This window comes from Alligator mississippiensis, chromosome 1 (genome assembly GCF_030867095.1).
Source record: "Alligator mississippiensis isolate rAllMis1 chromosome 1, rAllMis1, whole genome shotgun sequence".
In the NCBI taxonomy this organism is placed as follows: Eukaryota; Metazoa; Chordata; order Crocodylia; family Alligatoridae; genus Alligator; species Alligator mississippiensis.
In genome coordinates this window covers 116954640-117005238 of record NC_081824.1, presented here as the reverse complement: position 1 = coordinate 117005238, position 50599 = coordinate 116954640, and the positions used below count along the sequence as shown (strand labels likewise).

The following is a 50599-nucleotide window of genomic DNA, read 5'->3' as shown; positions in this document are numbered from 1 at the left end:
AAATACCCAACAGATAATTCCTTTTTATTTCCATGAGCAATTTAAGCCTACAGATGTTTCTTTTTTTACTAGTGCCTTTCCATGAAGTTGAAAAATATGCCCCCAGCAGTGATTCATTTCAGAGGGTGTTTGTTGCTACAGAAAAAGGAATTGCCAAATTCTTTTCTGCCCACACAGGTCCACAGGGGCATGTCTATACTGCTCAGTTACTGTGCCAGGCCCTATCGTGCTGAAACACACCATACTGCTTGCCTGCCTTAGTGTGCTGTTGGGGGAATGCAAATTGGCTTTCCCTCGCATTCATTTAAGTCCAGCTTCCTGCTCAAAGCAAGATCATCCCTAACTTAACCACCTCAGCCAAATGTCTGTCTAACCTGCTTTTGGAAATTTCCAAGGATGGTGATTCCACAATTTCTCTAGGTAGTTCGTTCCAATGCCCTGACCACCCTTATAGTCAGAAAGTTCCTCCTAATCTCCAGCCTAAATCTCCCCTGCTGTAGTTTAAGGTCATATTCCTGTTCCCTACAATCACAGAGAAAGAACCCATCTTCATTCTTCAGGTGTTTGAAGCCTATTATCAAATCCCTCTCAGTTTTCTCTTTCCAGGCTAAACAAACCCTAGCTTTTTCAGCCTTTCCTCATAGGTCTCCCAGGTGGATCATTTTTGGTTCCCTGTGCTGGACTCATTCCAAACTGCATGCTCTTCTTGAAATATGTGGCTGAAAACTGGACACAGTAGTCCAGGTGAGGCCTTGGCTGTGTTGAATAGAGCAGAAGAATCACTTCCCTTGTTTTGCAAGTGACACTCTTGTTAATACAACCCAGGATGCAGCTGATTTGTTTTCCACAAGATCAGAATGGTGGCTTATATTTAATTTACAGCCCACTGTATCCCAAGGTCCTTCTCTGCAGTATTGCAGGCTACCCAGTCATTTCCCAGTCTGTTTTTTTGCATGCAGTTATTCCATCCCAACTGCAGACTTTGCACTTTTCCTTGTTGAACCGCATCTAATTGATTGTGGACCATTTCTCCAGTCCATCCAAGTCATTCTGGATCCTAACTCTGCCCTCTGGAGTGTCTTGTAGTTCCACCCAACTTGCTGTCATCTATAAATCTGCTAATCGTGCATTTGATCCCATCATCCAAATCATTAGTGAAGATGTTAAACAATACCAGCCCCAGGACAGAGCCCTGGAGAACCCCATTTGATACCTCCTTCCAGCTGGACATTAAGCCATTGAAGACTACTTGCTGAGCACACGAATTTGTGGGTCTAATTGTTATATAACTCTGATGCCTAATCTTTTGGAGCAATTAGATTAGTTTGCCAAACTAAAACCTTCATTCTCTCTCTCAAGAGAGAACATCCAAGCGTAACAAGTGTCGCTAAACTTTGTGGATTCAGGCAGGCAGTGCCCTCAGGACAACATGGCATGTTTCGGCATTATGTTACCTGGCATGGTTCTCCCAAACTTATATGCCTTGGTCATTTGACAAATGCTTCCATTTATCTAGGAACATACTTTCTAAATCTTCTGATATTAGCATTATGCCTACCTGTTTGTTCAGCATTTTTTTCATGTAGCTGTCCATTCTCCCTTTGTCTGAAGCAGTCCCTAAATTTGTACTGGTCTACTTCCATGTGCTATGTCAGTTGTAGCAGCAGGAGGCTTCAAAGCATGGACAAGTAGGGCTGGAAAGGACCTCCAGAGGTCATGTAGACCAACCCCTTGCCTGAAGCAGGATCATCTCTATCCAAACCATCCCATATAATCCATAATCCAAACTCTACATAAGACTACTGTCAACCCTGACAGGACACAAACCTAGCATCTTAGCCTGCCACAGGTAAAGCAGATGAACCATAGCAGCCAAAGTCCTGCTTCTATGCAATATTGTCAATATATGCTCAAGAGATCCCAGGTAGAGGGTCATGCCCCCTCCACTACAAAGGAAGGCAAAAAATGCCCACAGTCCATACCAATTTGACTATGGGGTAAAATCCCTTCCTGACCCCAAATATGGTGATCGGTCTGACTCTGAGTGGAGGGGCAAGACCTCTGGCCATGAGCCTCTGGCTGTGGTCCCAGCAGGAGCATTGACACACCCAAGTCAAAGTACCCAGCCTTGGCCACAGACAACACCCAGTTCCTCTGAGGCAACTGCATGTGGTGTAAAAGCATCCTAGCACATATAGCAGAAAGCACAGGTGGGGGATGGGCAGGGGCAACCAGCACAGCCCAGAAGCAAGGGAAATACCCATCATAGAACTTAGCCATAGCTACACCGAGATCATCCTTGACCAGTGACTGTCCAACCTCTTCTTGAATACAACTTCCCTAGGCAGTCTATTCCACTGATTCACTGTTCTAACAGGGAAGAAATTTTTCTGGATATCCAATCTAAACTTACTTTGCTGCAACTTCAAGCCATTGGTCTGTGTCCTCCTCTCTGCAGAAATTTCAAGAGAAAAGGTGTTTTCCCTCTTCTTTATGGCAGCCCTTTAAGTATTTGAAAACTACTATCATGTTCCTTCTTAAGCACCTTTTCTGAAAGCTGAACGTGCCTAGCTCCTTCAGCCTCTACTCATATGACTTTCTTTCCATTCCCTTTGTTATCTTTGGCCAGGTAAAGACATTACACTTTTACCGGTATAAGAGATCAGAAACAGGTCTATATCCTTAACAGAACAGACGATGGGCACACATAGACTAGTTTAAGAATGAAGATTTCCCACCCCTCCCACCAAAGGGAGAATATGCGTTCTGTTTGCTACCAATCTAAATTATGGGTCTGTATCATCTTGGAGGGAGTCTAATGGTGTCCTGCAGGGTTCAATTCTTGGCCTCATAGATTCATAGATTCATAGATGTTAGGGTCGGAAGGGACCTCAATAGATCATCGAGTCCGACCCCCTGCATAAGCAGGAAAGAGTGCTGGGTCTAGATGACCCCAGCTAGATACTCATCTAACCTCCTCTTGAAGACCCCCAGGGTAGGGGAGAGCATCACCTCCCTTGGGAGCCCGTTCCAGACCTTGGCCACTCGAACTGTGAAGAAGTTCTTCCTAATGTCCAATCTAAATCTGCTCTCTGCTAGCTTGTGGCCATTGTTTCTTGTAACCCCCAGGGGAGCCTTGGTGAATAAATACTCACCAATTCCCTTCTGTGCCCCCGTGATGAACTTAAAGGCAGCCACAAGGTCGCCTCTCAACCTTCTCTTGCAGAGGCTGAAAAGGTCCAGTTTCTCTAGTCTCTCCTCGTAGGGCTTGGTCTGCAGGCCCTTGACCATACGAGTTGCCCTTCTCTGGACCCTCTCCAGGTTATCCACATCCTTCTTGAAGTGCGGCGCCCAGAATTGCACGCAGTACTCCAACTGCGGTCTGACCAGCGCCCTATAGAGGGGAAGTATCACCTCCCTGGACCTATTCGTCATGCATCTGCTGATGCACGATAAAGTGCCATTGGCTTTTCTGATGGCTTCATCACACTGCAGGCTCATGTTCATCTTGGAGTCCACTAGGACTCCAAGATCCCTTTCCACCTCTGTGCCACCCAGCAGGTCATTCCCTAGGCTGTAGGTGTGCTGGACATTTTTCCTCCCTAGGTGCAGCACTTTGCATTTCTCCTTGTTGAACTGCATCCTGTTGTTTTCTGCCCGCTTGTCCAACCTATCCAGGTCTGCCTGCAGCTGTTCCCTGCCCTCCGGCGTGTCCACTTCTCCCCATAGCTTTGTGTCATCTGCAAACTTGGACAGAGTACATTTGACTCCCTCGTCCAAGTCGCTGATGAAGACATTAAACAGCCTCGTGCTGTTCAACATCTTTATCAAGAATTTAGATGAGGATATGGAAAGCACTTTGGCCATATTTACAGATGATACTAAGTTATGGGGGAAAGCTGTCATGATAGGAGATAGGATGCAGATCCAAGCAGACCTGGACAAGCTGGAAAGGTGGGCAGAGCAGAACTGGAAGCAGTTCAATAAGGATAAATGCAGAGTGCTTTATTTGGGGGGAAGTAACCAGCGACAAGAGTATAGGTTAGGAGGTGATGTCCTGGCCAGCACAATGGCTGAAAAGACCTCGGGGTTATGGTAGGTCACAGGATGAATATGAGCCGCCTGTGCAACGCTGTAGTCAACAGAGCTAATAGCATACTGGGATGTATTAGCCAATGTGTTGTAAGCAGGGCTAAGGAAGTGATATTTCCTTTCTAGTCAGGGCTGGTGAGACCTCAGCTGGAGTACTGTGTCCAGTTCTGGGCACCACATTTAAAAAAAAAAATGTTGAGAATCTTGAAAGGGTCCCAGGAAGGGCCACAAGAATGATTAAGGGCCTGGAGGACAAACCTTATGAGGAAAGACTAAGGGGTCAGGGACTGTTCAGCGTGGGAAAGAGAGGACTGAGGGGGGACTTGGTGGCCATCTGTAAGTATGTAACGGATGAATATCAACAGCTCGGAGAAAAACTGTTCACTAGGGTACCCCAGGGGAGGACAAGGAGCAATGGCCATAAACTGTTAGAGGATGGTTTCTGATTGGATGTAAAGACCCCTTGCATCCTTTCTTTATGGTAAGGGTGACCAGAATCTGGAATAGATTTCCCAAGGAGGTGGTGCCAACCTTGGAAGTCTTCAAGAGAAGAAGTCTTCATCTGACCCCAGCACTCTTTCCTGCCTAGGCAGGGAGTTGGACTCGATGATCTGTTCAGGTCCCTTCTGATCCTAGCATCTATGAATCTAAGAAGACTGGACAGACATCTTGCTGGGATCATTTAAACTCAGCACTATTCCTGCCCAGAGCAGGGGAGTTGGACTCGATGATCTTTCAAGGTCCATTCCAGCCTTTAATTTCTATGCCACTTGCAGAAAACAGTAACCTAGATTGATTCTGCCTCGGGCTTTTTGAATGTCTATACCTAGCCTTTGATGCCTACCTCTGAACCGTCTCTACCTTTTTAAAATGTGGAGCCCAGAACTGCACACGGTACTCCAGGCCTAACCAGTACTAAGGCCTAACCAGTGCTGTGTAGAGACACTGTTACCTCCTGTGTTTTGCACCTAATGCTTCTATCGATGCAGCCCAAAACCACATTCTCTTTTTGTGCGACTGCATCATACTGCAGGCTCATATTGAGTCTGTGGTCTAACAAGACTCCCAAGTCCTTTTCCATAGTGCTGCTATCCAGCCAGGTAGGAGTCCCCTATTTTATATTTACATTTTTTTATTATTCCTCCTTAGGTGAAGCACCTTGCATTTGTCTACATTTAACTTTATCCTGTGAACGTTAGCCTAACTTTCCAATCTGTTGAGATCCTTCTGAATTGCACTCATGTCCTCCAATGTGTTCACAATCCTTCCCAGTTTCATGTCACCTGCAAGTAAAAATGTGCTTCAGACCTGGCAAGACTGAGGCTTGGAGTATGGCAGCTTCTATCTGAGTGCACCCTGAATGGCCACCTGGGGCTTGGTACAGATTTAGAAAGGGATGTATGACACAGGTTACCAAGAACCCTCTCCCCCCCCCCCATAAAACAGGAGATGATGTATACAATAGATGTATTGTACAGGAGATGATGTATACAACAGAGGTGAGAGGGCGGTTGATTGCAGATATAATTTTAGTCTCACAAACTAATCTGATTGCTCCAAACCACTGGGTATCAATTGCCTAAATATTAGGCCCATAAAGGATATGGCATAATTTGAAATAGGAAAGAACCCTGAGTTTATCCAATCTATTAGAGCAGGGTAATTGTCATGTTGAGTACTCACTAGATATTATGCTTGATCTTAGTCAAAAGGTGGAGGAGAGGCACTCCCCCTACTGAATTACCATGGTTACCCACAGATTCAAAACACATCATTTGCTTCAGGATCACATCCTCTGTATATAGTGGTTGTCAATGGACAGATAATAATTAGGCAAGCAGGATACTGATCTAATACTGAATTAATACCTGAAAGTGATGTTTACTAAAACACATTGTTTAATTATATTAAAATGGAATTACTAAAACTAATCATAGCATTAGGATGCTTTGGAGCTTCTAAATGCATCCTGATTTGTTGCTGCCTGAGAACTCTCAATCTGGCAATAACCAATGTGAGCACCTGCCGTGTTTTTGTTACATTCACTCAGTTGTTTATTTTGAATCCAACTATGTCTCACAAATATTTAATCACTAGCGATATCATTCATTCTGAAATAAATATACCTCAGACTAATGCATAGCCCAGTTATACATTATTCAGTAAGCTGGGAACACCATCAAGATGTCACTTTTTGATCCTCAGTCAGCATTAAAAGAGTAAAGGAGCTGGCTTCCAGTGTCCTACAATTAAGCTGTCAAACTTGGTCATTATAAGTAGTGATCTCAGACACTATTTATTGTCAGATGTACATCAAATACATTTTGAAGTTCATTCATGGTGTTAAGTCATTCTCATTCCATATAACTGTTTGGAGACACACAAGGGTATAAGTTAGAGATGATTACTGTTAAATGTTTTTTTTGAGTACTTAGCATATAAAGATACAATAATATATTTATTATTGACTAAAATAATAATAAACAATAGTTACTGCCTTCATGTAGAGTAGCTGAAGGGGAAGAACACAGAAATTGTTCATATATCAGGCCCGTGGCCTGTCTAGTTCTTCTCTCTAACATTGATATCAAATGCTTCAGGAGAGAATATAAGAAACTCCAGTTATGTAAGAACCTGTTCACAGAGGATATTTCTTTCAAGTTTTGTTAACCAGTAGTTTATGTTCAAAAGCATTTTTAAAAGAAAATAATGTAGGGCTAAATATATTTACAATATCAGTGGGTGCATCTACACTTTCATTAATGCACCGTAGTTGCTGCTCATTATGTTTAGCACTTGGATAACCAAGTACTAAATCAATGTGCAGTAACTTGTGCAGCTGGTGCACAGGTTTTTTTGGACATCAACTGTGTAGTAGCCTAATACTACTGTGCAGTAATGTATTAGCACGGGTTTTGCCCAGCATGCTACTGTGCAGTGTTATTAGGCTAGCGCGCAGTTAGCATCTCATGTAGACACACCCAGTGAGTAGCATTATTATCATCATTATTTCATTACATTTTGGTATAGAGAAATTAAGCAATTTGTCTAGTACTGTAGTTTCAGTAGGTGAGAGAACTGAGACATGAAGCTTTCTAGTCCTGACTCTACCATTTTCCGCTTCCAATCCCCCCATCCACCAGGTCAGTATTCTCTTTTTTGTATGCACAAAGAGAATAAATTGCTCTACTCCTTTCTGATGAACCCAAATCTTAGTCCTGTCTTCATGAATATCAGTTCTCTTCCTGATCCATGAAATGATTTCCAACTTCTTCCTTTCTTTCCTTTTGTGTGTGCTTTTGATATATAAAACCCACACATATGCTGCTGCTGTTTCAATAGCAAAAGTTCAGAATTGTGGTCCCATTAATAGCAGAAATAATAGGTAGGCAGAACTCTCCTCCCCAATCTTTGCTGGAGCTTTCTCATGCAATGATTTTACCCTGTAACTTTAATGTTGATTCAATGCAATGGTGGCAGCCAAACACTAGGTGGCGGGAGGAGTGCTCCAATGCTCACCATTGAGCCTGTGCAAAACAGCAGGAACAGAAGAGATCTAACCAGTTCCAAAAGGTACTAAGACCTGCATTTCTGAAATACATAATAATGAAAAGTGAGAATCATTCTCTAAGGTCATGGTGGTTTCAATATGACCTCGGTATTAAAAAGCAATCTAAGATAAGTTGTTTGGAGATGATTTAGCACAGTAAGGTGCCCTTGGACAAAACCATGCAGCATTACTAATGGGCCTCACTGAGACTGTGGCATTAAAGTGACCATGGGGATAGTAAATTATCAGAGCAGGAGAAGCAAAATTAGGTGGTCTATCCCATTCAGCCATAAGTATCCCCTTCAGATTCCTACTTACCTCATTTTTTCCCTCTCTAATTATCTTACTTTTGTGAAGTTTTATCATGATGGCACAACAGTCCTAAACACTGAATAAAACAAGGTCTCTGCAGATAACAAAGTTTTATTCAGTGTCCCCTTGTCCACCCTTAAAATCAAAACAAGAGTGATGAGAAATGCGGTTTCAGGCGATTAGTAGGGCCAGTAGGAAAGACAATGTGTTACCTATCATTCTTGTAATGATACACTCAAATTCATATACTACAGTCCCTATTCAGGTAAAGACATATCACATGGTATTAGGCAGATTCCTTTTAGCATTTTAAAAGTATTATTACAAGATCAACCAATCTCAGGAGATGACATTTTGTTCTGAAATCTAACATAAATACTTCATGATATTTTGATGCTCTTGAATCCCCTTTGTTCCTGCATCAACTTCATACCCCAAATCTGAACCTTTGCCTCAACCTAACCCACCTTCAAATGCTACCTACTGGCTAATTTGTAGGAAGGGTGAAAAAGTGGTTTACGCTGCCATTATGCTTCTGTAACCCTGGAGTCCTATTCAGTGCCAGGCTAATCTCTTGTACATTTAGAATAGCACTATTGCAACCACCCTTCATTACAGGAGCATGGGATGCAAAAGTGATGGCCTCTTTACCTTGGCCATGCCTCCGTCAGGAAATCCTTCCCAGGTCTGCTATGCCAGTTTTAGAACAGCTTTGCCTCAAGATAGCTGAGCAGAGTTGTACCATTGCAGGGAAGGATTGGGGTCACTGACTCGGTTTCTCTTTATAGTCTCACCCTACTTCACACAGGGGCCTGGAAGTGGGAAGGGCTAGCCTGCAGCACATTTATAATACTTGTAGTAACCTATTTGGGATTTAGCCATTCAGCAGGCGAGGGTAGCAGGAAAACTCTGGAAATATGATGGTTTTGCAGTTGGAAAGGTGCCATGGTCTCAATTTAGCAGTTGTAACAGAAACGTGGATGTTGCCCTAAGTACTTCTAAGGAAAATAGAAACCAGTAGCTGGCTGGAGATTTCATAGAAATATGATATTTCTTTGATATTTTTAACATGATGATATTGTTTTCAGCCTTTCTCTACATTAGTCCCTACTGATATTAAAGCTGCAAACCCTAGAATCTTATTGTAGTATAATATGACACCATCTGTTTATGGACTTCAGTTTGCTTCTGCTGAGTACACTGCTTTGCCTCACTCATGACCTACCCCTGTTCTCCTGAACAGCTTTTTTTTTTAGCTGTTTTACTGACTTTGGAAATGTTATTCTTAATACTTTATGGTATGCATTTTAAGCTTAGTTGTTGTAATGCAAATACCTGAGTGACCATGTGAGGGTCCATTCCGTGTGAGGTGCACTGATTGGAAATCAATCTCCAGTTACGGTAGTGCTCGTGACTAGTAGCCCATGTTGAGCAATGGGACAGGAACACCCTGGGAGTAAAATCTATTTATCTTAGGCTGTTGACCCCAGAAATATCCCAGAGTCTTCCTCCAGTCCTTGACTTTACATATTCTCTTTATTGAAGGGAGGTCTTGGCTAGTAACTCCTACCCAGGTCAGGGTATAATAGCTCATTTCTTAGTTTCTTATTGTATTTCTTGCACTTTTTTCACTAAGTATGGTTGGATCCATGCCCACAAATAAATAATCACCAAATGTCAGGAGTTGGATGACCCCAGTGCAATCCTGAAATGACATGCCCTGGGTTTGACTCTGCATTTGTTTATTTTGCATTTGACTTGGAGCCAAGGGTTTTAACAAACTGACTCATCAGAACATTTTTCCTTTGCTGCTTTCCAATGGGACTCTGTGGGGAGAGAAGACAAAGGGTCAGATTCACTCCTGTGGATAAAAGAAGGTGTAATTTCTATCCTTCCAAACCACTGGATAGCTCACCCACGCAGTGGTAACCCTGCCAGCCTCCTGGCAGGAAGTTTGGCTTCAAATTCCAGCCACATTTATAGTAGCTTGACTAATAGAGTCCTCCTGGGAGAGGCATTGATTCAAAGTCCACAAGCCAGTCATTTTGTGGGCCAGCCCTCTGCACTCAGAAGGCATCCCTACACCATCAGTGGGCACATCTACATGAGATGTTTTACTCACGATTAGAGCTAATTACTGTACAGAAAGTGTCACCATTTACACATGCTTACTGCACAATAATTTGCTCGCAATGCAAGTAAATTTACTACCTGTAAATACAAGTAGAAAATTTACTCCTGATTATTTACAACACAGTCTTCGGCTATCTCTCAGTACAACGATAATGTCTGCTGGGAGGGATTATTGGTGAGTTTTAAGATGCCTGAAGAGTCCAAGCCATGCTCTGCAAGTTTTTCCACAGATGACAGGGGGCCTCGGTTTCTGGCCAGGATGTTGTGCTCTTTGCTTCCTCCTCTGCTGGTCTCAGCTTCCTGAGCAAGATGGTTCTTTTCAAAGTGGACCGTAGCTTGAGGTACAGTGTAGTGCCATTGAGACCTGTTACCAGCCAGCACTTCCCAGTTTGTAAAGTTATGCTTTCAGGGTGTCACTGTAACACTTCTTCTGTCATCCATGGGTCCTCTTACCATGACTGAGCTGAGAGAAGAGGACTTGCTTTGGGAGAGAGGGTCAGCCATCTGCACACAGTGGCCAGTCCAGGGGAGTTGATGTTTCATGATCTTTGCCTCAGTGCTGGTTATGTTAGCTGCAGAGAGGACGCTGGCATTGGTGATCTTCCCACCTAATGCAAAAGATTAAAGCAGTGGTTTTCCCATCTAATGCAAAGCATCTTCCGGAGTCAATGTTGATACAACCATTCCAGGTGCTTAAGATGCCTTTGATATATCTCCCAAGTCTCACACCTGTAGAGAAGCGTGGGGATAGCTACTGCTTTGAAGATCAGGATCTTAGTTTCCATCTGTAGATCTTGGTTGAGACAGACATGGAGAAGAAGCTTTCCAAAGGATACACTGGCAAAGCAAATCTTATGTTTGATTTCTACATCAAGACTGACTGACTGACTGACTGGAGGAAGTGACTGCCAAGGTATGGAAAATGCTTGACGTTCTCCACCAAAGGTAATTTGTGGGGGGAGAGGGGAAGCTTATGCTGGACAGGCTGATAGAGCACTTTGTCTCCCCAATGTTGAGGGAGAGTCCCAGGCTATGATAGGCCCCTGAAAAAAGGTCAAGGACAGACTGCAGTTCAGTCTCAGTGTGCATGAGAATAACACAGTCTTCAGTGTACTGAAGGTTGGTGATGCCAGTCTTGGTAACTTTCTTTTTTTGTGGAGGTGCAACAGATTGGAAAGCTGACAGTCCATTTGATAACCCCAATTCTGGGAGGAAGGCGGTCATGGATGAGAATCAAAATCACAATAAGATAGATGGAGAAAAGGGTTGGGGTGCTGATGCAGTCCTGCTTGACACCAGTGCAGATGATAAATGGGTCTGTCTCTGATCCATTGCAAAGGACTGTGGTGGTCACCCCAACATGGAGTAGCCTGAGGATGCTGATGAACTTCAGTGGACAATCAAACCTAGCCAGCACCTTCCATAAGGCTTCACAATTGCTGGAGTTGAAGGTCTTGGTTTGGTCAATGAATGACATATACAGCTCCTGATGTTGATTTCATCACTTCTCCTAGGTTTGTCATGCAACAAAAATCATGCTGGTAGCACCCTGTGATGGTTTAAAATCACACTGGGATTCTGGAAGGACATCTTTGGCAAGGGGGAGGATGCAATTCAGAAGGATGCAAGTAAGAATCTTCCCAGCAATGGAGAGGACAGCAATGCTTCAGTAGTTCCCACACACTAACTTTCCCCCTTTCTTGAAGATAGTCACGATGTTGGAATTCTTTAAGTCAGATAGAGCTTCCTTGTTAACTCCTGTTTTGATGAGAAGTTGATGAAGTTTTTTGCACTAGTGCTTTTCCACCAGCTTTGAAGACCTCTGAGGGAATGCCATCTGGTCCTGGCATCTTATTGTTCTTGGTCTGAGTGATGGCACACCAGACTTCACTAAAGATTGAGAGATCAGCAAGAGATTTTATTACTAGGTGTTGATGGATAGACTCAATGATGGCAGCTGAGACCTCAGATTCATAGTTGAATAGAATCATGAAGTGTTCCTTCCAGTGTTGTTTGATAGATACGTTATCCATGAGAAGGGTGGACCTGTCCTGGGATCACAAGGGGGTTGGGCCATTGGAATGTGGCCTGTATATGGCTTTTATTGTTTGAAAAAAGCTTCTCATCATATTGATCAGTAGCACTCTGGATCTCCATGGCCTTCGCTTGCCACCACTGGTTCTTGATATCCTGTAGCCTCCTCTGAACTATAGCTTTAATCTGGTGGTAAGCCTCTCATTTGCCTGGCTGGAGAGTTCATTTTTTCAACTGCAGAATATGGTTCTCTTCTGATGGATAAGTGCTAGGATTTCCTCATGATTCTCATCAAACCAATCTTAGTGATGGTAAGTGGAGTATCCAATTGATTCAGCACATGCCTTGTGAATAACTTCTTAAGTTCCTGCCAATGTGCCTGGATATAGTTGATGTTATCAGGTAGGTCAGAGAGCCTCTCAGTAAGGTGTTGCTGAAGAGTCTTATATCTAGCTTGGTTTTTAAGTGCCTTTATATTAAATCTCTTCTACATTCCTTTTGGATTTTTACAGTGTTGTGGTGAAAGCTTCATGTCCACAACTGATCTGACTAAATGGAGGTCCATCCAACAGCCATCTGCACCTCTCAAGGCTTGGATGATGTCAACATCAGTATGATAATGGAATCTTGACTATATTATTGATAATAATCATTGGCAGTGATCAGAGCGTGGGTGTTTCCAAGTGTTCTTATGTTTGTCACTCTTTCTGAAGATAGTATTTGTGATGAGCAAGTCATGCTCTGCACATTTACTAAGGAGAAGGATACCATTGGAATTGACTTTCCCACTCGTTCTTTCCCAATGGTGCCATTCCAGAGTTCAGTGTATTGCTTAACTCTTTTGTTGAAGTCACCCATGAGGATGAGCTTGTGGCAGAAAGCCACCTCTGTTTCTCCACAAAAACTCTGTTCTGTGACAATTTGGTTAGTATAGGCCATACAGAGGGTACACACCTTACCCTATATCTTTAGGTAACCTGAGCTGGATACATTCCTGAGGGAGGGGGCTCCCTGGTGGGCTAGAGGCTGCCAGTCTGCCCAACAACCAGTGATGCATTTCAAATTGGTTGGCTGACAGCCAACAGGTGCTGGCATCCATTGGACCAGGTAAATGAGGTCATAAGGGCTATATAAGTTAAGGACTGCCCAGGAGGAGGAGGCAGCAGCTATGAGGAAAACTCAGAGAGAGAGAAGAGATGGACCATCTGAAACTTGCTCTTTCTCTCAAAACTCATGATCAATGAACTGCCTGCCTCCAGAGGAAATCTCCACCTGCCTCTGGATGATACTAGTGAGTAATCTACCTGAGATCTAACTAGATATATAGCTTGCAGTAACTCAGATGCATGATCAAACGCTACTCCAGCCACCCTGTTTGCTCTATGGGATTTCTCTGATACTACTCAACTCTGTACCCTATTCCAACCCTACTCCTTGTAACCAATAAAGTTCTCCTTGTACCTAGCATGGGAGACTGATTGGGAGTGGGTATAGATTATGCCTTGGGGTCCCCTTGGTTCAGCTGACTTAGGAAGACCACTACTTGTGCATCCGACTGAGGGAAGCACCCAAGTTCTTGAAGTGAGTCAAGGACCCTTGAGGCCTATTAGGCCTGTATATCCCAGGGGACACCATGCCAGAATCAAGTCTGTCCCTGGATGGTGGCAGCTCTACCCCCAGGCTAGTGGGTGTGCTTCAGGAAGGGGGTCAGCCAGATGTGAGGTGCCCCCAAGCAGGCACTTGAAACCTGGAAGGTGGTTGGGCACAGTGAGGTGGGTGGCTCAGTGCAGGAGCACCCCCTACTGGCCCGCCACAGAGCTTATCTTCCTTGGCAGTGGCAGTCAGGACTGTGTTTACAGTAAAGTAGAACTCTTCCTTGTTGACTTCTTAATCATTAGGTGTGAGGGTGTACACGCTTATGATCGTAGCATACTGGTTGTTACTGAGCTTGAGGTGGACAGTCATAAGGCATTCATAGATTCATAGATCCATAGATGTTAGGGTCGGAAGGGACTTCAATAGATCATCGAGTCCGACCCCCTGCATAGGCAGGAAAGTGTGCTGGGTCTAGATGACCCCAGCTAGATGGTTATCTAACCTCCTCTTGAAGACCCCCAGGGTAGGGGAGAGCACCACCTCCCTTGGGAGCCCGTTCCAGACCCTGGCCACTCGAACTGTGAAGAAGTTCTTCCTAATGTCCAATCTAAATCTGCTCTCTGCTAGCTTGTGGCCATTATTTCTTGTAACCCCCGGGGGTGCCTTGGTGAATAAATACTCACCGATTCCCTTCTGTGCCCCCGTGATGAACTTATAGGCAGCCACAAGGTCGCCTCTCAACCTTCTCTTGCGGAGGCTGAAAAGGTCCAGTTTCTCTAGTCTCTCCTCGTAGGGCTTGGTCTGCAGGCCCTTAACCATACGAGTTGCCCTTCTCTGGACCCTCTCCAGGTTATCCGCATCCCTCTTGAATTGTGCCACCCAGAATTGCACGCAGTACTCCAACTGCGGTCTGACCAGCACCCGATAGAGGGGAAGTATCACCTCCTTGGACCTATTCGTCATGCATCTGCTGATGCATGATAAAGTGCCAATGGCTTTTCTGATGGCTTCATCACACTGCCGACTCATGTTCATCTTGGAGTCCACTAGGACTCCAAGATCCCTTTTCACTTCCGTGCCACCCAGCAGGTCATTCCCTAGGCTGTAGGTGTGCTGGACATTTTTCCTCCCTAGGTGCAGCACTTTGCATTTCTCCTTGTTGAATTGCATTCTGTTGTTTTCTGCCCGCTTGTCCAACCTGTCCAGGTCTGCTTGCAGCTGTTCCCTGCCCTCCGGCGTGTCCACTTCTCCCTATAGCTTTGTGTCATCTGCAAACTTGGACAGAGTACATTTCACTCCCTCATCCAAGTCGCTGATGAAGACATTAAAGAGTATCGGTCCAAGGACTGAGCCCTGCGGGACCGCACTGCCCACACCCTTCCAGGTCGAGACCGACCCATCCACCACGACTCTTTGGGTGCGACCCTCTAGCCAATTCGCCACCCGCCGGACTGTGCAGTCATCCACATCACAGCCTCTTAATTTGTTCACCAGTATGGGGTGGGATACCGTATCGAAGGTCTTCCTGAAGTCTAAGTATACGACATCCACCCCTCCTCCTGTGTCCAAGCGTTTCGTAACCTGGTCATAGAAAGAGCCTAGATTGGTCAGGCACGATCTGCCCGCCACAAACCCGTGCTGGTTTCCCCTCAGCATAATTTGCCCTGCCGGGCTTTCACAAATGTGAGCCTTGATAATTTTTTCAAAGACTTTACCAAGGATGGAGGTGAGACTGACTGGCCTATAGTTGCCCGGGTCCTCCTTCCTCCCCTTTTTGAAAATGGGGACCACATTAGCCCTTTTCCAGTCCTCTAGGACTTGGCCCGTGCGCCACGAGCGTTCGAATATTCCCGCCAGTGGCTCTGCAATGATGTCGGCCAGTGCCTTCAGCACCGCTGGATGGAGCCCATCCGGGCCTGCCGATTTAAAGGCATCCAGTTCTTCCAAATGACTCTGCACCACCTCAGGATCTACATATGGAAGTCTGGCGCCTTGCTGCTGCCTCTCTACAACCCCAGTGAGAGACTTGTCGTGCCCCTCTTTTACCCTGCACTGGGATCGTCTTGCTTTGTGCCCGAAGGATCGTTTCCTTAAGGCACAGCCACCCTTCTTGGGCTCCCATCACTTCAAAACTCCTACTCTGCAGTGTGTCCTTGACTAATCGCCTGAGTTCATTTAAATCAGCTTTCCTAAAGTCTAGCACTTTCACCCTACTAGTTACCTTACCCACTCGACGCCTTATGGTAAATTCTATTATTAGGTGATCACTGTCCCCCAGATGGCTACCGATCTGTAGGTCCCCTACCATGTCATCCCCCGTTGCCAATACCAGATCCAGTATGGCATTCCCCCTAGTGGGACTGTGTACCTCCTGTGTCAGGTGGAGGTCCTGTACACAGGTTAGAAACCTGCGTGAGCAGTGGGACTTTGCCGTCTGTGTCTCCCAGCAGATGTCTGGGTAGTTTAGGTCCCCCATGACTACCATCTCCTTAGCTTTTATGGTCTCCGTGAGCTGCCTCAGGAGCCCCGCATCTATTTCTTCCCCTTGATGTGGGGGTCTGTAGCAGACCCCTACCACCAAATCCCTTTCTCCTTGCCCCCCATGTAGCCTAACCCACAATCCTTCTACTTCCTCATCCTTGGATTCCGTCTTGATGAGTGTTGACGTATATTGCTCATTGACATAGAGCGCAACCCCTCCCCCTTTTTCCCCACCCTGTCCTTTCTGTCCAATATGTACCACCCAGTCGTGGGACGAATCCCACCAGGTTTCCGTTAGCCCTACTAAGTCTTAAGTATTTTGTGCAAGCAGGAGCGCTAGTTCATCCTGCTTGTTTCCCATGCTCCTAGCATTAGTATATAGGCACTTGAGCCCTGCGACAGGTGCCTTTGCTGCCCCCCCCGCTCCGAGTCCCAAGGGGCCCCTTATTTCTTACCTTCTTGTTTCTTACCTGTTCTGTAGTGCTGGTCTCCCCACGTCTTGCAGGTTCCCAATGTTCTCTTTCTTCAGGCTGGGCTGTCCTTGTGGGTGCCACATGGTTTGGTGGTCCACAGCTTCCCCCACCCTCATCTTCCCCTCCCCCTGGCGAGCCTAGTTTAAAGCCCGCCAGAGGAGATCCACCAACCTAGAAGAAAACATACGCTTACCTTTGGGGGACAGGTGAAGCCCATCCCAACTGAGCATGTCCCTCATCATGACGTGCGGGTCATTGTCCAGAAAGCCGAAGCCTGCCTCGAGACACCACTGCCGAAGCCGCCAGTTGGTCTCTCGGATGTAGTTCTCATGCCGTCTTCCGTGTCCGTTCACTGGTAGGATGGAAGGGAATACCACCTGTGCACTGAACTCCCTCAACATGCCGCCCAGAGCACTGTAGTCCGCCATCAGGTGATCGGGGGTTTTCCTGGCCGCATCATTAGTACCCACATGGACTAGGACCATGGGGTAGTAATCGGTGGGCTTGATCCTGGCCTGGATTGCCTCCTTCACATCCCAAATCTTTGCTCTGGGCAGGCAGTATACCTCTCGTGTTGAGGGGTCCCGGTGACAGATGGGCCCTTCCGTACCTCTCAGGATGGAGTCGCCTATGACGAGCACTCGTCGCCTCCTCCTCTGGGTCCGCTTTGATCTCTAGACCTGTTCGGAGTGTGAAGAATGTGGTGTTTCTTCCTGCCCAAGGGTTTCCTCCTCCCCTTCCATCTCCTGCAGGGTCACCAGGGCCTCGTACCTGTTCTCCAGTTAGACTGGAGGAACTGGTACCTGTTTGCTGCGAACAGCTCTGGTCCTGGATGTGACCGTCTGCCACTCTGCTGTGGAGGGCATTCCCCAGGCTGCTTCTTCCATTGGTGCCTGGTCCTGCAGGGAAAGGAAATAACTGTCAATTTCATCCTCCGCCTCCCTGATACCCCTCAGCCTGCTAATCTCCTCCTGGAGCTCCCTCACCTGCGCCTCCAGAGCCCTAAGATGGGCACCTACCGGACAGGTGTGGGGGCCCCCAATCTCTGCCCCCCCCGGCCCTGCTGGGGATCCCCCGCAGGCCAGGAGGTAGGGGGACATCAGCTTCCCCATGGGCTCGGTCTGGGTGGAGGCCTCAGACCAGCCCCGGTTAGCCTTGTCCCCCTGGGCAGAGGCCCTAGCAGCACTCCTCGTCGACACCATTCTAAGATGCTGTTTGTAGATCTGTGTGGTGTCTATGCCCTACCCGTACAGGAGTCTCTCTCCTGACCCTTCCTGCCCGCCCGCCGGCGTGAACGCCTGCGCAAACGCCGGCGTGCTCGTAGAGAGCGCGCCTGTTTGCGCGCTCTGTTCGCGCTGCACGGCTCGGGAGCACGGCTCCCTACCGGCTCAGCTATTTGGGACCCGGGGGGCTTCCCCTCCGGATCCGGCTCAGCTGTGCTGGGTCCCTCCGCCCCTCTTACCTTCGGGGGATCAGCTGTTGCTGCCCCCACTGCTGTTTCCTCTGCTGCTGCTGCTGCTGCTGCTGCTGCTTCCTCCTCCGCCTCAGGTCAGTAAGTTAGTTAAGGGGGCACACGTGCGTGTGGGACACATGTGTGCCTGGATCCTCTCCTTCCCGCTGCTGGTTCCCAAGTGCCCATAGAGAATTCTGAAACCTTACTGATAATCTTGTTCTTGATGGCAAAGCCAACCCCAGGAATGAACCTCTCTTCAGGTGACTTTTCTTTCCAAAAAAAGGTGTAGCCACCTCCTTCTTCTTTCAGCTGGTCTTCACCTGTCCAGTAGGTCTTGCTTAGGGCAGCAATACTGATGTCATACCTTGCAAGTTCTCTAGCTACTATGTTGGTTCTTATTTCAGGAAACTGTTTGGGGAGTCCATGAGAATGCAGACATTTCATGTGGTGAATTTCAGTACTTAATTTTGTTGCTTTCAACTGCAGGTAGAGTGATCTCACTGGATGTGGCAATCCAGCCAGAGGAGTTTGAGACAGGCTATACTTAAGGCACCTTTTCTAGCTTCTTCCCTGTTCAGGGTGAGCAGAGGAGATCTAAAGAGGACTGCTTAGTAGGCCTGTGTGAATAGGAAAGTATTGGATTCAGATTTGGATTTGGCAGATTCAGATCATTGTCCTGATTCGATTTGGCTTCAAAAGATTCGGCGCTGATTCAGAGATTCGGCCATAGGCTATAATGGGGAATCACTGAAATACCTATAACTTTGTCATTTTTTGGCTTATTGAGATAACAATTGCAAGGATGGTAACCCCTTCTGAGGGCATGAAACCTGCCAAGTTTCAAGGAGATAGATGCAGGAGTTTCTGGGAAACTGCACCTCAAACTGCTGAAAGCTAAACTTGTGGCGTGTGTGTGTTAAGGCAGTTTTAGATGAAAACAGCAGGGATGGTAGCCCCTTCTGAGGACATAAGGCCTGCCAAATTTCAAGGAGATAGGTGAAGCAGTTTCAATGCCAGGGAAAACACAGCTTTCTTTTTAAAAAGTGTGTGTGGGGGGGAAACACAAGAACAAATATAAATTGAAAGAAATGGATTGGATAGGAATAAGTAGAGGGATTCTAGTTAGTAAGCTATATCCAATCCTTTCCAAGAACAGAAAGTAGCAGGAGACTTACTAGGTAGGAAGCCAAGCCAGTCCAGCACCTTTTAGACACTGTTGCTCAGGCAGAAACAGCTCATGAAAGGCATAGAAAGGCTGCAGACAGAGGCTTATATTCTATTTCTATGTCCCTCCCCCAGAACGATTCCACTGTGATTGGAAGGGGACTCAGGAAAAGATCACAGTCACTGGCCAGCTACAGATATCAGTCTTTTCCCCTCTGCTCCCCCTCCCTCTTCTCAGTTTCTGTTCCCCTGAAAGACTGTCTTCTGAATCTCCAAATCTTTCCCAAATCTTTTCCAAATTGATTTGGAGGCTCCAAATTGATTCTCAATTTGTTTTCTTCTCCCAATTTGATTTGGATTTTGTGATTTGGCCTCTGAATCATGCTGAATCTTCTTCAAATCAAATCATGGACAGAAGCTTCACACATCCTCACTGCTCAGTCATGGCTGCAGCTGCCAAATTGTACTTCTATTTTGGTAAGTGCAAAACGACCATCACATAACCACCACCTACATGCAGATTTGTGATTAGGGATTCCCAGAGATCACTGTTCCTGTCCGCACTGATACTTATCTGTTGCTGCAGGACTTGGTTTGTGGGAGATGTTAACATCCCTGGCAGAGGCCTGCACATGACATCTTTTAATGCGTGGAAGCTGGTGTGCAAGGAACAGTCACACAAACTTGAAAGGAAGGGGCCCAGGCTGAGAGATTCTTATCTCCCAATGGGAGCTCCATGGTCGCATGGCCCAGACTGGGAGATTCTTATCTCCCAGCACCAGCTTCCATGACAGCAGAGCTGGTTCAGGGAGATAAGAATCTCTCAGCCTGGGCCCTGTGATCATGGAGCTAGGGATGGGAGACAAAAAATCTCCCGTCCCTGGCCCCATGACCGTGATTGCAGAGTGGGGGCTGTGAGCTCCCTGCTGCTGGGGCAGAGGGATATTGTCCCCACCCAGGCTGTGATGGCAGTGCCTGCCCCAGCAGCAGGCAGCTCCCAAGGGTGAGGAACAGTGTCCCAACCCCCACCAGGAAACAGCTGTCTCCTGGTCCCATGCTCCCTGCCAGCCCCTGGGCTGGCACCCAGGGGGAGCCTAGAGCTCTCTCTGGCTGCTACAGGTGCCAGTGCAAGGCCAGCAGGGATGGGAGCAGACTGTTGCCTTGAGTAGCAAATCTGCTTCCACTTCCCTGCACATGTAGATGCCTACTTGGGGTGTGTTTACTTGAGAGCACTGGTTCCCAATCTGTGGTATGAAAACCACTAGTGGTATGCAGACAACCTGTCAGTGCTACGCATTAACAGATTTATTACAATTACCTTATATGACAAAAATCGGATGGTGGTACTTAAGGTTGTATCATTTTAAATTGGTGGTATGCAATCTCTCAGAGTTTGGGAACCACTGCTCCAGGGTAAACCCAGCCCAGAGCAAAAGCATGTGTAGACAGCAGCACCAGACTCTGGCTCTTGATTGTCTCTCTTGTCCCAGCCATAGCCCAATTTCCAGTCTACACTGCTCTCAGTCAATTTATGGCCATTATTCCTAGTTACTCCTGGTAGTGCTCATGGGAACAGGGTCTCTCCCATTCCCTGCTGGTCCCCCTTGGTAAGGTTATAGATGGTCACCAGATCCCCTCTCAGCCTTCTCTTGTGGAAGCTGAACAGGTTCAGGTCCCGTAGCGTCTCTGCATAGGGTCTGCCCTGCTGCCCCCTGATCATGCGAGTGGCCCTCCTTTGACCCTCTCGATGCCGTCCACATCCCTGCAGAAGTGCGGCACCCAGAACTGGAAACAGTACTCCAACTGCAGCCTAACCAATGTCACATAGAGGGGGAGGATCACCTCCTTGGATCTGCTTGTGCTGCATCTGTGGATGCATGACAAGGTGTGGTTAGCCTTACTGACTGCATCCTCACATTGGCGACCCATGTTTATCTTGGAATCAATAATGACTCCAAGATCCTTTTCTTCCTCTGTGCTGACGAGAAGGGAGTTCCCCAACCTATAGGTATGCTGCTAGTTCTTCCCCCCCCAGGTGCCGTATCTTGCACTTATCAATATTGAATCCCATCCTGTTCTCATCCGCCCACCCCTGTAACCTGTCCAGATCTAGTTGTAGCCTGTCCCTCCCTTCTAATGTGCCCACTTCTTAGTGTCATTCGCAAACTTGAACAAGGTGCTTTTCACTTCGTCGTCTAAGTCACTGATGAAGATGTTGAACAGCGGGGGCCTGATGACCGAGCCCTGGGGGACCCCACTACCCACATCCTTCCAGGTCAAATGACCCATCCACCACCACTGTTGGGTGCGGCCCTCCAGCCAATTTGCAACCCATTTGATTGTGTAGGTATCAACGCCACAGTTGCCTAATTTTTTAATGAGAATGGGGTGAGAGACAGTGTTGAAGGCCTTACTGAAGTCCAGAAAGACTACATCCACTGTGACACCTGCGTCCAAGGATTTTATGACCTGGTTGTAGAAGGCAGCCAGGTTGGTCTGACAGGACCTGCCTCTAATGAACCCATGTTGGTTGCCCCTAAGCATAATCTCCCCTGCTGGTCCCTCACAGATGTGTTCTTGGATAATTTTCTCAAAGAGCTTTCCCAGGACCGAGGTAAGACTAACAGCCCTATAGTTTCCTGGGTCCCCCTTCCTCCCTTTTTTGAAAATGGGGACCATGGTGGTCCTTTTCCAATCCTCCTTGGTGATGGCCCCTCCCTTTCTTTGGGTGTACACCTCCTTTTTTTAGCTTTCAGATGTTCCTGAATGCCTTTAGTGAGCCATGGGGGCTTTTGAGCACTCTTGCCCCCTTTGATTCATGTTGGGGACTGTCACCTTTTGGGCTCGGAGGATCATCTCCTTAAGGAATGACCACTCATCTTGGACTCCCAACTCCCCTCCCCTCCCCTCCGGGACCTCAGTGCCTCTCTGACTAATCTCCTTAACGCATTGAAATCAGCCTTCCTAAAGTCAAGAGCTTCTGCTGGATGGTGAATTCCAGTAGGAGATGATCACTATCACCCAGGTGGTCGAGAACCTGCAGTCCCCTCACCAGGTTGTCACATGTAGTCAGGACCAAGTCCAGCAATGCATTCCCCCTGGTGGTACTGTGAACCTCCTGGGTTATGTAGAGGTCCTGTATCTCAGCTAGGAACCTACATGAGTGGTCAGACCTGGCTGACTGCTCCTCCCAGAAGATGTCCGGGTAGTTTAGGTCACCCATGATGACCGCGTCCCTTGACTTAACTGCCTCCGTGAGCTGACCTAAAAATTCCTGGTCCATCTCTTCCCCCTGGTTGGGTGGTCTGTAATAGACACCCACTGTTAAGTCCCTTTCCCCCCGACCCCCTTGTATTCTAACCCAGAGCACTTCAGTCTGCCCCTCCTTTGACTCCGTGCTATTTGTTGAGGATGTGTATTGCTTTTTGACATAGAGCACCACACCCCATTCTATCCCGCCTGTAGCCCTTGATACTTACCACCCAGTCATGGGCTGATTCCCACCACGTTTCAGTGAGCACCACTATATCTGGGTTTGTGTTAGCTAGCAGGAGGGCAAATTCCTCCTGCTTGTTCCCCAAAAGGAGGATTCCCCGACTGGGAATCAAACCCACCATGGCAGTGAGAGCACCAAATCCTAACCACTAGGGACCTGCTATGATTTAGGAACAGTTACAGTTATGTATCATACGCCTGTCTTTTGTCTGTGGAGTACTACTAGCTACCAAGCCAGCTGAGTAAGCCGGGTCCCACAAGGTAGCAGCTCTTGGTACCAGCTGCTGGGCAGATCAGGGTTTTAGCTCTACCAGTTACACTGTGGAAACTCACAGGATTCAGCTTCTGAAATGTAGCTAGTCTGAAGTTAGTAGGACTGGCTTTGGAGTACAGTTCTGTAAACTTCACAATTACTTGCTACCTGTGCTCTGTGACTTGCAGCAAATGCTAAGCAACATGGAAGGAAACTATCTAGGGGCTGATGTCTGCTAGAGCTTGTTTGTTCTGAGACCAGGGTTGCTCTGGAGTTCAGAGCTCACAAGCTGCAAAACAATGAACAAGCCTGTTATTACTGGAAAAGCTAAGGGAATGGGACACATCTATTTTCTGAGCTTAAAAATGTTAGCAATCTCTTATAATTTACCTTGCAACTTCTGCTGGCATTCCTAGTTTTCAGAAGAGTCTGTATGATTGCCAGAATTTGAAAAGTTCAGTAATTGTTTTCCAGAAGGCTTTCCTTTTTCAAATGAGCAGGTTAAAGGTTAGATGGATTGCAGTTCTGGCAGTTTAGTCAATGGTCCAAGATATTAGCAGGCATTGTGATACTACAGTAACACTTCATACAGAGGTTTCATTTAGAATTATTCAGCATTTTCTAGCATTAGTTAGAACAAAGTGAAATAATGTATTTGAGGCGGATATATTATTTTCATTATCTCCATGAGACAGTTGGCTTTGCATAAGCTTGTTATAGATTCATCTGTTTAGAACCTTGTACAATTCTCATTTGGGCTAAGTTATTTAAAAATATAACTGCATCTATAGTAATTGTTGTTTACATTTTCTAAAAGTGAAATAAGATGCTCAGAAAATGTTGTGGACTGCCCTTGATTCACAGGCAAAAACAGGTGTACCATAGCCAGCATCCTGTGCACTTTCCCATAGGTCCATTTCTTTAGTTCAACCTTGACTTCCACCTTTACTTGTGACTGATCAAATCAGTCTCTATGTCTGGTGCCCTCACTGAGCTCTTTGCTCCGAATGCCTACATGGGAGAGTAATACTGTTTTGCTTCAGACAATTGTTTCATAAGATTCAGGCTGAGCATATGTGATTCCTATCAGGGGATATGAATTTTTAGTGATTGCTGCCAGTCTGAGCATACTTAAACTCAGGGTTAGTTTTTCAAGTTCCCTCAGCCAAATACTCTGGTTTTACTCTACTAAAGTCAGTGGAGTAGCTTCTTATACTACAAAAGACTCTGATCCTCAGCTGTGATCTTCATAGCCATGCAGTCTCTCCCTTGAAATACATTTTCAAGGGGAGGCTAAATTTAAAATTCTGCCATTGATAATGTCACAGTTATGGCATCATATAAAACATAAATCAAAATAATCTGAGCTGTATAACAGTTAAAAAATTCCAAAGTGCACCTGAAAAACAGGAACAACATAACTCCAACAGTATATAACGAGGTTGTAATTCCTGTGATGGATTCTGATGCCAACTGAAATCATAAGAGCAATGATCCTACCTCCAGTATCCTAAAATAGAATTATAGACTTAATAGATGGACTTCCAAATATATATTAATCATTATAACATAAGATTGTTGTTACATTGCTTTCCCTGCTGCATGCCTCGTAAAGTCTTGTGCTCTCCATCTGTCCCTTGGCTTTTGTTTTCTCTGATTTCTGTCTCGCTGTCCCCACATATGTTTCCCACATTCTGACAGTTCACAAAAGGTATTTCATACATTTTTTATTGTTTACTTTTCTGACATAACTTTCTTGTTATGTCTGTTTTAATTCACTGTACATTTTTGATTGCACAGCAGTACAGAATGTACTCTGAGTGTGTGTATACACACAAAAAAGTGTATACACACTTGCAAAAAAGTATTCTACAAGGTGAAAATTCTTGCAATACTTGCTAGTGCGCCACGCTACTTATGTAATTATTTCACCCTTTTTTTAATTAGTTGCTTGTCACTTTCATTCTAATTTAAAAAGATACTTGTGAATAATGCTACACGATTATGATAATTATGCTACCATTTCCTGGCTGAATTTCAATTTGCATAATTACTTTTTTCCTATCTAATGTACCCCTAAAGTTTCAATTGACTTTGTGCTCTTCCTGAGCTTACAGCATTTGATAATGTTGCCTGGTTCAGTTTAATAGCTAGTATGCTTCACTCTAGGGATAGCTGCATTTTAGAAGTGGGCAAAAAGATCTGTATGCATATTTGGATGTTTTTTAAGTGCATTTTTGGATCCTTCAGGATAAAAGAGATATAATAGTATGATGATAAGAATAATATATTACATACATCTCATAAGTGAGCATACCTGTTGATTTCTTTCATATTCATAAATCTATTCTGCAGCACTGGTCACTGTAGTTACAGATAAATTCAAACGCATACACATACTGCAAAAAAACATACACATAAATATTTGTTTTACATTAAACAAATTAATAATTTTTAAAATTTTTTAAATTTTAACCAAAATGTCTCGTGTGCATTTCGTAAGACCAATAACAACTCTGCAACCATTTAAAAATGTGTAATTTAAACCTCAGGCATTTTTAAAAAGAAACAAGCTTGTGCATTACAAATGTCCCACTCCAGCATAATGGCAATACAACTCAGTACAATACAGCTCAACTAATGCTTAACAGGATATGGCTTTCTTGGAACAGGGGAACATAACAGGCATGGTAAAATAAACTCTTTTAACTTAGTTATAATCTCTACTTTAAATCAAAAAGGTAAAAAATGAATTTTAAGATTGAACTCTTTTTAAAAAAGCTAGCAGACTACAAGTGCTTAAGAGTACTTTGTGAATATTATTGGATTAGTCATTGCAAAGGTCAGATCATTTGCCTCTCCAATGTCATAAAAATAATGCAATAGATGGGTGAAATGAAGCCACTACTGCCACTGCATAAATCCATCTGCCACTAAGACAAACTCAAGCTTCTCTTTTCTCTGTCTCCTCATTTTTACATGCAAGGGCAACAAGTAAATAGGAAATAACTTCACTAAAGTCAGTTAACTGACATGATGATGTGAGTAAGTTACTTTTATTCGTGGTTGCATTCTTCCCAGTGGTCAGAGCAATAGTACAGTATTAAGAGGCTGAGTCTGCAGTTTTCTGCCTGGCAGAGGAAGGTAGGGTTTTGAGCGGAGAAAGGGATTGTTATTCTTAAGAAATCAGCGGGATGCAGAAGCTGTGTCTCCTGACAGGTCTATTCATTTATATGCATCGACTCTGGCATGTTGTCAGCTGGTTATTTTTTAACAAATGTAGTTAGTTCATTGCAGCCTCCAGAACCCCCATCTCTTCCATATATCTTGGCTAGATGATAGAATTTAGACAATATTTGACTTGGATGTACTACAAGGCAAAAGCAAAAGCCATCAAAGGCATTTTTATAACCATAGGTTAACATGAATCTTTTCTTTGGCATTAAATTAAGAAAAAATAAAGCTATATAACTCTAGCATGTAGAATGTCCTGGGTTTCTATTACATTTTCCCATGCAGAGGAGGGAAGGTTTATTAGTGAATACTAACTAGGTCCTGTGGGACTGCAATGTGCTACTGCAGGGATGCACAAGGCAAGTAGTCAAGTAAAAGGAAACAGGCCTAGTGCCTAGAGTTCCATACTTCAAAGGGCACCTTGAAGGCAAAGATTTTTTTTTCTCTTTAAAGCAAATGAACTGACTAGCAGTTTTCTAAGCTGCTAGTGATGCTGCTAGTGATGCTGCTGATCTAAGTATGTGTAAAGCTGAAGTGATTATCTGAGCTTCTCTTTATGCACAAAGACATTGTGTTCCAAGACAACCAGCTAACATCACTTCACAAATTTAGACTGATTGCATGATGTAACCAGTTACCAAACCTATTAGGTAGCAGACGAGTATGAAGTTATTGGGACAATGTTTCCTTGGGGGAGATCATTGTCTGTCTGTGTCTCATTACTCTGAGCTATTTATAATCACTTAATTACTCAGGCACCTAAGAAGGGTAAAGCCCTCATGGAGGAATCTATTTTTCATGGGGTTAATTCTATATTCAACAGGAATTAGTAGATTGGAAAGCAAACACATGCAATACCACAATTGCTTCTTAGGTGTGTCTTAAAGCATAGTTTTTTAACCCGTGGTACGAGACACAGGCAGGGGGTACATGGGTGTGGAAAACCCCCGCAGCAAGGGGGCACTGCCGTTCCCCCTACCACTGCCGGGTGCGCGCCTGGCCACTTGCCCCCACCCCCCAGCCAGCCAAAGGCTGCTGCAGGAGGGGGAGGGCAGGCACACAAATACCTGCGCACTCCCTGCTTACAGGCAGGTATGTTTTCTTTCTTTTTTATCCTGCCTGGGCTTTGCCCCGGCGGGGGGGGGGAGGGAGGAGGACAGATGGAGACTCCCAGAGTGTGGGAGGGGCCAGGCAGTGTCCCATGCCCTCCTGCACTGTGGGAACTGGCCCCATGACACAGCCTGCCCGGGGCTCAGTTCACTGTGGGTGGGAGAGCTGGCGGTGGCACCATGCTCCACTTGGGGCAGGCTGCAGTGATGGGAGGGGGGCTGCTGCCTGGATCCACAGTGCCGCTGCCGCCAAATGCAGGGGAAAGCCCTTTGCCACTGCCAGCCCCCGCCTATAGCCAGTCTGAGCTCTGGAGCATCTGCAGCAGACAGCAATCAGGTTGCAAACAGCTGTACCGGGCTCTGCAGCCCTGGCATCAGCTCCATGCTAGCGACTGCACAAGCGTCTCAGAGCAGACTGCTCTCTGCTCTGAGGCATGCATGCAGTCGCTGCCAGCATGGAGCTGATGCCAGGTCTGCGGAGCCCTGTGCAGCTGTTTGCAGTCTCCCTGGTACAGCTGCCCAGAGCCCAGGCTGGATACAGGTGGTGCTGGCAGCAGCACAGGGCTTCTCTGGGCTGCGCTGCCTCAGGGCCCTCCCACAACTGTCTGTTCAGAGCTGTGGGATGCTGGAGCCTGGAGCAGCTCCTTTGCAGCCTCCTGGCTGCAGCCAGCCCAGGCTCTGGGTAGCTGCTGCCAGCCACAGAGCCCAGGCTGCTTGCAGGAGGCCTTGCAACCTCCCAGCCATCTGCTAGGAACAGCCCGAGCTCCATGGCTGGCAGCACCTGCCTACAGCCTGGGCTGGCAGTGGAGTGCCAAGCAAAATGGTCTTGCATGCCATGCTCAGCACGCATGCCCCAGGGGTTGCTGACCCCTGCCGACTTACCTCACTGTGCCGTGGGCCTCTGCTTCTCCCCATCACCCCAACCCCTGCTGCAGTGGCCCTGGAAGCAGCCGACATCACCTGCCTATACCACAATTACGGTTGCTACCTGTCCTCTCTCTGTCCCCCCCTTCCTCTCTCTCTTCACCCTACCCCTTCCCTGTCTTGCTCACTCTCTCTCACCCTATATCCTTTTCCTCTCTCTCTCTTGCTCATTTTCATCCTCTTTCCCTATCTCTCTCACCCCTTCCTCCTTTCAAAACTACAGCAAAAAAATTGGCACGCCGCACATTGCGCACTGCTTTAAATTCCCCAGCAATATTTTGGCGTGCCACACTTCGCATGACACTGGGTTTACCCCTCCCAGCTTTGGCCAACATCACCTCTAGCCCAGGTACATTCTTGAGCACCGCTAGTGTAAACGGTAGTAACCCTACCCACACCAGGTCAGACATCTGTCATATCACAGCTTTATATACACAGCCCTTCTTCCAACATACAGCACACATTAGTCTGTAAATATAAAATCCCCTGGAAAATTGAGTTTTGGGTACTTATTAACATTTTCAGAAGCTAGGGGATACTTGCTACTTAAAAGGTTGAAAAACACTGTCTTAGAGAATGACATAGCAACTGTCTGCCAATCAGGTTTACAAAGCTTACTGTCTAGTAAGTTGTTGACCTGTGAACATTGAATCAGATTGGATGACCCCTCTGGGTTACCTTTGGGTCCAGCAGTGTGACAAAGCAGCTGGGCACCTGAGACAGCTGCCACACATGAGCAGTGGTGACATCCGGCTGCCGGTGCTGCTGGTGTTATTGCCAGTTTTTGTCCTCCTCCAAAAGTCCATGGCCAGGGAAGTTACTCCAGTTGTTCCACCCTAGTTACACCACTGTCTGCATCTCACTGTGCCTGAGTAGATAGACATATGTTAAGCAGTATTTCCTGTTGCTGGTATTCCCAGTTTGTGTAATCTGAGGGCTGCTGAACAACTAAGGATCAAGATTGCAACCCTTGGCATATGTGCAAATCTGGAGTACAAACAGCAAGACACAGCAAACAGTAAATCCTATTACAGCAGCCTGTGCAGAAATAGTGCAGCACCTGGCTTAGATATCGTTGGTCAGGTGACTGAATCATTAAGTAGCACTTGTTGAATGGGGTGGCCCAAATATGTAATCTCAGCACCTGTTGTTGCAAGAACTGACAGAAAGCGTGCACCTGCAGGCACATGTGCTTAAATGTGGTTCTCATCTGCTATTGTAGGGCTTAATTATAGGAGATATTTTTCTTATAGTCTTTTCCTTGTTGCTTGTCAAGTGTAACTTGTTGGCCAGGAATAACATTCTTTGTCCTGTTTATTACCTTTAACCTTGTATTTATGGCTGCAACGCTGTACTTAACTTAGAGGCGTTGGCGTGCTCTCTCCATTTACGCAATGATATGGCTTCCAGTCTTCTGAGCTGTTGCCCCATTTTCTTTGAATCCTGTTTTCTTCGAGAACAATCATTTCAGCTGGAAGAATTAATTCATGCAAACACCTCGCCACACCATAATCTAATGTTTGAAAAGGGGTGGGCCTGATAAACAAATCCCAGTACAAATACTTTCAGTGACCTGGTGATTGTCCTTCTTTCTAGTTTGAAGCCTGAGGCATGGAGTAAATGGGCTTTCTAAGCTCACATGTTACTAAAAGGTAGTCCCTGAAAATGAAAGAAAACTGAATGCAAGTGCCAGGAAGTTATATAATCTGGCAGTGACATCAGTTGAACTACCAAGGTTAATATTTTAACATTTTAATGTATGCCTTTTCCTTAATACAGGCATACAACTGCTCTCTTTGCCTATTCAAATGAAGCAAAACACTTAGATTCCTCTTCATCTTCTTCACACAGACCAGTTCAGAATGATAAGTAAGATCTATTCTTGCGTACTGTACTGTAGGAGGAAGTGCTTTGGGCCATGGATGTTGGGGTGTGCTGGAACTGGTAGAGGAATGTAAATGGGTGCTGATGCTGGCACTTTGGGACTGATTTTTTTTCTTTCTGTTTATTAATCACATACTAGCCCACAGGTATTTGCATAAGTTTAGCTACCACAGTGTTTTTCTAATAGTCAGAAAAAATATTAGAACACCAAGCAGCGGTGTTCCCTAATGCATTAAATTGGTTTAATTGTTACTAAATGCTGGTTAAATTCCATAGAATAGCTTTGTGAAACTTTACAAAGATTTTATTCATATCTTTGGCTGCTTCCTTCTTTCAGCAGAGTTAGAGAGGCCAATAAGTCCCATGTTGATAATGTTGACATTGCAGAATTACTGTTTTTTCTTGCCTAAGAGGACTTATATTGGATTCTTGGAGAAAGTATTGGGCACTATTAAAATATTTCCAGGTGTATTCTCCCCTTTAGTTTCAGTAGGACCCCATAGCTCATCTTGAATGTTGGAAGAAAACTATATACAGTTTCTGTAGCATCATGGGATCTGGAAAGTCTCACACATTTTGCTAAGAAGGGGCACCACAGCTAGGATGCAGAAACTAACATTGCTTTCTATTGCTGTGATAGTGATGGAGGCTGAAGAAGAGGTTGAGATACCTACTATCTGTGGGATGGAAGTGAGGTGCACACACCCCAGGACAGGGAATTCATTGGACTTTAACAGGACTAAAATATCATCTAACCACAGCTAGTGATTGTAGCACCAGAAAGGAACAGTATTGCAGAATATGTGATGTGGCTCTGTGAAACTGCGCAGGAAACTATGCCAGGATAGGCTAACCTTCATTTGCAATGGCAAACTTGTAACATGAATTTCCTTGCAGAGACAGATTTTGTGAAACAGATGGGAGGAAACTAAGTTGATTTATTCTCTATTGCTTCCTGCAGAAAAAGTCTAGGGAACTTTCTCAGAGGAAAAAGTACAAGTAGACCACATCAAAGGCTCAGTTTTAAAATGTAAATGTTTGATAAGCACAGTTTTGCCACTTGTGTTTCCTGTTTTAATGGGCATGGTATGAATGCTTAAACAAGATAGACAGAAAAAGTAGCCATTGTGTCATCTATGTAGTCATCTTTTATCTTTAAACTATAGAAAAATTTAAAAATCAAACTCTGTCCCTCCACACAACTCAATTAATTGACTGCTTTTTGGGATAGCTATTAGATACACAGAATTATTATTCCAAATCACAATCATGCGTGCTGCTACAAGAAGAAAAATGAACACAAACCTAGATAAATCTGGATGCTGTGAGCATCTGGATGACAGTGATCCCTGTGATACAAACAGCTGGTTCATCATGTGCATGTTAAATATAGCCTGATTAGGAGCATATATGGAGCTGAACACTAACCATGTCAGGTATGTTGTATAGTCCTCCGCTATGATACTAAATGATTATAGTGCAAGTCTTCCAGTCTAGTCCCTCCTTGCCATATTGTGAGATTAGCAACTGCTCATTTGCAGTTACCATCCTTTTGATGCAGAGCATAGATTAAATTGTGTCTTTTTTCCTATTCCAGAAAAAAACTTGTGTCTTTCTGTACTGACAACATTGTGCATAAGCATTTAATTATATCATACTGAGGAACTCTTGGTAAACATAGAAGCCTTGCAGCATCTTTTATTTTTAGATGGGGATACAAGGGGAAGCACATTAAGGAAAGGATTGCACCTACTGGCTAAAGCAGGGGACTGAAAGTTACAATTCTTGAATCATGTTCCCAACATTGCTACATGAATCATATTCCTGAGTTCACTACCTGTGCCACTTACTTAACCTTCTCATGTCTTGATTTTCCCCACATCAAGAATTGACTAATAATCCTTCCCCCCAAATGTTGTGAAACTAAATTACTTGATGTGTTCAATATGTCTGACACTCTCAAATGAAGAAACTGTTCTTTGAGGCAAGCCCAGTGTGAGTCACAGTTTGATTTAGGTACATTATGAGACTATAAGGGAGCAACCTGTTTTTGTCAGGATGAGTGAAAGGGAAATCCTTTTGAGCCTCACAGATTGAGGTGTGTCTAGTGAAAGTGCTTCAACTCAGTTAATAAAACACCTGGTGCACATATAATAATTTTTCTTCCAATCAAAGAGAGATAAATGAAGCCTGGAGGTAAAATTGGGGCCTATTTTTAGTGAGCAGCAGTAATACTGTTCCAGAGAACTCTCTCCTGGATTTGTCATCAATTCAAATATATTTCTCATGCAACAGTGCCAGTATTTCTGAGAGAGAAAAAAAGAGGGCCTGCACCTAATCCTGTCTGCATTTACTGTTGTGAGAAAGCCATCATGTAGACACCTCACTATGTCAGAAAAGGCACAAAGAAAGAAGACTAGAAGACATATTTTTCAGTGCTTCTATCCAATTTAGAGTAGGAGATGCAAATATTTCACAAATCTTACCTCTACTCTGTATCCTAAAGGTAACTTTTTTTGCACAGTGGGGGAAATTTAGAGATATGATCATAGGTATCACCCACAGTGTGTTCTCATGTTACTGAGGCCATTACATCTAGTCTCCATGATGGAGAGGGTAGACACAGGCTCACCTCCCAGTTATCCCAGTATAAATAAAGATTGAACTTCCTGTGCACTGTGGATCTACGGCGTCACTTCCAGCCTTTAATTTCTATGATTCTATGATTCCTGAAGTCAGGGCCTCAGTAGACCTGCCCTAATGAATTTTATTGTTTATGAGGATGCACATTACAAAATTTATGGAGAAGAGCCTGAGATTAAGAGACCAGCCAAAAGCATTGTCTGACCTGTTTGCTCATGCTGAAGATGGGTGTTTCCTTGTGACTTCCCACAGGGCATCATTAATACTGCATGACTTTAGCACTTTGTTTTGGTAATAGTGGGCTTGTAGTTAACAAAAGCTGCCTCTAATCTTCCTTCAATGTTTTTTCAGACTTTGGTTGCTGACAATTTCCTGCTTGGAACTGAAAAGAAAAATTGAATCAACTGGAAAAACCAAACCAAACCAAACCTCTAATTTAATCCAGCCTCCAAATTGTTGCTAGGCACTGGTGTTTTAGTACATTGTAAACCAGGGCTGGTAACAACCCACAAGATGTCTCACCTGTCCCTTTTGGTTAATCTTGTTGTGTAAACTAGTGAGTTTGCTGTTTCCCCAGTGAGGAGACTGGATGTTCTTGGCCCTTGGACAGGTGATTCAGGCATGATTCATAGGTGCAGAACATCTTGTTGCCAGCTGGGGTTGGAGAAAGTCTTTCTGCAGATATGGACTCAAAGAATTGCAGCAAGCCAGGTCACCTTTTGCACTGCTTAAAATAGCAGCCTCATAAAACAAAAGGAAGTCAAACAGATGTAAACAAAAAAGGTGTACAGGAGACTGGTAATGATTATCAGACACTGGTATTATTGCTACTGTCACTTCAGCACTGCTGATGGGTCTTTACTGGCTTGATCCTTCTGGAGATCCCACTTGGCTCTATTCTTTCTCTCTGGGAGACAATTAGGGGGTTAACTCTGATCTCAGTGGTATCACTGATTTACACTGGCACTGAGATCAGGATCAGGCCCATGTTCCTTAATGTGGTCTATGGTGATGTGGTACCATAATGAGTAATGATAATATTTTTTAGTTCAGCTAGCAGGGTAGCAGAGGGGAGGAGGGGGTGTCTCCTGAAGCAGCAGGCTGCTACTGGGGCCATTGCCTTTTGTACAAAATGGGCACAGTAAATTTATTTCCTTGAGTCTGGGCAAATAATCCAGTCCATTCCCTCAGGGTCACAATTTGATGCACTTAAAAAGGGTACCGCCTTTTTCAGTGAATATTCCCAGTGATTATGGCTGGACCTGAGGAGTTGAATATTACCGCATATTTGTAAGTGTTTCAGAATCTGATCCTCAGGAATGAGAGATCCTTTGTTTCCAAAGATGAAGGTTTCTACGTTGTATTTTCCTGTTCTCAGAGTGGAAGAATTGTAGTTCATTCATATGAAGATCTCAAGACAAATATTAATGTAGTAAACCATATACCCCCTGTACAAGATTGGGAGTTATTCCAATCTTCCAACATTAGACGAGGTAGCTGTGTCACAGGGACATGATCTGGCTTCCCCCAAATCACATGATAAATCTCTGGCATTCCTTGGAAAATGAAGTCCCACATGAACTTCTCATAAACAAATTGGAGAAATCTGGGCAAGACAACACTACTACAAAGTGAATAGACAACTGGCTCAATAGCTGCAAGCAAAAGGCAGTTATAAATAGATCCATATCAGAATGGCAGGAAATTTTGAGTGGAGTGGAGTCCCACAGGGGTCTATCCTGGACCCAACTGTGTTTAACATGCTCATTAGCATTTTAGATGCTGGAATTAAATGCTTCTTGAGCAAATTTGCAGAAGATGTGAAACTGGGAAGGACTGCAAACACACTGGAGGACTGGAGCGCAATTCAGGATCTTGTTAGATTGGAAAGCTAGGCTGGAGCTGAACGAATGAAGTCTAGTACTGACAAATGCAAGATGCTACACCTCAGGAAGATTAATCAAAAATGCAAGTAGAAGATGGGTGATAACTGGCTGGATGGCTATATTGCGGAGAGGATCTAGAAGTTTTGATGGATGACAGGCTTAATATGAGTCTGCAGTGTGACTCAGCTGCACAGAATGAGAATGAGATCTTGGGCTGCATCAGTAGAAACAGAGGAGGTGACAGTATCTCTGTTCTGCACTGCTTAGGCCTCATCTGGAATATTGTGTACAATTTTGGGCTCCACATTTTAAAAAGAGAAGTTAGACGCAGGGTCCAGAGGTTGGTGGCAAAAGTTATAAAGCGATTGGAAGGCAAGCCATATGAAGAGAGGCTGAAGGAAATGAGCATATTCACTTTGCAGAAAAGGTCCTTAAGAAGGGATATGATAGCAGTCTTCAAATATCTGAAGGGCTGTCATAAAGAAGAGGGAGAATACCTTTTCTCCCTTGCTGCCAGGAGCAGTGTGTGGACCCATGGCTTCAAGTTGGAGCAAAGAAGGTTTAGATGGGGTATCAGGGAATGCTTCTTCACTGTTAGAGCACTGAGGCAGTCAAATAAATTGTCTAGGGAAGTTGCAGACTCTCCATCATTCGAGGTGTTCAAGAAGTTGGATAAGCATTGGTCAGGGATGATCTAAGAGTAGCTACAGCTATGCTCTGCTATGCATATTTCACATGCTTCTGGGTTTTGCTTGTTGCCACATGGGCCTGGGAGAACTTGTCCCCCTCCTATTGCTACACACATCAGGAGATTCGTTCACCTTCCTCAGAAACATGAGGTGTTGGCTGCAGCAAAGGTTGGGGATTTTTACTTGGGTGTGCCAATACTCCTGCTGGGACTAAAATCCACGACTGGAGGGTCTGACTAAAGGGTTTTGCCTCTCTGCTCAGGGTCACACTGATCATCACATTTGGGGTTAGGAAGAAATTTTACCCCATGGTCAGATTTATACAGACTGTGGGGGTTTTACCCGGCTCTGTAGCAGGGGGCATGGCCCTCTTTCTTGGATCTCTGAAGCTCATTTTAACAAGCTTACAGGGACAGAAGTTGTAGCCATGTTGGTCTAAGGACATAGGCAGACAAGGTTCTTTGGGTGAATCTGATATCTTGGTGAACACACACCAACAGGTGAAACTTCCTCAGTGTGACGAAGGGTTTTTGAACCCGAAAGCTTGCTTTAAAATTATTTTCCAACTATTTAAGTTGGTCTAATAAAAGATATCAGATTCACCCAAACAACCTTGCCTGCCTTTTAACAAGCTTGGCAGCCACAGGGTACTGACTTCCATTGTCCCTCTGCTTTGCCAGATTTAGATGCCTTATAGCAGTGCAATAGGGTTGATTGTCTAGTTTTAGTATGGATTTGGATGGGATGGTTGAGGATGATCCTGCCTCAGGCCAGGGGTTGAGCTAGATACCTCCTGAGATCCCTTCTAGCCCTACTTTTCTATGATTCTGTGATTCTCAACTCTCAGTTATTCATAGATTCATAGATTCATAGATGTTAGGGTCGGAAGGGACCTCAATAGATCATCGAGTCCGACCCCCTGCATAAGCAGGAAAGAGTGCTGGGTCTAGATGACCCCAGCTAGATACTCATCTAACCTCCTCTTGAAGACCCCCAGGGTAGGGGAGAGCACCACCTCCCTTGGGAGCCCGTTCCAGACCTTGGCCACTCAAACTGTGAAGAAGTTCTTCCTAATGTCCAATCTAAATCTGCTCTCTGCTAGCTTGTGGCCATTGTTTCTTGTAACCCCCAGGGGAGCCTTGGTGAATAAATACTCACCAATTCCCTTCTGTGCCCCCCGATGAACTTAAAGGCAGCCACAAGGTCGCCTCTCAACCTTCTCTTGCGGAGGCTGAAAAGGTCCAGTTTCTCTAGTCTCTCCTCGTAGGGCTTGGTCTGCAGGCCCTTGACCATACGAGTTGCCCTTCTCTGGACCCTCTCCAGGTTATCCGCATCCTTCTTGAAGTGTGGCGCCCAGAATTGCACGCAGTACTCCAACTGCGGTCTGACCAGCGCCCGATAGAGGGGAAGCATCACCTCCCTGGACCTATTCGTCATGCATCTGCTGATGCACGATAAAGTGCCATTGGCTTTTCTGATGGCTTCGTCACACTGCCGGCTCATGTTCAACTTGGAATCCACTAGGACTCCAAGATCCCTTTCCACCTCTGTGCCACCCAGCAGGTCATTCCCTAGGCTGTAGGTGTGCTGGACATTTTTCCTCCGTAGGTGCAGCACTTTGTATTTCTCCTTGTTGAACTGCATCCTGTTGTTTTCTGCCCACTTGTCCAACCTATCCAGGTCTGCCTGCAGCTGTTCCCTGCCCTCCGGTGTGTCCACTTCTCCCCATAGCTTTGTGTCATCTGCAAACTTGGACAGAGTACATTTGACTCCCTCGTCCAAGTCACTGATGAAGACATTAAAGAGTATCGGTCCCAGGACCGAGCCCTGCGGGACCCCACTGCCCACACCCTTCCAGGTCGAGACCGACCCATCCACCACGACTCTCTGGTTAGTACCTTGACAGCTAGCTAGCTTAATCTCTAAAGAAGTCAGGCGGGTGGGAAATTAACACATTTTCCCACTTGATGTGTGAGAAGAAAAGTAAGAATAAAGGTATTTTCACTCTGGACCAGAGATGTCATCAACTTGATTACAGGTTATAATAGGTAATTGGTTATAACTGCTCACTTTAGCAAAATTGCCTATTATCTTCTCAGTTACTGGGAGGGAATGCAGGTGTGTTCCCATGAGTTTCTGTAAGTTTTTACTTCTGCTTGTTATTTTTCCTTGTGTAGGCATGGAATCCTGGCTACTCAGAGCTAATGTGATACATGCACACACAAAACACAGCACATTATATTGGCTGCAGTTGGGATGGGACGGGGTGGAGTTTCCCTAGTATGCTGTGTTACATTAATACTATCACTCACAAGGAATTATTGAAACATGTCGGACTCCTCTTCATATCATGCTGTGGCATTCCTATTATTCATTTCACTGTTATCCATTTTAAAAGGTCACTTCATGGGTAAATCAAATGTTAATTTCAGGCAAAATACTGAAATACAATTTCTAATGATAAATTATCATTACAAGACTGTCATTGATTTCAGGGGAGTCCAACAAGGTATAAATTTGGCCTGTTAACATGTCCAAGCAAGAGGCCTGAGAACACTCACCTCTGCCAGATAAACTTGATAGGCTTTTTCAGAAACAGACAGGTAGATAAGGAAAATACAGTGGACGCAGTTTGTCTGGATTTTAGGAAAGCCTTTGACACAGCAACATACAGAAAGCTTGTAGAGACTGGGTGAGTTTCAGTTGGCATCGTTGTTCTTTACAGAGCTTGGTGAGTATTGTCTAGGTAATAATGCAATAAATATGGATAAAAAGCTGGCTGACAGATGAGAAACAACATATTATTACTAGTGGTGTTACATCAGAATATAAGTGGTATCAAGTGGGTTTCCATAGAGCTTAGTGTTCTCTTCTGGGACTAGGCATTATTTTGCCTAGTCATTAACAAGCTAGGAGAAGAATATTATTTGACTGTCATCAAATTAAAACATGGTATTAAGTACACCAAGTGCAGAAAACTATTAATCAGACCATCTGAAATGTTGTTGGATCAGTGAGGAATGAGATTTAACTTTAAAGAAGAGAGTGTATGATGATAAGACAGATAAGGAAGCAAAATATACAGTGGCAATAAAGCCCCACCTTTTATGTTCATCTCCTGCTGTGACTCAGATGGTGTACTGTAGTAGGCTTAGAACTAGATTCACAAAAGGGTTTCAGTCTCTTTTCCTGTGGATATTTAATTTTTCATGTAGAGAATGTCATCACCTCTCTCCTTTTCTGTGAGAGAGGGCTAGCTTAGGTACCTAACACCATAAGAGAATCATAGCTGTGAATTGCGAATGGAGGTATGCACCTGACTGGGCTACGGGGAGATTCCTCATGTTCTGACAAGCTGGACCTAAAACCCTATCTTCTCAGCATTTCCTACCAGCTGACTGAGGTGGCTTCTCACTCAGCCTTCTCGTGTTTATGGATCCCATTTACAGACTCCTCATTCTCCCCACTGACTGTATGGAGAATCTCTGGATGTCTAACTTGGCCCTGTGGATTCCATTAGGCAACAAGATGCCTCAAAAGTAGGCACTGCAATCAACTTTTTGTGGAGAGAGCCCTTTCAGATCCAGAGAGATCCGGTTTTTAGAGCATGCATGACCTGTTCCTCCTTAAGACCAGGCGTTTGTTTAAGGTGTTTCCAGTGGAATGCATCTGTGGAGGCACACAACAATCACTACTCATGTTTAAGGTTTAGACCTGTATACTTGCATGTCCTGCTGAAATATGTTGAATACACACCTTGGATGGTTATTTTATACTAGACATATTGTATTCCTACACAGTTCATAGTGCCTATATAATATGTTATGCAGGAATGGGATGTAAAGGTTATTACATCATGCCTTATGAATTCTCATGGTTTTAAAAACTTTCAAAAATTACAAAGTAAAGGAGAGAAAAAATGATCTTGTGATTAAATCACAAGACTGGAATTCTTTTGATCTGAGTTCTGTTCAGCTATGTCATAGACTTCCTGTTTTACCGTCGGCAAGTTACAATTTCCCCATACCCAAGTTTCCGTCTTTGTAATGTGGAAATAAGAATGTCTACCTCATCGGGGATATAGACAGCTAAATTAATTAGAGTTCTCATGTTTGCAATTTTTTGAGATTTAGTTGGACACAATAAGAGGAGAGCAAATAATTGTTTTAAGTATTATTGCTTATAATAATTAAAAATATAATTTAGCCTTGGACTGTTTTGGCTTTCAAATGTTTATATATAAACTGTAATGTCTATCAAAGTATCTGTTTAAATGTAATCTCTTCCTTTTGTTCTCTAGGACTGTGATTACCCTGACGGCACCTACAGTAACCTCATTATTCTTAGACCAGATCCTCTGGGGTAAAGCCAGAATTGTTCCACTTACAGCATTTCCATTCAGTAAGAGCCACCTCCTACACACAGTGTCATTGTGTTATTCTTCCAAGGACTGGGTCCAAAATAAAAGAAAATGTTGTCTGCCTTCTTTCTGTCACGGACACAACTCCTGTATTCTGTGCTTCACCTGGCTGCCTTTCAGTTGCCTCTTTTTTGAATCCCACTATTAGAATTTTAGTTTCCTCTTTGCCTCGTCATATCAACACCATTTGTCTCTGATCCTTGTTTGTCCCCTTCCCTTTCCCTCCTCTTCCCTGACTAGTTCCAGTCCACAGTTTCTCCACCACTCTCTTTCTCCCTTTCTCCTTCCCTCCAATCACTTCCATCTCTCTCACTCCTCTTAGCCCAGTCCCACACAAACCTCCAAAATCCTAACAAAGAACCCTTAAATTTAAAAGAGTATATGATTATCTAGTGGGACCATTGACACATACGCCCAGCAAACTAATTACCAAGTCTAACTGTAGTATTCATTCATCTGACCATTTAGTTACTGATTCTTTGTGGCTATCATTCACTGTGTTTTACCATAGCACAAGTGTACTATTGGGCCTAGCCTTTATTGCGGTCATATTACCTTTGTAATTCCGCTAAGGATTTACCACAGCACTCAATACTTCCTATCCCATCCTTTTTAGGTCCCCAGTACAGTGGGTGTTTTCAGGGAAGTGGGGCATGGAGGGATGTGACTTGAGCAGGAACAGTCATTAGGGGCTGCCAGCAACTGGTATGACTCAGAGCTGGTCTACACTAGACCCAGGAGCACTCCAGCAAAAAAAACAAAACAAAAAACAACAACAACAACAAAAACTCCAAAGTTGAGAAAGCATAAATAGTTCCTTAGCATCAGTTACTGGGAGTATTTGGGTATCTGGCCCCATATCTCTTATCTGTAAAGCATCGTCATATTTTAAACACAGCCAGTGTTTAAATTATGGAGCACCCAAGCCCCCACATAAGAGATGATCCCCCCACCCCCCCATGGGTCAGTCAGCACTCCTTCTCCCCACCCCCCACAACAGCGGTGGGGCCCATGCACCGCTGCACACAACCCCCAGCTTGCTCTGCACCTTTCTAAGCAGCCCAGGTGGCAACGGTGGCAGTTCCTTCCAGCTGCCACTGCTGCTGGCCTCAGCCCCACGGTACTGGTGGGGACCCAAGCAAACAGCCCCGAACCTGGCCAATATTTTTTACAGACCCCCAAGTGTAATTTGAACCTTGGGCACAGGATGAATTATGATCTAGTAAAGAGGAATCTTGTTTCATACCATCATTTTAATCAATATTTTTGCATGCAAATATATTTACAAATGGTGTCATAAGTACTGAGCCATGGTTTTTTTCTCTTTGAACTCCATCTACTTTATTGCCTGATGAGTTTTTTTCTTGCTCATCATTTTGAAGATGGTTTGTAAACAGATGTGAGTGATGATGCTTACAGACACCTGAAACAGGAGTAAATGAATTGGTGAGGATAGCAGTTAGGTTTCTCAGTGAGGCATATCATTTTTCTCTGTCAAGTTGGTGAAAGCAAAAGGGAAGATGTGTCTGAAAATTTCTGTTAATCATGCTTCTTTTATTCCCTTTCTTTTTCTAAAATAGGTTTAATCTTTTTTATCATTTATTTTCATGACGTGGATCAGCATTTCATGTTCAAATACCACTGGATTTAAAGGCAATTCGAGTTCCTATCTTCAAATCCAAACTTCATGGTTATAACCCATGTCTGCTTTTTATCAAGCCACTTGAATTATCTCATTTTCATTTTTCTGCTAATATATCTTGTGTGTTTTGATCTCTTTTAATTTAAAAAACTGCCTTTGTTCACAAAACCTCATTTAATAAATGTATGCTGGTTAAGTTGGCTAAGTGCTCCATGGTAAAACCAAGATACTTTCTGAGATGTTTATGTGGGAAATCCCAGTTTCCAATGGTCATTTTGAACCCTATTTTAATGACAAAAACCCAATTTGTTTGTTTCAACAGTGGGTGAAAGGAATAATTACTCATAAGTCAGGCACTGAGGTCACATGACAGAGTTTGCCCTGATGTTACATTAGTACAAGATCTCCACAAACAAGATCTGTATGTTCCAATCATCTCAGTATACCCACTCCCTTTATAAGTTGCATAATCGAGGCCTTTAGTTAACTTGAGCTTTCTGCCTTCTTTTCCCTGTTAACAGGAGAGGGAAGATGATCCTGTGGTGCGGGTTGATTTGGAAAGCAGAAGACTCTGGTCTGAATTCCCTGCTCCCAACAAATGTCTTGAATTGCTTTGCACAAGTCATTCAAGTCCCAAACAATGATTTCAATAGCAGTAAGCCAGCTAAATATCTTTGAGCCTTACTCTCTATCCCCCTCCTCTCCACCTGTAAAATGGATGCTGTGAGGACAAATACATTCCAGACTGGGGGGTCTATGATGGGAGCCATGTAAGTACCATCCATATATAGCTACCATATCCTGTTTTGTTTTGCTTTTTAATTGGTAACTTCTGGAGGATAATACTATTGCTACTTTATATATATGTTTATCTCCTTTAAGGAGAGTTTGGCAATGGCAATATGTAATATTCACTCATCCAGAATCAACAGGCAGCAGCTACAGCGTTAGTATTATTTTGGCATTTAAATTTACAATAACTAGCCTTGCCCTTCCAAAACAAAAATCTGATTTTGAATGCCTAACCCTGTGAAGTGAAGAGTTCCTGTGACTTCAGGGAGTGCATTTTTAACACAAGGTGACTTGTTATTTTCCCTACTATGAAATCTTAAGCAGGTAGTGCTTTGAAGAGTTACAAAGTGTAGACATAGAGGGAAGGAGCTGCAGTGTTGGAGGCCAAGAGAAAAGGAAAACAAGTCAGAAGATTCTGAATAGAATAACTGTAATGATAATATAGTAGTCCTTCATTTATATTTATGTAGCACTGCCCCATTCTGTCATGCCAATTGATTTGCAAAAACACTTGAACAGATACAGCAGAACAAAAACACATTATCATAAGATGTCACAGTTTTAAAATATAACCACACTAAAGCCTGGCTGAATAAGCAAAGGAAACTGTTATCATTTACCGTGTTTTTTCACTGTCTATAATCCATATTTGTTGCATCATGACAATCCAAAGCCCATATCTTGGAGGACACATTGCATAAGCAGACCCTAACACACATAAAACTCTAAAACACAGAGGCTGTGTCCAGATGAGTGCGGCCATACACCATGTGGCACCGCAGACCCATCTGCAGTGCTGCACACTGCACATTCAAGCATTTCCCATGCTGCTACCTTGCAGCCTGGGGGTGTTTTTGAGCCCAAGAGATCCCTGGTTTGAAAAAAAACACATGCAGAAAAAAAGCACATGTGGAGGCAGCATGTGCCACCCAAAACCAGTGCCTGGCCAGCCAGAGCCACACTCCAGCTGCTCGCCAGAGTCCTGGCTGCAGGAGTGCCATGGCTGCAGCTTCCCCAGCCCGCAGGATCCCAGGTAAGGCTGCTGGGCCCAGCACAGTTGGTGGCCCCAGCCTCCCCTACCCAACCCAAGATAACCTACTGTGAACCAGAGGGCATGTGACATGGGTGTTCCCCAGGAACAACTAGCAGCAGTCCAAGATGTGCTGCTACTAATTGTCCCCAGGGAACCAAACATACACACTCATCTGTACGCAGCCATAAGGAGCATTGCTGTCTTACAGAGAGCTCCAGGTTTGTAGAGGAATAAGACTATATGAATTAACTGGTTGGACAGGATCTTTGAATGCAGCTCTCCAGGGCATTGACTGTTTTGTTTTGTTTTGTTTTGTTTTTTCCATCTCAGGCATTTATATCGCTGAGTGCCTAATCCTTAGAGTATTCCTGTGAAGCAGAGAACTGTTATTAGCGCTATATACAGATGGGGAACTGAGACAGAGGCTGCATCCAGATGAGCAAGCATGTGCCTGTTGCAGCATTTCACAGTAGTCTGCATCGCAAGAGGCATGCTAGGAACAAAAAATGCTCTCTGCACTGCATATTTGCAGCACAGACTCTAAATTTGATACCAGGAAATCCCAGTATTAAAAAATAACCCACTGGGAAAAAGGGGCACAGGGCGCACTCCTGGAGCATGCCCTGATGCAACCAGAGGCTGGGTCCTCCAGAGAAATGCTCTAGCACATGGCCAGAGCATCTCTATGGCTGCCATGTGTCCCTGCTGCTCCAGCATGCTGCCTCAGCATGCTAGGGCAAATAGGAGTGGGGCAAGGCTGCAACAGGTAGGTAGGGATGGGGGAGGGGGACTGTGAGTGTGGGGGAGACTGCACAGTAGGGGTGGGTCATCCCTCCCTCCCTCACACATGGCACACAGCGCCCCCCCCCCGCCCCCCTGGCGCAGTTGTAACAGCTGTCAGGGTATTTGTGGCTACTCCTGGCAGAGACCCCAGCTGCACGGTGTTGCCTGAGACTGGGGGATGCACGTGGCACAGGGAACTGGCCCCACCCACCGGCGCATGCTCTCAGACAAGAGTGGGCCACACTTGCTGTCACGTGGGGCTCCTGGCACTGCAGGCAGGAACTGTGCACTATCAGGCCAGGCCCAGTCCTACCTACATGTGTCCTGTGCACCCACAAGTGCCCCGACAGCCACTGCTTCTGTGGGGGTGGACTGTGTGCCATGCAGGGGGGGAAGGGACACACCTCTTCTGAGCAGTACCCCCATCCCCACAGTCCCCTTGACCCCCACACAGTCCCCCCACACCCACAACCCCCTACACCCCCAAACCACCTGCACAAACCCCCCACCCACAAACCCCACACCATCCCAAACCCCCACCCCAAACCCCCACACAAGCCCCATATCTCCCCACAAACCCCACTCCCACAAACCCTACCCCACTCCCACAAACCCTACCCCCACACCTATACCCACCCACAAATCCCCCCAACCTTGGCTGCCAAGAGCAGTCTAAGCAGGGGGAGGCCAGCCTGGAAGGGAAGGGGCTTGCCCAACCCAGTCCTTGAGCCCCAGTCAAAGGCTTCCCAGGAACAGCATGGGGCTGGCTGGGGCCTCGGCACAGGCACAGGGAGCGGAACAGCAAGGGCTGATGCTGCTCAGAGCCACAAAGCAGCGGGTGGGACAGCTGCAGCTGGATTCACGTTCTTGTGCTGGGACAGAGTTGCTGCCAGGAGGGAACTAGTGGGGGCAGGCAGGGGCCACTGCAAGGAGCACATCTTCTGGGCAATAGCTGCCCAGATGACAGAGCAGGGGCACCAGAAGACATGAAAGCAGTGCTGCCTGAAGGCCAACTGTGCAGTCATGGCTTACTGGTAGCTGGCTCAGAGGTGCAGGAGGCTCTGCTGTAATATCTGTACCACAGCCCAGGTGCCCGTGTTGTCCCCGTCCAGGTCTGGCAGGCACACAGCCATGGTGCTGCAGGTCCAAGGGGGTGGATGCTTTTGCAGGTGGCAGCAGGTCACAGCTAGGCAGTAGCCCCCACTTCTAGACTGCTGTAGTGGGTAGAGGGTGCAGGGGCCACTCTAGGTTAGGGCTGCTTCAGCAGCCCAGCTGGCACAAGGGGCTAGTGTCCCCAGATAGCAACTAGCTGGGCCTCAGAATTTCATGAGGGCAAGTAGCCCTGAGCTGCTTGCCAGGGCAGCTTTTTGTACCAGAGCTGGGCAGGGTCAGTTTGCCCCAAATAGCACAACTTGCCCCACACCAAAGTGTACGTTCAGACACGTGTGCTGAGGCACAAATCTCTGGCACAAATTTGTGCTAATTCTATTTGAACTGCTGCAAGTGCACATGCCTGCATATGTGGATGTGCCCAGAAAGGTTAAATAACCTTCCTAAGGTCACAGTTCCCTATTGTGAGGAAGAATAGGGAAATTAATCTGGGCATCTGGATTAACACTGTTTCTCTCCATCCTGCCTTTTTGGGGAGCAACTGGCATAGTTCTGGGTGCTACTAATACCAGTGATGTCATCTAGAACAGCAGTACTCAACCTTTTGCCTGCCAGCCAGATAAGTGGGGCAGGCTGTCCCCAGGCACCAGTATCAGGTCCTGGGGTTCACCAGTGTCTCCTTCTGCCCCCAGCACAACAGGTTGATTCCTGGGGCCCAGCACCAGCCCCTCCCATCCCCACATGCTGGGATTGGCCTCTGGGGGCCTAACACCAACCACTTCCACTCCAGCATATTGATATTGGGGCTCAGGGCCCAGCATTTCCCCTGCCTGGCCTTACATGGTGGGATGAGGAGCAGTGCCCATAGAAAGCTCCACAGGCTTGAAGACCTAGGACCATGGGCTGGATCTGTCCTGCAAGCTGGGGATTGAGCACCTCAATCTAGAACAAATACAGCTATACAAAGTGTTAAAAGCACTGAGGGATATATTGAAAGGCAAGGCTTTTTTATAGTATCTTTGTGATATATTGAGGGATATAACAACAGTGCTTTGTTGATCAAATTATTAACGGACAGGTGCCAGATGCTCTTGCAGAAAATGCAAGTTATTAGATGCTTGCATTTATGCTCACAACCACTGCACAACCCTTCTTGTAACATGCAGGCTGAGTTTATCATGAAAAGAGCAGCCATCCAGCAGGTGTGCACATTCTTTGCAGGTGTACCAAGGGCTGCCCAAAATGTCCCAGGCATGACTAGTCTTGCCATAATGAAGCATGCCACACCTGCACCTATCAACCTGGTTATAAAGGCCTGAATCCAGAAAGTTGTTTTTCCAGCATAGTGACAATGTGGGTAGTGGCAGAAGCCCTTAGCTGTAGCAAGCTGATGATATTTTCAGAGATTGTCGATTTTGTCCATCCAGCTCTTTACTGGGCAGTCAGGAGGGCCCTGGAACCGTGGTAAGTGTAGCACTAGCAACACCTTGGTGAGCAGTTTGCTGTCAGCTTTCTGACACCACATGTTAGATTGAGGGGTGCTGGCTGGGGCTGGTAATCATACCAGTTTGGTTGCTTTCAGTGGTGATAATTCTCATGGAATGAATAAATTACATCTACCAGCCTCATGTGGGCTGAATGTAACCAAACTGGGGCACTGAGTTTGCCTACTAAATAGCAGAGAGCAAGCCCTGAATGACAGAGGGCGTGTGCATTGGATCCTTTGGTGGACTCTGCTGATTGCTTCAGGATACAGTTTCTGCCACATTAGTGAGGTTGTATTTGTGTTTGAGTGGGTAGTGCAGAGGTGGACAATTATTTGGCCTGGAGGGCCACATAAAGAGTTTTGGTGAGCTGTTGCAGGCTGGAGGAGGGGGTGGTACTGAGCTGGCGCGGTGTGGTGGGTGGCAATTGATCCTTTTTAGCCCAGGCCTGTACACCCACCACAGGGACGCTGGACAGAAATGGGGCAGTCTCCATGGAGACCGGCCAGGACCCCTGTGGGCAGGGCATGTTTGGCCAGACAGATGGGATGGAGCTGTGGGTGGGTGGAGAGTGACATCCAGGAGTGAGACAGACAGGTGGGGCCAGGGCTGGGGCTGCGATAGTGGAGAGATGACAGTGCAGGGCCAAGCCCCAAGGCAGAGCCATGACTTGCTTCCTGTACGTCCGTGCAACGGGTGCCGGTTCTACGGACAGGGATGTGCAGGGAGTAGATCTCAGCTCTGCCCCGGGCCCCATCCCTGTGCTGTCACCACCCCGTGACCCCAGCCCCAGTGTCGGTCCTGGCTCTGCCTGCCCATCCCACTTCTAGATACCACCTCCCATCCACCTGCAGCCTCATCCCATCTGCCCGGCCGAGCATGCCCTGCCCATGGGCTGCTGGGCTGGTCTCCATGGAGACCCTGCCTGCCTGTCCACCTGCTCCATCTGGTGCCCATGGCTGTGGGTGCAGGGCAGTGAGGCTCGATCTAGCAGTGGGGGTGACACTGGCAGCAGTGACCAAAAGGAACTGCTGCTCCTGCCGCCACCGGAAAGCTGAGTCCAGCACAATGTATTCACATAGGAAGCTTTTCTATCCCCACAAAATACTAGATTTTAAAATCATGTTTATTAACAAGTCTTCAAATTTTAAAACTATCTTTAGGTAAATGCCACTCCTCTAAATGTTTTAACTCATGGTGTGTGGCTGGCACAAAATGAGCAGTTTGTGCTTTTCTACAATTTTTGTCCTGCCAACAACTGTTCCATTCACTTATCTTTCTTAAAGTCAGGGGCAGATCCTTTCATAAAACCTGAAAATTATAGATAGTTTTGGCAACACAGCAATCAACTCTTTCATAGTTCCTTTTTCTTTTGCAACTGAAGAGAGCCTGGGAAAGCTACCCTGGGGTGAAATTACATATGTGCCACCAAAATTACAGAGCACAGGAAATACTTCCTTCTAACTGTTTAGTGGGGTCCCAGCTGACTTCAGTGACATTCACTTTAGCTGAAATATGTACATCAAGAGAACCAGAGGAATGTTCTCACAGACAGCACCATCTTGCTCAGTGGCGTGCTTCTTTGCACTATTCAGATGCTCTGGAAAGAGTTCAGCTGGTTGGTAGAGGAGATTCAGAAATGTTTATACATTCTGGGGATCATAGAGTCATAGGGTTGGGAACCTCATGGATGATCAGTCCAACCCTGTCCTGGACTGTGGGAATGGTTTTCCTAAACCATTTATACCAAACGTTTATGCAGCCTGCTCTTGAAAGCCTTGCGTGGAAGAGATTCTACCACTTCCCTGGGCAGTCTGCTCCTATATCCTATTATTCTAAGAGTAAAGAAGTTCTTTCTAGTTTAGAAAGAAGTTAAATCTAGTTTATTGGGGATTCTCTTACTACTGTGTTCCTACCTCTTTATACAGGAGAATTTGCCTAAAATTAATGGCCTTTTTGCCTTTATCAAAAAAGAATGCTAATTCATTATATATATGCTCTTTCATATAAAAGTAATTATGTTGCAGTCATGTCAAGGAATTACGAGCAGTTGAGAGTGGTAACCTGAATAACAAGAACCTTTAAAAAATCACATTATAACTTAAATAGTAACAAAAATTTCAATAATAAGTAATATATAAATATCTTACCTCCCTGTTGTCCCAATTGTTATATAACCTCAGAAAAAGAAAAGTAGTTAATAGAGTAGGCTGTGCTTGATGTTTTAAGAAGCTGAATTTAACACATTTCTTTTTCTTTTTGTGGATAAAACAATTAAAGTTAAAAAGTTAAAAAACAAAGGATAGCTTGATTGGTGGACCATCAAGACCTTTAAAAAGAAGACAGCGTTGTTAAAAGCTATGGAATGAAGACTTTAGAAGAGATCAAGCAGATTGTAATGAGCCATCACATCAATTGATGCCCTTAGCACTGCTTGAATAGAAATGCTGCTGCCACAGTTATACTATTGGGTTAAAACTTTGAGTGGACCAGGAATCAAAGCAGGGGTTCAAGTGCACCCCACCTGGTTCACTCAAAGTTTTAAACCAACAGCATAACTGTCCCTGGTTGTAACCACGCTGCAGCAGTTATACTAGGAAAGGATATGCTTTGCTACGTTGTGACACCACAGAAATCTCACAAGTAGAGGAAGCAACAAAATTTAAAAATGGTAAATCACAACTGATTTCTGTTCTGGCTGTGCCTATTAGCTTTGATAGTGGCAAATCAACCAGTGATTGGCAATTTCCATAAAAGCTTTACTGTTCAACTTTTAAAAAATTCAAGACCAATATAAGCAGTTTTCTGCTATGTTAATACTTGGGGTTTTTTTTAATTTTGAACCAAACGAAAGAGATATCTATTTTTGGTCATTCTCTCCACCTAAAGGAATAACACCAAAGGATGTTATCTGTTAATTATTAATTCTATTAATATTAATATTCTAATGGAGCCAAATGTTCCATTTTGTTACTCGCTGTTCATATATGCAAGATGACACAGCTCTGTCCCAGGAAATTAACACAATTGACAAATAGTTAACAGCATAAAAGTCACAGAGACTTGTTTTGTGAGTTACTGCTAGTTTTTCACAGGAGTTTCAGAAACATGAATGTGTGTAACCAATAGGCTGGCTGCACTGTCACATGATGCGATACTATGGAATAAAGTCCGCCCAGTTCTCAGTTTCCTGATTTCTGCAAGGTTTTGTCAATCAATAACTTTGGGTGCCTGTAGATGTGTGGGGAGGCTGGTCTGACACACTAATTACAGCGTGTTGGAACAGACTCAATTAATGCTAATTAGTGCGCTGCCAGAAGCCTCCATGTCTCGTGTATCAATGTCCTCGTTTGATGAGCTTTAGTTAAAGTGCCCCTGCCACCATTTTGAAGCATGGGGACAGTGATACACAAGACACTGTGGGTGCTTTAATTAATTAAAACACCCTCCCATCCCCAGAACACATGTAAAAATGCCCATAGTTTTCACCTCTTTGTTTAGGATACATGGAATAATCCTTATTCCAAACAGGGGAATCCAAGAGGAACAAAGGGAGTTCAAACTCTCAGGTCTTTATTACAGCCTCTGTTGGGATCCTGGATTTCAATTGTTCTATCTGCCCAGAATAAAGAATTCTGGTTTACAGCGAAGCATCTGACAGAAAACTATAACTTCTTTAGAAAAATTTTCCCTGCTCTGAACTCCACTTAAAAACACTACATTTTAAACTTCAGTGGCTCAGCTTTATGCATAAGACTGATGACACAAGGCCAGATTTCACAGTAACAGGCTTCATGGCTCAAAGAGCAGCAAAGTTACTTAACAAGCCATTTTTTTTACCTTTATGTAAAGTAAGTTGTATATGCAGAGCTAATGGCAAGTGGGCATATGAGGGTGGAAAGGAACATGTAGGTAATATGATGGGAGACA

The 50599-nt window shown here is 45.1% G+C and overlaps 1 long non-coding RNA gene across 1 annotated transcript; it reads left to right on the top strand.

Annotated features, from left to right (window-relative positions):
* Positions 1-13095: 13095 nt before the first annotated feature.
* LOC132243473 (uncharacterized) lies at positions 13096-43211 on the top strand. Its single transcript, XR_009455053.1, has 3 exons — positions 13096-13412; positions 39706-39806; positions 41989-43211. It is a non-coding gene; the product is annotated as an uncharacterized LOC132243473 (long non-coding RNA).
* Positions 43212-50599: the final 7388 nt, after the last annotated feature.